The sequence below is a fragment of the Neofelis nebulosa genome, chromosome 8 (genome assembly GCF_028018385.1).
Source record: "Neofelis nebulosa isolate mNeoNeb1 chromosome 8, mNeoNeb1.pri, whole genome shotgun sequence".
Lineage (NCBI taxonomy): Eukaryota > Metazoa > Chordata > Mammalia > Carnivora > Felidae > Neofelis > Neofelis nebulosa.
The window spans coordinates 29192901-29264989 of record NC_080789.1 but is presented as its reverse complement, the minus strand read 5'-3'; the positions used below and the strand labels follow the sequence as shown (position 1 = coordinate 29264989).

Sequence of the window (72089 nt, the reverse complement as noted above, 5' to 3'; positions counted from 1 at the left end):
TACTCAGTAGTTAGCTGTGAGAGTGAGTATGGAGACTAACTAGTCTCCTTTGTTCGGGCATTCATTCATTCATTTATCTAATCATTCATTCATTCATTCATTCACTCAAGATATATGGAAGACCCAGCTATGTGTCTACAATTATTTTATGTTCTTGGCATATTGGAAATAAACAAGACAGACAAGGTCCCTGTTCTTAAGGAGCTTATCTATTGGGGGAAAAGACAGTAAGTAAACAAGATATTCTCAAAAAATAGTCTAAATACTATGAAAACTAAAACAAGATTAAAGGATAGAAAATTAGGATATATGTTGTTTTATAACAGGTGATCATGGAAATGGCATTTGAGTACATTTCAAAGTGTCTCAGACAGAGGGATGAACAAGTATAAATGTCCTGAGGTAGGCCAAGCTTGGCATGTTAGTATGAGAGTTAAATGCAAAGGGTTGGACAGGGAAGTGTTCATATACAGCCATATAGATTGTGTTGCTATAGAAATGGGGTTTTATAAAAGTAGAGTAGAAAAGTGGGGAGTGGAAGCAGGAAAATCACGATATGTCACATCCCATGGGAGACATTTGTTGGTAGCAATGGAGTTGGTGAAAAGGGGACAGACTGAGGCTATGCCTCCAATGTTATCTTAGTAGTACCTACTGATAGATTATGAAAAAAGCTTCCCAGATTCTGGATGAGCAAGTCAATGACGCTATAGTGTATTAACAATAAATGATTTTTGTTCATTTCAATAACATGAAGGCAATGAAATTATATTTTCTTGGATAACAAAAGGATAAGAATATTAATAGCGATTAGCAACAGAGTTGAAAAATAGGTACGCTAATCATAATTTAATGAGTAATACGCACACTCATTTAAAATTCAGTGAGTTTATTGCCAGTACATTATTTGGTTCCCTAGTGATTTTTAAACGCTTGCCCACGTTGGTATCTATTCTTTCTTAATTCAATGAACAAATACTTAAGTGCCTACTATAACTCAGGTCTTAGGGAAACCTGTAAAAAGGACACATAGACATAGTCACAAAATTTTGTATAAAAATTCTGACAAATTTGCTCCATTTTCTTCTGGTTTAGTATTGCCGAGAAATCCAAGGCAGGTATAAATGTTTTATCTCTGTAGATAGACTCTTATTTCTTGTTGCTTGCCTCACCTTATGCCTGCGTGACTTTTTCTGAAATCCAAGTACCTTTTGTATGGAACCACAAAAGACCCCAAATAGCCAAAGTAATTTTGTTTTTTTTTTCAATATATGAAATTTATTGTCAAATTGGTTTCCATACAACACCCAGTGCTCATCCCAAAAGGTGCCCTCCTCAATACCCATCACCCACCCTTCCCTCCCTCCTATCCCCCATCAACCCTCAGTTTGTTCTCACTTTTTAAGAGTCTCTTATGCTTTGGCTCTCTCCCACTCTAACCTCTTTTTTTTTTCCTTCCCCTCCTCCATGGGTTTCTGTTAAGTTTCTCAGGATCCACACAAGAGTGAAAACATATGGTATCTGTCTTTCTCTGTATGGCTTATTTCACTCAGCATCACACTCTCCAGTTCCATCCACGTTGCTACAAAGGGCCATATTTCGTTCTTTCTCGTTGCCATGTAGTACTCCATTGTGTATATAAACCACAATTTCTTTATCCCTTCATCAGTTGATGGACATTTAGGCTCTTTCCATAATTTGGCTATTGTTGGAAGTGCTGTTATAAACATTGGGGTACAAGTGCCCCTATGCATCAGTACTCCTGTATCCCTTGGGTAAATTCCTAGCAGTGCTACTGCTGGGTCATAGGGTAGGTCTATTTTTAATTTTCTGAAGAACCTCCACACTGCTTTCCAGAGTGGCTGCACCAATTTGCATTCCCACCAACAGTGCAAGAGGGTTCCCGTTTCTCCACATCCTCGCCAGCATCTATAGTCTCCTGATTTGTTCATTTTGGCCACTCTGGCATGAGGTGATATCTGAGTGTGGTTTTGATTTGTATTTCCCTGATGAGGAGCGACGTTGAGCATCTTTTCATGTGCCTGTTGGCCATCCGGATGTCTTGTTTAGAGAAGTGTCTATTCATGTTTTCTGCCCATTTCTTCACTGGATTATTTGTTTTTCGGGTGTGGAGTTTGGTGAGCTCTTTATAGATTTTGGATACTAGCCCTTTGTCCGATGTGTCATTTGCAAATATCTTTTCCCATTCCGTTGGTTGCCTTTTAGTTTTGTTGGTTGTTTCCTTTGCTGTGCAGAAGCTTTTTATCTTCATAAGGTCCCAGTAATTCATTTTTGCTTTTAATTCCCTTGCCTTTGGGGATGTGTCGAGTAAGAGATTGCTACGGCTGAGGTCAGAGAGGTCTTTTCCTGCTTTCTCCTCTAGGGTTTTGATGGTTTCCTGTCTCACATTCAGGTCCTGTATCCATTTTGAGTTTATTTTTGTGAATGGTGTGAGAAAGTGGTCTAGTTTCAACCTTCTGCATGTTGCTGTCCAGTTCTCCCAGCACCATTTATTAAAGAGACTGTCTTTTTTCCATTGGATGTTCTTTCTTGCTTTGTCAAAGATTAGTTTAGCCAAAGTAATTTTGAAGAAGACCAAAGTGGGGGGCATCACAATCCCAGACTTTAGCCTCTACTACAAAGCTGTAATCATCAAGACAGCATGGTATTGGCACAAAAACAGACACATAGACCAATGGAATAGAACAGAGACTCCAGAATTGGACCCACAAAAGTATGGCCAACTAATCTCTGACAAAGCAGGAAAGAATATCCAATGGAAAAAAGACAGTCTCTTTAACAAATGGTGCTGAGAGAACTGGAGAGCAACATGTAGAAGAATGAAACTAGACCACTTCCTTACACCATTCACAAAAATAAACTCAAAATGGATAAAGAACCTGAATGTGAGACAAGAAACTATCAAAACCTTAGAGGAGAAAGCAGGAAAAAAACCTCTCTGACCTCAGCCGCAGCAATTTCTTACTTGACACATTTCCAAAGGCAAGGGAATTAAAAGCAAAAATGAACTATTGGGACCTCATGAAGATAAAAAGCTTCTGCACTGCAAAGGAAACAACCAACAAAACTAAAAGGCAACCAACGGAATGGGAAAAGATATTTGCAAATGACACATCGGACAAAGGGCTAGTATCCAAAATCTATAAAGAACTCACCAAACTCCACACCCAAAAAACAAATAATCCAGTGAAGAAATGGGCAGAAAACATGAATAGACACTTCTCTAAAGAAGATATCCAGATGGCCAACAGGCACATGAGAAGATGCTCAACGTTACTCCTCATCAGGGAAATACAAATCAAAACCACACTGAAATATCACCTCATGCCAGTCAGAGTGGCTAAAATGAACAAATCAGAAGACCATAGATGCTGGCGAGGCTGTGGAGAAACGAGAACCCCCTTGCACTGTTGGTGGGAATGCAAACTGGTATGTAGGTGCTCTGGAAAAACAGTGTGGAGGTTCCTCAAAAAATTAAAAATAGACCTACCCTATGACCCAGCAGTAGCACTGCTAGGAATTTACCCAAGGGATACAGGAGTACTGATGCATAGGGGCACTTGTACCCCAATGTTTATAACAGCACTTCCAACAATAGCCAAATTATGGAAAGAGCCTAAATGTCCATCAACTGATGAATGGATAAAGAAATTGTGGTTTATATACACAATGAAATACTACTTGGCAATGAGAAAGAATGAAATATGGCCTTTTGTAGCAACGTGAATGGAACTGGAGAGTGTTATGCTAAGTGAAATAGGTCATACAGAGAAAGACAGATACCATATGTTTTCACTCTTATGTGGATCCTGAGAAACTTAAGACCATGGGGGAGGGGAAGGGAAAAAAAAGTTAGAGAGGGAGGGAGCCAACAAACCATAAGAGACTCCTAAAAACTGAGAATAAACTGAGGGTTGATGGGGGGCGGAAAGGAGGGGAAGATGGGTGATGGGCATTGAGGAAGGCACTTGTTGGGAGGAACACTGGGTGTTGTATGGAAACCAATTTGACAATAAATTTCATATTAAAAAAAAGAGAAAAGAAATCCAAGTATCTTGCCAGGTTTTGTTATGATTGGGTTTTTTTCTTTTTTTTTTTTTTTTAATTTTTCCACGGACCTCCTTTTAGGCTGAGGATTCAAATCTTCCACTCAGAGAATGTTTCTCCTAGTTCGCCTTTGATTTTCCTTCTGCGCTTTTTGAACTTGCTTCTTTTTAAAGACCAGCAATTATCCACAGGATGATTTATTCTTTCTGCTCTTATGTGTCATCAATTGGATCATTCATCCCTCTGTCTTTTTCTTTTGCCTTCTTCCTGCAGTGTTAATTTACCTCTTTACTGTTTCTGAAACTACTATTTTTGTCATGACTTATTTTTATTTCCTCACTCTCTCTACCACCCTGCTCTTTATTTCCCTGTGTCTCGGCATCTCTTGTTTCGAGCCTACTACTTTTTAATATTTACTAGGAATAGAAGGTAGAGGGTTCCAAAATGTCTGTTTTTGACATAAATGGTCTTTAAAGCAGTGCTTTGCCCCTCACCCCAACTCCTTTTATTTTATACTACGGGATCTTTTCATGGGGCTCTAGCTATTTTTACAATGTTTTCTCATCCTTGAATGATTTCTATCCAGGCTGTCATTTAGCCAATCGACAAACTTTGTAGATTCTTCTTGTCATTTTTTTTTCCCCTTTGGCTTTTAAAGAATAATCCTTTCATATACGAAGCAGGAAAGTTAAGTGGCATGTAGCATTCTGGTCTTTTAAATGTTTTCTCGAATGTGAATTTGCAGACCTAAGGAGGAAATACCTGCTTCAATCACCTTTTTTAGATTCAACAAAAAGAGGTAAATTTAAAAAACAACTTAAGAGCCAACATCCTTGGCTCTTCAGGAAGCATAAAAACAAAATGCCTAGGGGCAGCTGGATAGCTCAGTCAGTTAAGCGGCCGACTTGTGCTCAAGTCACGACTTCACAGTTCATGAGTTCAAGCCCCGTGTCAGGATCTGTGCTGACAGCTCAGAGTCTGGAGCCTTCTTCAGATTCTGTCTCTCTCTCTCTCTCTCTCTCTGCCCCTCCCTGGCTTGTGCTTGGTCTCTCTCTCTCTCTTAATAATAAATATTAAAGAAAAACTTTTAAATGTCTGTATACAATGGTATACAAATGAATTGCCTCTGCATTTCCAAATTTCCATGGTTGGATACAAAATCGTATTTTCTATCCAGTGTTACATGTAACTTCTTCAAACTCCAATCCAAAATTAGTGCAAAAAATGTATTAATTAATACATGCCAATATACTATTAATGCATGCCTTATGCCTAATTAGGGCATAAGGATAGAAATTTAAAAAGTTTATGGTTTCCCAGAAATTGACTCTAGATAAATAGTGCTGATTTCCTCACTGTGACCAACAAAGAACCTATACGTTGGTGGTAAGGTCTTCACACCTTATCACCAACAATTTGAGAGAGCTGTAGTTGTTCCACATCATTGTCATGGGCGGATATCAAGAGTCTTTCCAATGTTAGCCATTGCCATAGGTACATAGTAGGAGTATCTTGTGTTTTGTTTGTGTTTGTTTTTTAAGTTGTCTGTTTTTATTTTTTTTTAATTTTTTTTTTTTAACATTTATTCATTTCAGAGAGACAGAGAGAGACAGAGCATGAGCGGGGGAGGAGCAGAGAGAGAGGGAGACACAGAATCCGAAGCAGTCTCCTGGCTCTGAGCTGTCAGCAGACACCCACACGGGGCCAGAACTCCCGGGCGGCAAGATCATGACCCGAGCAGAAGTCAGCCACTTAACCCACTGAGCCACCCAGGGGCCCCTGGTTTTCTGTTTTTAAAATAAAATTTGTATATATTAAAGATGTATAATGTGATGACTTACTATACACTTACATAGTGAAATGATTACTACAGTCAAGTTAATTAGCATATCTGTTCACATAGTTACTATTTTCTTTTTTCTTTGTGATAAGAATGCCTGGAATCTACTCTCTTAGCAAATGTCTAGTATTTGGTACAATATTATTAACTGTAGTCATCAGGTGGTTTTCACTGGCATTTCCTTTATGACTGTAGGGGTAGATCTTATCACACTTTTTTGTTTGTTATATCCATTTTTTTCTCTTTTGAAGTACTTGTCAAAAGTTTTTAGTTTTTTAAGGCTGTATGGTCTTACTGCATTTCTAAGGTTTGTCTCTATATCTATCTATCTATCTATCTATCTATCTATCGTAGAAAAGCACATTGTTAAATATATATATTGTAAACATTTTCTTTTGGTCTGTAGCTTCTATTTTCCTTAAAATGTCTTTTGAGGAGTAAATATTTTAATTTTGACAAAGCCCAGTTGATCAATTTTTTTTCTAGTATGGTTCACAGTTTTTGCATGTAAGGAATCTTTGCTTACCTCAAGCTCAAGGAAGCATACTCCTATGTTACCTTCTAGGAATTTTATAGTTTTAACTTTTATGCTATGCTTATGATCCCTTTTGATTAGTTTTCATGTAGAACATTACCAATACCCAGTCGTGCCAGCACCATTTGTTAAAGTGATTTTCTTTCCCAATTAAGTTGCTTTTTTTTTTTACTTTTGCTGAAAATATGTATATGCGTGGACTCATTTCTGAACTCTCTCTTGTTCAGTTGATTCTTATGTCTGTCTTTTTGTCTATCTTTTTACCACACTGTAGTTTCATGGACAATTTTAAAAACAGAAATCCTCAATTTTTATTTTCTGTGAAAAAAAAAAAGCTTTGGATCTATTAGGTTTGCATTTCTATGTGAACTTTAGAATCAGCTCATCAATGTCTAGATAAAGCCTTTTTAAAATTACAGTTGGGATTGTGATGAATCTGTAGGCAATTATCTTCACAATATTGAATCTTCAAGTGATGAACTTACTTTTGTGCCTCCACTGTTAAGGTTTTTAATTTCTATTAAAAATATATTATTTTAATGTATATGTCTTATATGTCTCCTGATAAATTGATTCACAAGTTTTCAAACATATTATGTGATTCTAAGATAAACAAAATTTTTTAAAAATTTATTTTACACGTATTTGTTCTGCTAGTAAATAAAAACAAACCTAATTCCTGTATATTAACCTTTCATTCTGTGATCTTGCTAAATTCACTTCTTAATTCTTGTAGGTACCTTTTTATTGGTGTCTTAGGACTTCCTAAGGACATGGTCACATCATTTTCAAATGAAGATAGTTTTATGTCTTCTTTGTAATCTTCCTGCTTTTCATTTATTTTTCTTATCTACTGCACTATCTAGGACTTTCTGTATGGTGTTTCATAGGAGTGGAAAGAATAGTCATTCTTGCTTTTTTTCCTGATCTTGGGGGGAAAGCGTGCTCTCTTATTATTTACATACAGAATCTCAATTACTTGTCCTAAGTAACTTATGTGGTAGGCACCTTTATTAGTCATCCCCATTTTAAGCATAAAGCAATAATCTGATATGCTGAGTGTCAAACAGCTTGTAAACACCAAAACAAAGATTGTCCCAGTCAATTTGCCCACAAGTATTTACTCTTTTTAAATTTTATTTTAAATTCCAGTTAGCTAACATACAGTGTGATATTAGTTTCAGGTGTACAATATAGTGATTCAACACTTCTATACAACATCCAGGGCTCATCACAAGTGCCCTCCTTAAGCCTCATCATCTATTTAACCCATCCCCGGCCCACCTCCCTCCTGGTGACCATCAGTTGGTGTTCTACGGTTAAGAGTCTGTTTCTTGGTTTGCTTCTCTCTTTGTTTCCCTTTTGCTTGTTCGTTTTGTTTCTTAAATTCTGCATGTGAGTGACATAATAATGGTATTTGTCTCTGACTTATTTCACTTAGCATAATGTACTCTAGCTCCATCCACCTCATTGCAGATGGTAAGATCTCATTCTCTTCTATGGCTGAGTAATATTCCATTGTCTATATATGTATATATATACATATATGTATATATATACCTCCATATATATATATATATATATATCTCCATATCTATATATATATCTCTAATCTATATATATATCTATATATATATGTATATATCTATATATATATAGATATATATGGAGATATATATCTGCATATATATCTATATATCTATATCTATATCTATCTATCTATCTATATGTATATATATATCCAGTCTGCACTGGCTGCTTGTACCACCAGCCACATCCCCTTAAGCTCTGAAACCTAAATCTCACTAGCTTCACAACTCCTTGGGCATCTCCCAAGGATGAGCTAGAATTGCCCTGTTCTGAGCCATTGGTGTAGCACAGCGGAGAACCTCCATGTATGGCGGGAATAATCGTAGTCAGCTCAGGCTGCTGTAACAGAACCGCATGGACTGGCTTATAAAAAACAGATGTTTATTTCTCACCGTTCTGGAGGCAGGAAGTACCTGATCAGGGTGCCAGTACAGTCAGGTTCTACTGCGGGCACTCTTCCGGGAGGCTGATGGCCAACTTCTAGTTGTATTCTCACTGGGCAGAGAGCAGAGGGAAGTAAAGTCTTCAGAGACTCTTCTCAGGGCACTAACACCTTTCACAAGGGCCCCACCCTCATGCACTTCACTAATGCTAATTACCTTCCCAAAGCCCCACCTCCTAAAACCATCACCCTGTCGAGGTGGGGGCAGCTTTCAACCTACGAATTCTAAGGATCACAAACTTTCAGTCCTTAACAGGGATCGAATGGAGAAACAGGAGAATGAGGAAGTAAAGGAGAAAAGTAGAGGCAATACCAGTAAGACTATGGAGCTGCAAAAGAAAACTTTCTTCCCCAACTCTGTTAGCTCAGCTTCTTATCCCCTAGCTAGTAGATCAGGCCTATGTTTATGTCATCTATCAAAGCCCTTTCAAGTTACTTATCCCTTGTCTCTTTTTCTTATAAGATAAATCAGTTGCAACCTTTGGTTGGGAAACAACGAGATTATACCAGTGAATGTCCTTGTCAACCAAAAGCTGCCAGATCGTTACAAAGTAGCATTGTTATTATTATTGTTATTATTATTATTATTACTACAAAGCAAAACCCAGAGAATGTCTCTAAACTGTTGGAGATTAACCAAACTCATGGAGGTAATCTGTTTGGGACATATATATATTTTGTCAACAACAAATCATTATGTTGTACACCTTCAATGTATATAAGGTTATATGTCAATTATATCTGATTAAAATTAGAAAAAAGTAAAAGTAACACGTGCCCACAAGAAAACCAAAACCAAAAACCCAAACCGAAAACACTCTGAATCAGTGTGCAATTTGCAAGAGTCAGAGAGAACCAATATCAAGAAGTTCTAGAGAAAAGGACTGTTTACATTATTACCTGATTTCCAACTTTTGCCAGCTAGGGCCTGGAGCGTTCTTTCTGAGAAAGAAGCTTAAAAGTGGATACTGGTTATCTGGAGAAAATGTAGGCTTTGTGAATGTGACAGCAACTTTCAAACTGGGAATAAACTGGACCTCCCATTCATGAGTCTTTGGAGTTTTTTGCACTGACATGGCCTCCAGAAATCTAGGTCTATTGCCACTTGTCTTAGGTAAATAGATCTCAAATATATCTATCAATGAGAGTTGCTGAAGCTAGAAAGAAATACCCCCCCCCCAAAAAAATCCATCCATCAATCCAGATGGTATGAGAAGGATCTTAATCAAAATACAGCATCCAGAAACATCTGGTCTCATAAGCTTTGTTTATCATTGCCTAGACCTCAGTAACAGCTTTGTGATTTGTAGGTGGCCTGGTATTTCTTACAGTGTTCCAGATGTTTTTTTCTGAAGTCAACGACAGCCACAGGAAATTTGTTTAACATTATAATTTTTAATCATGAAGGAATACACAATACTCTTGGTTTTCATTTCCTCTCAGAAACTTCTCAGACCTTACCTTTGAATTCATTTTTAAAGTTTATTGAAAGAATTTCTCACTTTCACATGCCTCAGTTATTTATTACAGGGGAAAATATATATATTTTTTGTTTTTATTATCTCTGGACCTATCATAGTTCCTGTCATATTCTAAGTCCTTGGTAAATGTGTGAATTAAAGGACTAAATGAATGATCAATTTAATTAAAATGTTTTTTTCCTTAGGATCATAATAGCATTGCAAGGGGGCTTGCCCGCATCCCCCCCACACATGCAGATAACTGGTTTTGTGAAAAGAGGGGAAAAGCTCAATTATTTCCAGAGAATTATCTTCTATTTATCATATATCAGTTCCAGATCAAATGACCGTGTGGAATTTTGATAAACTAGTGATCAATATAAGTTATTACAGGATTGTCTATGCTAGGATTCCATAATAAAATCACTTTGGCTGTGGAATTTGCACAAGGTTCTCTAGTTAAATGTTCTGGTACAGTGTCTGAGGCCCGCTGAGACCTTCTGCAGTTTCAGGAATATGTTTGCCTTATGGTACAGAACTGTTTATTCATAACTGTCAAATCATCAGCAAGTTATCAGCCCACATTCAAGACAGGCACCAAGCTGCACTTTTGGTAATAGGAGTTCTTGAGGGAAACAGAAACTAAACCGTTTTTATACAATTCTAAACTCATAAGAGAAAATACAGGGACCTTTTCAAAAACAATAAAATCCTTTCTCCTCAAGAGGTTTTACTTTCTCAGTGTTGTTTAGGCAAGGACTGTTTTGGAAATATTGACATGATCTTAGCAAAGGCATCCAGAGGGAAACATATAATATGTTTATTTATCTTAGAAACCACGAGAACATTGCAAAAGGCCAGAATTGGCCCTGTAAAATGTGCTGCTAGCATGTATGGTGGGATTGCTTAGTTTGGATAAAGTCAAGTCATTTCTGCACTGATAAAGAAGGACAGTCTATATTCTGGCACCTCCCAAATTTGTGTCTGTAGCTCAACCCTCTCCCCGGAACCAGACTCCTAAATCCAAAGCCTCCTCGATACCTCTATGTGGAAATTGAATCGGAATCTCAAAAATGAACCGATCCAAAAGCAAACTTTGCTTTTCTGCCCCTCTTTCTCCCCCTCCGCCTCCTCAGTCTTTCCCATCTTGGGCAATGGTGATTTCATCCTCTCAGTGGCTCAGGCCAAAATTCTTGGAGTCATTCCTGTCTCTATTCTCTCTCTCTCCCTATTTGGTTTCTCAGCCATCCTTGTCCTCTGTATCTTTAAAACACGTCCACGGTGTGACCCTTCTCAGCAAATTCTCTGCTACCATCCCGGTCATGTGCTGCCACTAACCAGCATCATATCGTGCTTGGTTGTTGAGGTAGCATCCTAACTATCCTTCCTGCGTCCGTCCTTGTTGCCTTACGATTTTTGCAGTCGGAGACGTCCCTTCAGAGACGGTTGAATCAAGTCATTTTTCTGCTGAGAAGTCTTCAATAGTTTCCTGTCTTGCTCAGAGGAAAGGTAGTCTTTAAAATTGCCTAAAAAGTCTTACTTGGTAGAGGTTCCCGTTCCCTCCCTGACTTGGCCTCTCCTTATTCCCTTTACTCTGTTCACATTTGACCCCTCTGAAGTCACTAGAGCCTGCCATGCACCCTTGCTCTTGTTTTTTTGGGGGGGTGGGAGTGGGGGTGGGGGATGAGGTGGGGCTTGCTTCCTTCTGTCTTTCATATTCCTGCTCACATGTCACTTTATCTGAAGGTCTTTTTCTGACTATCTTATAGCAAATAGCAAATAGCAAGTCCTGCCCCCCCGCCCCACCCCACATGCCTGGTTCCCTGTTTCATTTGTCGTTCCCTGTGGTGTCCCCTCCCACTGTGACGTCTGCTGCTTGGTGGTGAGACACCCTTCTGTGCTCTACTCAGCCCCTAGGACACTGTCAGGCACCTAGCTGGGCTTTCATAAACTTCTGTTGAATAAACCTATGTGCCCGGTGACATATCAGACCTAGGCAGGAGAGTTGGACTATTTTGATTTTTTATGTAGACTTTAAAGTTGATTTGTGTTCCTGTGCTTGTTCATGACGACCTGGAAGCATTCACTTAGCCCTCACGGTCCATCAGTGGCCTGGGGAGAAAGTCTCAGGATCACCAATGGCTCACGCTCTGCTGAGCCATATACACACGAGGCACCACTCCCCGAGTCAGTCCTTTCCTGCTTCTCTCACACTGAGGGGAACACGTGGACCGTCTCTTACTTCAAAATTATTTCAATCCATGTGAAGGTTGTTTTACATTCCAGGATGTTTAAGTTCGTCTTTGACTTCATTGAGTTGGGTGTTTTCCCTCTCTTGCTTTTTCTTTTGTTTCCCACTGTTCTGCTTTGTAGTGTGAAATCGGCAGTCTGTCGCAGACCTGAGATTCCAAGTAACTCTGACAGATGGTGTGCTGGGATACAGAAGCCGAGCCCCTAAAAAAATTCCTCAGCGGTAAATGTGGGAATGAAACAAAACATGAGCAGCAGAGTGAAGAATGAAATGGCTGTGATATCAAGTCAACAACCTGTAATACCTCTGCTGTGGGAGATCAGAGTCTGACGGGCAATGGAGACTGGCAAAGAGCTGTGTGTGCGTTGGGGGCAGCCTTCCAGAAGGAACTCTGGATGAATGGGAAACTGCTGTATGTAACGTTTTAGCTTACTTGAGGGATTAGGCATTTCTTTGTTCGCGTGGACAATAAGGCAGTGAGGGCATTCATCTGCAGCTGCCATAAACCGGGGGATGGAGTGCCTTGGAATGGCATTATGGAGAAGGAGGAAGGGAAAATAAGGAAAGAAAGACAATGATGATGATTCAGTAAAATGAGTGAACCAGAAGGAAAACAGAGACCCAGTTTACGCCTGATTTATGTGATGAGAATGACATAGTAATTTTATTTGCCAGATCAAGGTCATTGAAGAAGAATGCATTCAAAAGAACATAAATGCTGTGTTCTGGAAAACTTGGGTCGCTTGAATATGGAAAGATGGCTTAAAACTAGCATGAACGTGTGAAGGGTGCTTGCCCAACCACAAAGGGTCAGAGGCGAAAAGACACTTCCCAGCCTCTTACGTAATCCAACACAATTGTTAGCAAAAGTAAGAACAAACACTAGGTATTTCATAAAGATAAAAAGAAAGTGGATGCTAATGGTTGAATTGTGCCCCCTTCACACCAACACAAAGATATGTTCAAAGTCTAATCTCTAGGACCCGCAAGTGTGGGTGAGCTTATTTGGAAATAAGGTCTTTGTTTGGGACCAAGTTAAATGAATTCCTGCTCAATTGGGGTGGGGCCTAATCTGATATAACCAATGTCCTTACAGGAAGAGAAGAGACACAGACACACAGGAGAAGACGGTCCTGTGGAGATGGTGGCAGGGACTGAGCCTTGCAGAGAAGCAAGGAGGCGTTCTTCCCTAGAGGTTCAGAGGGAGCAGGGCCCTGCCAACGCCTTGATTTTGAACTTCTAGACTCCAGAATTGTGAGAGGGTAAATTTCTGCCATTTCAAGCTCCTAGGTTTGAGGTATTTTGTTAGAGCAGCTCTAGGAAACTAACACAATGGGGTTTTCTCACAGGAGCCAACCAGTAGGGGGGACAGGAGACAGACCCAATCCAGCATGAAATAGAGGACTCTGTTGTTTTGTTCCTCAAAGTACGGACCAAGAAGCAGCAGCCTTTCTGGGAACCTGTTCGAGATGCACAATTTCAGACCCCATCCCGGACCCAAGACCTAATTGCCCTTGAGGTGATTGCAGCCCAAACTCTGTGACCTGGCAGTCAACCTGTGTGAGCCCTTTCCATGTGCTGGGCTCCAGTCTAAAAGTTACACACTAGGGGCGCCTGGGTGGCGCAGTCGGTTAAGCGTCCGACTTCAGCCAGGTCACGATCTCGCGGTCCGTGAGTTCGAGCCCCGCGTCAGGCTCTGGGCTGATGGCTCGGAGCCTGGAGCCTGTTTCCGATTCTGTGTCTCCCTCTCTCTCTGCCCCTCCCCCGTTCATGCTCTGTCTCTCTCTGTCCCAAAAATAAAAAATGTTGAAAAAAAAAAAATTTAAAAGTTACACACTAGGTTAACCCGCTTAATCCACACACCAGCCTGCGAGGTAGGTACTATTATCATTCCCATTTTGCAGATAAGGAAATGACTCACAGAAAGGTTGAGTAATTTTGCTAAGTTGGGCAAATAACAACTGTTGAAGTCAGGGAAATGAGCCATATTTATCTTTATTTCAAAGGAAAAATATATAAGAAAGAAGTTGTATCGTTACTTGAGAGAGGGGTCCTGAAGGGCCAGGCCTCTCCACTCTCTGTGTCCTGAACAAAATTGGAAGCTGCTGGAAAAGATGTGTTTGAAGATGCGCTTTGCAGATCAAAGTCCAAAATGGTGATCTCTGTTCCTCTGTCTTGACGCATTCTTCACCCAGTTGTAGGTTAAGCAGCAGGTAACAGCAGACTTTCTCCTCCGACAGGAAGGCTGCCACATGCAGGAGGCAGGACTAGAGAAGAGAGCGTGGCACTCAAGGTCCAGCTCTGAAGAAAATAATCTAATGAAGCCATGGACCTTGAACACCTGAATGCCTTCCAACAGAAACTCCCTTTTCACTGTCATGAGAATGAGATCTCTCGGGAGGTGTAAGAGAGAAGGAAGATAAAGCCTTTCCTCCCTCCTGTTGAACATTCTGGGAGATCCATGTTTTGTGGGCCAGCAAGACTGGAAAAAAGGAAAAGAGTGGCTTCCTCTGATACCACCTTGACCCCTGTATACATTGAAGGTAAATATAAACTACTACATTGGTTTCAGAAGAAGGTAAAGACCACTGCAGTAGAGTGAATATCCCTATAAATTGAATCAAAAGTATTTTTTAGTTTCCAGTGCATATAACAGTTATATGTACAATATACTGTAGTCTATTAAGTGTGCAATAGCATTATGTCTAAAAAATGTACATACCTTAATTTTATAGCTAAAAAATACTAACCATCATCTGAGCTTTCAGTGAGTCATAATCACTGGTAAACGATCACCATGACAAATACAATAATAAAGAAAAAGCTTGAAATATTGCAGGAATTACTAAAATGTGACAGAGACACAAAATGAGCACATGTCTGTAAACTGGCTCCATGGAGGATTACGGAAGACTGCCACAAACCTGCCTTATTTATTTATTTATTTATTTATTTTACTTTAATTTCTAAATGTTTTTAAATGCTTATTTATTTTTGAGAGAGAGAGAAAGACAGAGCATGAGCAGGGGAGGGGCAGAGAGAGAAGGAGACACAGAATCCGAAGCGGGCTCCAGGCTCTGAGCTGTCAGCACAGAGCCCAACGGGGGGTTGGAACTCACAAACCGCAAGATCATGACCTGGGCCAAAATCGGACCCTGAAGCGACTGAGCCAACCAGGTGCCCCAAACCTGCCATTTTCAAAAACCACAATATCTGCAAAGTGCAAGACAGTAAAGCACAGTAAAATGAGGTATACCACTATTTCCAATGATAAAATTTATTCCTCTGTATTTCTATTATTTGGTTACATGATTGTGTCTTTGTTAAACTATGATCACCTTAAAGTCAAGGATGACATCTTCTTCACCCTTACATCTCCAGTTAGACACAGGCCTAGTAAATATTTTTGCATGACCAGAAATACACATCATACCATGAAAATCACAATTAAACTCATTAGGAGTATTTCAAACGTGACATCCAATATGATGTCACTAAGCGACATATGGCTATTAACTTTAAATTAATTACAATTACACAAAATTTAAAAATCAGTTCTTTGCCACCTTTCTATTACCTATGGTAATAGGTACCATATTGGACAGTGCTGATACAGAACATTTTTAAGGTTGAACAGTGTTGTAGTTTCATTTTTTTTTTTTTTGCAAACAAATGTATCCTTTTTGAAATGTAACAAATCGCATTGGTGGGATGACCCATTATCTTATAGCCCTGCATAAGAGGGCAAAGATAAAAGATGCTGTGGGTGTGCAGTGACTGTTCATTGTTGGACACAAACTCATTCTTTTCTAAAGTAGCAGGAGGCAACACATTGAAGGAATGAAATGTTTGCCTTTTCTTACTTACAAGCTGTGTATCCATGCGGAAATTATTTGACTTCTCTGGGGCTTCATTTGCTGATTTAAAAAGGTATTAAATAACCACACGTAGTCCCCAGGGCTAATGTAAGTATTAAATGAGATACTGTATGTCCAATTAAGACATAGAGTTGAATAAAGGATAGTTTTTATCTCTATGGCACCTGAGCCTCAGGACACTCACCTGTTGCCACAATGCAGAGGGACTGCTAAGAGCCATGAATAGATTATCTTCTCAGTTTTCACGACTACCACCTTTGGCCTTGACATGCTTTGAGTTGTAGAAACTATTGCAAAAGCGGAGGCCGATCCTAACTGGCTCAGCACACATTGCGGTTATAATTCTGACTCTGCACTTACTCTTTCTAAATTTCATCATCTGTGAAATAGGTACAGTACATTCTTATGGGAGTTTTGTGATAAGCAGATGTGGACCAGAAAGAGCCTAGCACAGAAGCTTTGTATGCACGGAATAAACTCCAGAAATAAACGTATGTTGTGGTTGTTATCTTTCTACCAGGACTTATATTTACAAAAAAAAAAAAAAGTTTATTGAATGGATGAATGTATGAATGAATGGAGTAAGCCAAATCAATAAATAGCCTCTCCTAGCTATTGCCTGATGCCACACTGTAAATAAATATCACTAACATGATTACTTCATGAAAGACGAGTGTGTGATTAAATAGCTCACACAAAGCACTGTGCTTTTCAGGTGGTGACTGCTGTAATGGAGAATAGGACTTTGCTAGAGCTTAGATCTGTAAGCTCTGTTTCTCAGGATTATCCAAATATTATTTTTATTTCCTGCCAAATTTATGCATACTATATAATTGACCGTCCATTAATATTGACGGTGTAAATTTTGTGTTTACACTTTGATTTTTAACACTGACCGTATTTCTTTAAAGAAGTAAACACTGCTTTAGTCAAAGCCATTATAAAAATAGCCCGTGTTTCCTAATGGAAAACCAGATTCAGTTAATCACTTGACAAAGTTTCATCGAATATTGTTTTGTTAGCAACTCCGATCAATGCAGAAAAGTCTAAAAATAATTGGGTTTCAGAAAAGGCATCTGGGATGACATAGGAGGGGAATATAATGTTTATCTGTGGCTAGTGAATTTTGTGTAATAATCCTACAGATAAAATTATAGTGCCTGGGCTAATTAGTTGTTCTCCAAGTGCCCTGACCAGATCTATTTTTCTCCCATCTCCGTCTTGCCCCAAGAAGAGCTCTCATCTTTCTAGCTTTCTTGACGGTTGTCTTTCGTTTAGGCTTAATCAGTGGGAGGATCTGACATAAAAGGTGAGGACAGAGACCCTGTTTCAGGACCTCACCTCTGGCAGATGTGGCAACCTTCCAGAAACATAGCTCCCTGGGCACAGAAATCCTCCAAAGCTGTTCTCTTACTTGGATCCAGAAACTCAGTTCTTCCCCTGTCCATGTAGCCATTGGGGTAACAATGGCTTTTCACCACTGCCATCTTTTGGTGCCTTGTCGTCCCTTGCTTGGTGCAGTAAACTCTGTGCACACTGTATAATAGTCCCTTCATTTGAACTCTCAGAGGTAAATTCTTTTCTATCAGGCGCTGATTTACACAAAGATCAAAAGAGAACACTCAGTTGCCACGTATTTACCAGCATTTGACTTTTCTACAAAATGGGAATAACATTAGTATTGACTCATGTATACTCTGCAAGGCTGTGAAGTTGCTATGTAATAATGAGAGGGAATCTCATGACTTCTCCTGGAAATTTTGTGTTGATAAGCTTTTGTGTTCTGAGTGGTAAATAATGAGGGAGACTCATTTTTTTGACCATAAGGAAGCCAGCCTGAAAATGTAATGAAGGAAGACAAAGTTGAACGAGATGCAGAGAAACTTGGCTGGAACTCTGATCAAATTGTACCTACGGGCTCCTCCAATGGCAGGACGGTTTGAGTTTTCCTTTGCGGTTTAAACCAGTTTGGATTTGGTTGTCAGGATTTGCAAACACAAAAGATCCAATGTTGTAGAAAAAAACAACTCTTCTCACATATTTGCTTATTGAATGTGGAGAGCATAAATGTAGTTTATGATAAATCTCTACTTTTTGTAAATCAGCCTATTACCCCAGGCTTGCTGAGTGGTCTGCTTTGATAGGTCTTTATAAACCCTGCAGAAAATAAACAAATCTAAATTTGAAGATTTAACTAAATGCAAGAAATGTTTCTAATATTTACAATATTAGAATATTAATCGAGTAATTATAGAAATATTCAAGCTAGCGCCCTGGTTATACACATGATGTTTTAAACCTGTTTAGTATCTTAGTAACTGAAAATACCAGCTTTCTAGACCAATCAGGAAAAATCAGCTTTGCGCGTTATCAGCTCAGCACTGAATATAGGTAATGTAAGTTGTAATACACAAAGGTCAAAAAATAGGAGGAGATGAAATATCTGAGAACTTGAAAAGATGTACTATTTTTGCCAAGAACACAATGTCTGCTGTCTTCAGAAAATTGAGTTTAGGGAAGATTACAATTACACTTTTATACAATAGTAAGTTTGAATGTATTTGTAAATTTATTTGTTTCAAAATGATGACATTAGCAAAAATTTTACATAGCCTGTATTGAATTCACATATTCAAATGAGGCTTTACCAGTAATAATGGGGTTTAATACAGAGCTAGATAGAATTTGAAGTTCAACGTTATGTCAAAGAATCTAAGACCCTATGAGTTACAGAAGATCAATATTTTTTTATTTGATTCCTTCTGAAAATTAGACAAGAAAAGATTTACTAAATTGTTGACATGTATATACATATATATATATATATATATATATATATATATATGTATATACACATTTACTCCAAATTTTACGTTTAGGGAAATAAGAATATTTGCAATAACTCAGTTAACATCAACAGAAAGCTTCAAAAAAGAATTCTGAAAATGGCAGGCAAATTATTTTTTTTATTGTAGGCAATTATTTAAACTGCATATTTGGCTTTATATGCATTATAAATCATGTGGGGAGAAGATCCACATTGCAGTTAGGTTTTCAGTATCTAGCTTTCTTTTTTTTTTTTTTTTTTTTTTTTTTGAGCAACGATATTAATGGGATTTTGCCAGGTTATAAAAACGAGGGCTTTCTTGGGAGTTATTTATAATTTCCAAGCTGGATGGCGGAACGCACATAGACACATCGGAAGGTGGATGGTTGGATCTCCCAGTACTGGACTGGGTTGCTGAAAAGGCTCACACCTGAATAAGAAGCCTTTTTGGTGTTGTATCCAGGTGGGCAGAAGTCGTTAGACCCGACTGCAGAGATATTGTTGTTATGAAGGTAGACAACCTGCAAAATGAAATAATGGAGAATGATTATTTTCCTCTAAATATACTAAGCCATTCATGCAAATACCTTATTCTTTTTCTTTTATTATTTACTCTTTATCCTAGACCCATCCTTTCTCTTACACTTTCTGCCCAACCATCAACAAATGCTGCTAGCTTGATCTTCAAAATGTACCCAGAACCCAGTCCTTATCCCCACATCGACTTCTACAACATTGTCCAAAACTGCCATTATCTCCTCTTGGATGATTCAAGCTGCCTTTATTGTTGTCTTTCCTGCTTCCTCTTTTGCTCTGAAGTCAGTTTCCCTTCCTTCCTTCCTTCCTTCCTTCCTTCCTTCCTTCCTTCTCTCCTTCCTTCCTTCCTTCTTCCCCTCCCTCGCTCCTTCCTTCCTTTTTCTTTTTTATTTTCTGTAACCCTGTAAGTTAGCTCATAGAACAATTATTTAAAAAATTGAGCCAAGTTATATATTCTTTGCCTCAACACTCCAATGGTTTCCCATCTCATGCAGAATAAAGTCCAAAGTTCTCACAATGACCCACAAATCCAACATGGTCTGCCATCCTTCTGCTCTGACCTCATCTCCCCTCACTGTTCAATCTAACTGGCCTACCTGCTTTTCCTCTATTACAAAGATCAAGGTCCTTCCTTAGGTTGCCACACATTGTTTCCTCTACCTGGCCTTATCTTCTCCACGATATCTACAAGGCTTACTCTTTCACGTAGTTTATGTAACTTCTCCTTACCAGAGATGTCTTCCCTGACTATCCAATGCTGCCATTCATTCTCCATCCCAGTCACACTACTTTAAATCTTCACAGTAATTATCACTATAGAGCATATTATATATTTGTTTGTTTGTTTCACCTGTTTTCCTTCTCTAGAATAAAAGCTCCATGAGGAAGGAAACTTGTTTTGTTTTGTTCATGACTGTATCTTCAGTGTCTATTAAACACAGTAGGTGTCCAATAAATATACATTAAATGAATACATGAATAAATTGATGTTATTTCATAAATTGTGTCTATATGGGCTGTTTTCAAGGCAAAGATAAAATGAGGGACCTTTGAACAAGATTATGCAGAATGAGGAAGTAATATATAATGAACAAGAGGAGTGTGCATAGTATTTGAATCAAAATAATCACAAAGTCTAAGAAACACTTGAGTGTCATAGCATTTGGAATGAATAGACCTAGAAAGTTTTTTTTAAGTTATTTATTTTGAGAGAGGTACAGAGAGCATGCAGGGAAGGGGCGGAGAGACAGGGAGAAAGAGAATCCCAAGCAGGCTCCACACTGTCAGCACCGAGCCTGATGTGGGGCTCAAATTCATGAACTGCAAGATCATGATCTAAGCCCAAATCAAGAGTCAGACACTCAAATGACTGAGCCACCCAGACACCCCAGACCCAGAAATTTTTAATAAAAATTTATTCCATGTTACAAATTCTATCTTATGAATAGAATTCTATAGTTCATTAGAATTTTTTCTGAAATGTATTTTATGATTATGTTTAAGATAATGGTAACTTGTTCATAGGTTTTTCTCAGGGATATTAAATATTACACTTATGAAAGGGCTATAGAAATGGGTTTTCATGTAGATGTGATTTCTGAAGAGTGAGAAGTGACTTATCATACAACCTAACTTAAAATATAATAGTAACGTGACAGTTTCTAAAGTGTGTTATAAAGCCTATGAGATGCTTCCTTAAAATAATTAACTTAACCCAGAACACTCCTACTTATATGCAGGTGAAAAAGGCCTTGTTTAAGAAAGGTTTTAGAAGGAAGACAATAAAAACAGAAACAAGTGATATTAAAGCCAAACAATAGCTATAAGTATTTTTTATAATTTTCAAACTTTGAAAATTTCTTCTCATTTGCCATTCTCTATTTCCTGGCAGTGACTAGCAAGAAAGGGGGCTCATGTTTGGTTAGAATTTAGGGCTAATACTGAAGGTGAGAGAAGAAAATGTCAAGACATAAAGCAAGTGTTAGTCTGTGTAAAAAAGAAAATTAGATTCTCAACTCATTTTATAAGGTCATTATTTTCTATTATTAAAACCAGGCAAAAATCATGTTCATCATCACACACACACACACACACACAACCTACCTGTAAATATTTCATATTAGCATAAAGAACTTTAACAAAATATTAAGAAACTGTATCTCACAAAATATAAAAAGATTATACACCATGACCAAGATGAAGCATAATTTATCTCAGGCATGTAAAATTGCTTTAACTGGAAATTAATTAATTTAATTTACTCTATTAAAAGAATAAACAACCAAAACCACATGATCATCTCAACAGACACAGAAAAAGCATCTGAAAAATTCACTACAAAAACTTTCAATAAACTAATAAAAGAATCTTCTTAACTTGACAAAGAGCATCTACAAAAGACCTGTAGCTAACATCACACTGAATGGTAAAAAATTGAATGTCCACCCCTCTCTTAAAAGGAAAACAAGTCAAAGATGTCTAATTTCATCACTTCTATTCAATATTGTACTGGATATTCTAGCCAGTGCAATGAAGCAAGAAAAATAAATGAAAATAATTCAGATAAGAAAAGAATAACTAAAACTGTATTTATTTACAAGTGACATGATCCCAAATACAGAATATCCAAAGACGTGCACAAAAACTTCTGCAACTAAAAAATTTCAGCACAGTACCAGGATAGAAGATCAATAAACAAGAATGAATTATATTTACATATACAGTAAAACCTTGGATTGCAAGTAACTTGCTCTGTGAGTGTTCTGCAAGATTAGCAAATGCTTCTAATAAATTTTAACTTGATAAATGAGCAATGATGTCTTGCAATAGGAGTAGTATGTGATGACAAATGTCACATGGTCACAACTGAGCCAATTGTTCTTGAAATTAACTTTGATTAATTTGGATTACAAGCATGTTTCTGGAATGAATTATACTCACAAACCAAGGTTTTACTGTACTAGCAAAAAAAATGCAAAAATGAAATTAAGGTAACCATTCACAACAGCATCAAAAATAATAAAGAAAATGACAATAAACTTAGTAAAACAATTGTGAGACATGTATACTAAAAATGACAAAACATTGCTGTGAGAAGTTAAATAATATGAAATAGAGAGATATTCCATGTTTATGAATTAGAGGACTCAATATTGTTCAGATGACAATTCACCCCTAATTGATTTATAGATTCAACACAATCCCTATTTTGCAGGCTATTTTTGCAAAAATTAAAAGCTGATTCTAAAATTTATATGAAAACGCAAAGAAACAAGAATAGTTCTTATTTTTGAAAAATAAGAACAATGTTAAAAGACCTTCACTCCCAACTTCAAAACACAGCCAAAGGCTATAGTATCAAAAAGCTTAGTGCTAGCAAGCAAAATGTGGTATATCCATACAATGGAATGTTATTCACTGATAAAAATGGAAGAACTACTGATACATGTTGTTATGGGTGACCTAACATCATTACAATAAGTCATTCTATTTATATGAAATGTCCAGGAAAGGCAAATCCACGGAGGTATAAAATAGATTAATGATTTCCTGTGAAAGGGGATGAGATTGAAAATTGACCAGAAATGGATATGAGGAATATTTGGGGGTAACATAAGTACTAGAACTGAATTGTGGTGACGGTTGAACAACTATAAAATTTTGCTAAAAACAACTGAGTTATATGCTTACGAAAAAAGCAGTGATATGGGTGAAATCTCTAAGAGCCTATAAGAAGGGATGTGAAATGAGTGCACGGATAGCCAATTAGAGATGAAAAACCAAGAATGAGACCCTTCTGAACGTGAGACCCTGTGTGAATGCCCATGAGATTTGCTGACATTCAACAAAGATTTCAAAATAGCATGTTTTATAAATTTTTCTCTGTGACTCACAATAAGAACACATTATACACTAAGGTTTGGTATATATGAAACTACGCATTTAAACATTTTTACGAAATCCTTACCATTACAGTGATATTTTCTTTCCATGCATCCTATCCTATCCTTTCTTATCCCATACATGTTAATTAACTCATCAAACTTATTTTATGAACTCAATAACGTGTCCAGACTGAAATTTGAAAAATGGCAATCAAGAAGATAACACGGATTATTCTGGGATATAAAAATGAAAACAAACCAATCCCCGCAGCCCCCCAAAAATGCCCACCACCAACAGAAATCTGAATAGTAACAATGGTAGCTATTACTTGGTCTTCTAAGTGTCTTGCTTTTGCTTGTGCCTTCAGATCTGCTTACACATTATCCTACCACCATCAAAGACCCACTAAAAAAGAATCAGCGTGAAATACAATGTTTTCAAGTGTCATCTTTATGCTTATAATTCAGATACTTTATTGAAATCTAGCTAACGTGAATCCTTATAGCTATTTCGCTTGGAGTTTTTGTCACAAACCAATAAAAAAAAAAAAAAAGACGTCCATCACATTTTGGCAGAACTGATGGCAGAGTAAGGGATAAACCTATCTTGAACCACAAGCAAAAAAGTTGAGGTCCTAGATTACTAAAATGGCAACTTAATAAAAAGGTTTTATCTATAATAGAGCATCAATGTCAAGATATAATTTCTGAATCATCATGGTTCAACTAAGTACCTAGGTAAATATCTGACAGAAGCAATTTAAATCTGAACTTTATAGAAGCTGAAAAATTAGATAAAATAAGCCAATACATAAAATCTATGAATAACCACATTAACTTCTGAATATAAAATTTGAATAATATAGGGGCGCCTGGGTGGCTCAGTCGGTTAAGCGGCCGACTTCGGCTCAGGTCATGATCTCCCGGTCCGTGAGTTCGAGCCCCACGTCGGGCTCTGTGCTGACAGCTCAGAGCCTGGAACCTATTTCAGATTCTGTGTCTCCCTCTCTCTGACCCTCCCCTGTTCATGCTCTGTCTCTCTCTGTCTCAAAAATAAATAAACGTTAAAAAAAAAATTAAAAAAAAATAAATAAAAAATAAAAAAAATTTTGAATAATATATTTGTGCAATTTCTTGCGTAACAGTGGAAATATTATTTTGTTATATGCGAAAAAAATATTATCACTATTTAAACTGATGAGCATGCCTTACATTTATAGGTTTACAGACTACAAAGCTCTATTATCACCATGGGCCATTGGACCATATCTTCTTATCGTTATGCATGTACTATAGCTTGATAACTGACATGAAGTTAACTCAGTCACAGAACATTCCTTTTGACCTATATTGCATCTGCTAAAGCTAAAATTTAAAACTTCTCTTTTATTCCATATCTATTCATCACAAATGATCTCATCTCCTTCAACCAATATGTTTTTGTTACACTGATCTATGGCTTGAAACTACTTTGCCTGCTTCCTAAAACATACTCTATTCTAGAAGATAGCATTATAATAAGGTTAAGGTAATAGTCCTATTAAAAAAATAATAATTCAAGCCTGTATTTTTCAGGAAACCAGAATGAATACTGATGTGGAAACATGAAAAATATCTTTCTGCAAAAATATTGCCAGGCAGAGCTACCTGCCTCCTAGCATCCCAGTAGGGAGGGTTTGCTCCCTAGAGACCCCTTACAGGTTTAGTGGTGCTGCATTACCTGGATGTATTTGTGCTCCGCCAGCCCACCAGGTACTCTGATAAGCTTATTGTTGTCCAAGTGAAGCTCCCTCAAATGAGGAGTGTTGGCCAGAGTGCCATTGTCAATAGCAGAGATGCTGTTAAAACTCAGTCCCAACCTGCAAAAGGAAGCAGAAATGAATGCATGTCCTCTGCTCGGGGCACATGGATGCTTTCTTCACAGGTGCTGTGTGATTTATCAAGTCAACAGCAAGGACTTTCTTTGTTTTTGCATTTACTGTTCCCTTTGCTTAGAGTACTTTTTTCCAACCTTGCTGAGCCTACATAAAGCCCATTTGTTCCAAAGTTCCCACCATAGAGTCACTTTCTCTTTTTTTTTTAAATGTTTATTTATTTTGAGAGAAAGAGAGCAAAAGCACATGTGTGCAAGCAGGGGAGGGGCAGAGAGAGAGAGAGAGAGAAAGAGATAATCCCAAACAGGCTCTGCACTGTCCGTGCAGAGCCCAACCTTAGGCTCCGAACCAAAGACCATGACTTGAGCTGAAATCAAGAGTCTTGGGTTTAACTGACTAAACCACCCAGGCACCCCAACTTACTCTCTTTGAAACTCGTCTGATCCTACCAAACTAGATAGGTACACCTAGTAAATGCTCCTATAGCATCCTGTTAGCACCCTCTTAAAAAATTCAAGGGACTGTGTACTCGTGGTCTCTCCTAGAGAAAAGTGACTGTTTTGCAGCATATCCAGTCCTAACAGAAAGCTTCTTATGATCAATGAGTCGCTGCTGAATTGATTTCTATGTATAATACATATAATGAATTCACGCCATAGAATACTCAAAGGAGTACTATTATCTTTTGGGTCACTTTAGAAATCAAACAATTGTATATTTATTATATACATTTCTTCATTGGAAATAAAAGGTAGAAGGTTCCAATGAATCAGTAAACATATCTGCCAGGAAGGTTAACAGAATTAGCATTTTGCTTTCGTTTGAGTTTATCAGTGATCATCTGCTACTATCAGAATTTGCCTGGTGCCAGCATTCCTGGCTTCTGACCCTGACCTCTGACTTACATGTCTGTTTCTTGGCCCTTTAACATTTCTTCTACAATACCACTCAAAGTTTTGGGCTGCATTTTTTAAATTAAGTGCGTAACAAGTGAAAGTTCTGCAGCCTTGCGGTCCCTTCCTAGTAAATGGGATTCAAAAGTCAGAAGAGGTTAACATGGAGACAAGGTTGATGTATTTGGCATTCCAAAGATGAATGCCTCTGTCAAACTAGGGTGTTGTCAATCCTAAAGGGCAGAGAGGAGATACCTGGGATGAGGCAACAAGGTAATGAAAGAGAACCAGAAAACTCAAAGGGAGAGAAAGAGGAGGAGTCTATTGGGCTCCTTCACATGATGTGAAATAGGCTTGGAAACTTTCTGTAGGATCGTTTTAGCTTGCCTTCAGCTAGTTCTGATTTTTGAGCCCTTCTGAGATTTAGATTCCGGTTTATGTAACCCAAGTCTCTCAGTTTTAATCATGACTTGGTATTTGAAATAACTGAGATTATACTATGTTAATTTTAAGCTATTAATAAAACAGTGGATTTATCTTAGCTATTGATTATTAACCTGGCATCTTGGCAGAGAACACGTTGTTTCCCCACCACCCCACCCTCCCCAGTCTTAGACATTTATTTCTTGTTTCTGATCTTGTCTCTTCTATCACAGAGTCATGTCTCCTATTTCTTACAACACTCCAAATCCCATATCCAATTTTGGGCTACTACATTCTTAGAATGTAATATTCTTAATAACTGATTCAAGGAAACTTCAATTTTATGGTGATTTATTTATATGTTCAATCAATAAATATTTTTGAGGACCTGCTATGTTCAAGATATTATTCTAGCCTTATGAAGGCAGAGGGCACATGGCTCAAAAACAATGATTCCTTCCATTGAAGAGTATTTCATCAAATAAGGGAGATGATGATATATGTATACATATATAACAAAAAGGAAAGTGTGCCCCAAAACCATCTTATATTTTTGGAGAGAGGCATATACTATTTCTCCCCACATGTTCCTCATAACTAATTGGAATATTTGCCCCACAACGTTCTGAGATCAGTGGCTGCTTTTTTTCTTCTTTTCCCAGTTTTGATTTTCAATACCAAAATACTTCTCATGTCCCAACACCAGCGAAGAGTAAACAACATGAGGCTTTGATGGTTTCATAGACATATTTTTCTGGACTTGATTCCAAAAAGAAATTTGTCTGATAAATTCAAGAATTGGAAAAATTTGCTTGGCCAGTGGGTCAATCTGCTCCAATTTAATGAATGGAGTTAAAAAAAAAATTCCATACCACTTTCAGTATAAAATAAACTTTTATTCTAAAAAGGCACAGATATTATTAGGGGCTTACCATATTTGGAATTAGACTATTGTACATCTCAACCACTGCTACCACTAACAGCTGTCCTAAAGACAGTTCTATACAATAGGCAATGCAACTGATCTTCCTACATTTTTCTGCAGCTAGAGGGACCAAATCAACAAAAAAAGGTCAGTGATGCACAATGCTATTTCAAAATATATTTTCTATATTAGAGGCTGTAATGAAAATGACTTTAGATTTCTTCTCGTCTGAGACTTAGGGTAATACACTGTGTTATAGTCACATCCAAATGCTCACCTTCAGCTCTCACCACCCACCAGCTCACTGGGGAATATCCCCAGAAATGAGAAAAGCTGTGTTATATATCATCTTGTCTTAGCTATTTCTCAAGGATAAATGATATACTTTATTTGTCTCCCATAAAATTTATAAAGAAAAAAAGAGAAGTGAGTCAATTTGGCATAACACTACGCTCCTTTGTAAGAACATTCAGCAATACAGTTCAAGAGCACAGTGTTTTTTGAAGATAAAGCAAATAGTTTGCAAGCCTTCTCCTCTTTTTATTACTTAACCAGATTGCAAACATAAAAAGGTTAAAGTTAGGGTAGAAGTCAGGAAAGGAACTAATGATTATCTATCAGGAAAAAAAAAGGTTAACAAGGCCCAGAAACACACACACACACACACACACACACACAACCCAATGACTTTTGTAAGACTACATTAAATGTCCAGAGACATTTTAAACTCTTCAGAGAATAGAGATATGAGAATCTCATCATAATCATCCGGATACAATGGTGTGGGATGCCCAGTACTTCCATGTCCTGGTAGCTTTCATTTTAAGGCATTTTCAAATTCTGAACACTGGGTTATAATGTAATCAACCTTCTGTTGAATTCAACTAAGTTAGAACCTACTGAATAAGCATGTTGATTTAATCAGGTACATTGTACATGAGATATGTCATGGTTATGCTAAGTATGCCATTTCATGGCTTTTTAAAGAAATAATTGAGCATGCTGAGGTCTGAGATTGTTGGGACCAACAGAAAAAAACATGGTATGGTCAGAAATTGCCCGTGGCATTTCTAGTTCTGAGCATGTGGGCACCTATGCATCTAGCCATTTTACAGACATAAGGTTATGAAAGAATATTATTACTTAGCCAAATTATTCAGTCCTTTCAGGCTAGCTGCATCAACTTTGGAGATTTTGTTGCCTTCAAGATGTAATTCAGTAAGGGAAGGAGGAAGACCTGGAATACAGAAATACAAAATGTTACATTAGCAGATAAATGTAATGATGGGATGTAAAGACTTAATGAAGACAAAGGCCACCAATTTTCTAAAAGACAGAGTGTCAAAGGATTTGCTTTACATCATTTTCATTGGTTTTGATTTTTATCTTTTTTCTTCATCCCTTTCATAACAATATACACTTCTAGAAGTAGTACAGGGGCTTTTCCTTTTCTCGTAGTTCGATTTTAAACAAAAACATGGACTGTGGTTTCTCACATAGTAGATTTTTGTCTCAGGAATTCTTAGGATACAATTGTAGAACTGAGGTCAAACCCTGAATCTCATTAGTTTCTTACACTTCTGTTAATAAGTTAACACTACCGTGGATAAAAGATGACAACTCTTTATTATATGCTTTATTATAGCACTTGAGCTATAATAAAGAGATCATGTATAAGTTAAACCTATAGGCAAATTTAACTAAGTATCTCATTCATGGGCATTATTAATAATTGACGCTGATATACTGTGCTGGCTTCAGTCTTAATCAGCTTTTCTGCATTAAAAATCAAACACATGGGACGCCTGGGTGGCTCAGGAGGTTTAAACGTCTGACTTCAGCTCAGGTCATGATCTCACGGTTTCATGGGTTCGAGCCCCACGTTGGGCTCTGTGCTGACAGCTCGGGGCCTGGAGCCTGCTTCGGATTCTGTGTTTCCCTCTGTCCCTCCCCCACTCAAGCTCTCTCTCTGTCTCTCAAAAATAAAAAAAAAGAAACAAGAAAAACTTTTACATAAATCAAATGCAAAAACAAACCCAACATCAAATTCCTCTGCAACACGGATGTGTCCAAAGAGCTAAAGATTACTTGGACCTTTCAAATCAAGACTGTTCCCCTACACAAGAGGAATGTGGAGGCCTATAATCAAGCAACCTGCCATATGTAGAACACCTGGGGAAATAATTTCAGATCCAAAGTATCTACAAAACCTCTGGATAGTGCTTCTTGAAAGGCTATGACTTCTAAAAATTTAGTAATATTAATATAAAAGTTTAAATATTTTATTTTCATTTCCTCCTGCCATCTGAGGATGCATTATGCTTTTATACAGCTTTTTAAAGGGCATATTGTTCCACTTACAAGAATAGCACCAACCACAAAGAAAAGAGCAAATTGGTTACATGTAGAACTAACATCTGCTTAGCAGAGAGTGTCGGTTATTCGTCCATAAAGAACAAAATTGGAAAACTGCAGGTTATGTTCGGCATGAAATTGTCATTGCGCGTCACTGAATTCTATCAGTACTGTCTATTTAATGTAAAAGTTTAGTCCATATTTGATTTGACCTTAGGATTAGTTTCTCTATGGTGCTATGTTTTGTGTGGGAGCTGCTCAGGAAGGAATTTCTACTCCCTGCAAGTCTGAAATGTGGTCAACTCTGTGGCACTTTCCCTAACTTAGCTCATTTACTTGTTTCAGTTTACAAACTATTTTTTGTTAATCCCTGTTCATAGACGAAGAAACAGAGACTCAAAGTTACAAATTTGGAGACTATCTAGCTGCTAAGTAGGGAGGGTAAAATGTTCCCAGACAGTCAAAGGGAGTTAAATTGAACTATAGTTGCTCTTAACTGAATGAAATGAAGTTAAGACAGCATGAGAGAAGCAAGAGGGACTTAACTCCCATAAAGCCACTGGTCTGAGGCAAAGGTTAAAAGTTTCCATATACTTAGAGACAAATACCTCCTTCTGGGAAAGCGAACAAATGAGATAATAGTCATTACGAGTAATGGTTGTCTGGGCAAAATTAGAAGTAACAATTTAAAGCCTGCTTGCACAAGTATTTCTATTTTCCAGGAGCCCTAAAAGAATGTCAACCATAAAGGCATTCTGGGATTGTCTCTTGTCCACTGAAAACTAACGACCGCAGATAACGACCGTGGGATTGAAGAATGCTTCCCAAATCCTAGCCCCTCTCCCCTAGGAAAAATGCCTTTACAAGTCTTGCACAATACCCTTTCAGAGAGCAACAGTTCTCTTTCTTGTCGGCTCCCTTGTACACAAGTTATCTCCAATAAACTCCACCCACACTCTTTCCCTTCACTTCAGTGTTCATTTCCATGACACTGAGACTCAAGAACCTAGTCTCCGGGGTCCAGTAACAAAATCACAATTGCACAGTTCTTATGACTAAATATCATGAAAACACAGTCACTCTTGGAAGAAGGGATTCTAACCACTCAAGTCTCTTTAGAATACACAAGTGTGGATTTTTAAAATACTCCCATATGTAATTAATGAGGGACTTTATAACAAACCATATTGAATACACATCATTTCTTCCCTATCACCATGAAAAGATAGTATTAAAATGTAGTGTCTCTAGAACAACAATTATCATCACATCCATAACTCTTACCAAGGTTCTAAGTGTCTTCCCTTTTGCAATGTCAGTTTCCCCAAAGTTAAGGTATAGCCAGGAGAAAGTTTGTGGAAGAAAACTTTGCAATAAGATAGAGAGAGGCAAATTTGCAAAGAATACCATTAATCTTTGCCACCGTAGCATTTAGCTAAGGAACCTATACTCTAGTTACTTTTTTTGTTCCTTTCCCTTTTCATTTTTAAGGTAAATATGAGAGCTTACTTTGGGCCAGGTACTATGCATGCACATTCAAGTCTTATTTGTGTCTATCCTCACAAATATACTAGAAGATAGGTGTCACTAATACCTCCGTAGATAGTAAAACTGAGGTTTTAGAGATGTGCAATAACTAGCCTAAAATCACAGAAAGACTAAGTGGCTGAGCCAGACCTCTCACTCCTGTTTTCTAAGTGGAGAAACCATAACTCATCACTTCATTCCACAGCCTTGTGTTTCCATCAGTGATGGTAGACCATTAATGTGGGCATTAAGCCTCCCAGAGGCAGCTGATGTTCTGGTGTAAGAATCCAGCCTAAGAGAGGCAGACTCATGTATTTCATCAGCATAAATAATGCACAAGAGAGAGGACTTAGGTAAGCAGCAGAATACAGTGGTCACGCACATGGGCTCTGACATCAGCACAGCACAGTCCCAGCTTGGCCACCTCCAAACTCCAAGACCTTGGTCACAATTTACTTCATGTCGTTAAGCTTTGGTTTTCCATATTTATTAAGCAGGCATGATAATATTCCTAGAGAGGAATGGTTTGAGATTCATATAGAAAAATCCACAAAAAGCATTTGGCACAATACCTGCTACTAAATAAGGGCTGAACAAAATTTAGTTACTGTAATTTTTATAGTAAGTATTTAATAAATAAAAGTAAGCTTGAAATGGTGAGAAGAGAGTACATAGAATAGGGAGAAGATGTGAGGAATATAGATCCCTAAGTGATGAAATGTGTCACTGAAAGATATTTTGGAGGATGCATTAAAAAGGACAGCAAAATCAAAGACTGGTTCCAGTTTTTTTATTTGGCCTTCTATAGCTCTATGGCCTTAGGCAAAATGTATGTGTATATATTCTATACAAAAATATAATTAAATAATTAAAATATTACTAAAACTGATGTGCCTGGGTGGTTCAGTCGGTTGAGCATCTGACTTCCACTCAGGTCATGATCTCACAGTCGTGGGAATGAACGCTGCATCGAGCCCCACATTGAGCGTGAAGCCTGCTTGGGATCCTCTCTGCCCCTCTCCCTCTCTGTCTTACACTCTCACACTCTCTTTCTCAAAACAAATAAATATTTTTTTAAAGAATGACACTCGTTACATGCAACAAGTTGGAGGCTCAATATGAAAGTGCTTTATAAACTATAAATGAATATCTATCATCTATCTATCTATCTATCTATCTATCTATTATCTATCTATACCAATAGTTGCTGTTATGGGCATAAACACATCTTCTGTAGCAAAAAGACTATGGAGAGAGCAAGGGGTAGTAAGAAACCATTCTATGGAATATGTACTCACAGGAGCTGACGTTTCTGTGGAAGCACAATAAAAGGTAATTGTTTTCTGTGGGCAAGAACCTACATTTTGTGCCCAGTCCAAGAACAAGATATCTAAGCTGAGAAAGGGCCAGATGGAGGGGAAACTTGGAGAATACAGCTGGGCTTTTGAAAGACTAAAACCCTGGGCCAGGTAAAATGTGAAAATTAGAGGAATTTTCTAATTTCTAATGGTGATTAGATTTCTTTTCTTTATGGCTTATGTGTCTCTCCCAGGTAGCCCTTAGCACAATGACCTTAACCCCCATGGCTGTGTAGTGATTGCTATTTATTTTCCGGCTTTGCTCTAGGTAATAAGGTCCATGAAGGCAGGCAGTATACCCTATTCACTGTCCTGTCTCCAGTGTTTGGTACTTTGCCTAAGCAAAATGAGTGTTAAAACATTTTTACAAATAATAAAAGGTAATATTAATCCACTATTTACATGCCTGATATTTTTCTAATTAGTTATGTAATCATTAGACAATCTAATGAGTTGTATGTTGGTGTTATTACCACTTTACCAATAAAGAAGTTAAGGCATAAATATTGAATAACTTGTCCAAGGTCTTAGAGCCAGTTAGGGACACACTGAACTCAAGCAAATAGACCAAAATCCATAGTCTCTACAACACTATTATATAAGACTTATTATATAAGTGGCCACTATGGATCCTCTTATTCAGAGAGTAAGATGGAAAGGAATTCACTTAAAGATTGGAGACTCAATGTAAAAATTGGCTCAATTTCTGAGGTGTTCCCATGTATCTTTTTTCCTTTAACACCAGCAAGGGATTCTATTATTTAAATAACTGTACTTTTCCCCCTGTGCTCTCACAATTCTTTAACATGAAATCATTATGTGTAAGTTATATCTTAGAAGAGACTTTATAGGTCTCGCCATCTCTACAATGAGCCTAAATGGCCCAGGGGTCATCCAGGCTCAATAGAAACAAGGGTAGACAATTTACTGGAAATAACGTTGGCTGCTTCAGTCACCGTTTAAATTTCCAAAACAATGTTTTTGAATGTTAAAGTTGTTATATTTGGATGTTCAAACTGCTTTGGAGAATTTTCTATCACCTTGCGGGATGGTGGTTATATTGGTGTCAGCAATGCGGATGTAGGACAGCTTCTTCATTCCCTGGAAGGCTCCATTTTCAATTCCCGAGCTCTTCAGTGGGTTGGTGCCCAGTTCTACAAATGCAAAAAGTGCAAAGTTCTTAGAGAACAATATTAGGATATTGCAAATCAGAGTCGTGTCTGTTTCAACAAGGAGTTTAAGAGAAATTTGGGTCAATAACAGCTTGACTGAAAAACAAAACAGAAATTAATGAACGCGCTCTTCATAGGGATGGCAAACTAAGGTAAAATTTTCTCTCATTAAAACAAACAAAAACCAAACAATAACAATAAAACACAAAGATTTGTGGTAAAAGCAATAGGTTTGCCCGGAAATCAGCAAACACAAGTGTTTATAAGTCACACTTATGGTGGGGCTATTACTTTCCTGAGATGAGTTACAATGCTAAATAATCTGAAACTAGCATTTTGTAAGCCAATTATAAAATCACCATTTGTTATCACGATTAGGACATATTTGTTAAAACAAATGATTTATGAATGTTCACAATAGAAACAATCCCCACAGTGGAAAGGTATCCCCCACACATCTCTAGTTAATTACTACTTAATTCCATCCATTCCATTGCATCTTGGCCATACATGAGGGTGATTTTGGGCCTACAGTTTTCTCCACACTCCCAGATCCTTAAGATTGAGGAACAAAAACATTGTAAGGCACAGATTCAAAATCTCATTTCTGCTGGTCTTGCTACTGTTCCTGGTATAGGCTAAAGACATGCCAATTCTAGCTAATTTCCCTTCCTGCAGCTAAAGCTTACTTGGAATCTTTTAAGGTGAACCTTCAATCCTGGCCTTAGACTTATAAGAATATCTGTACCTACGACGATCATCTGGTTCAGGCCATTGAACACAGCTTTTCGCACTTTGGTGATCTCATTCTCGTGAGCACGCAGCTCCTGAAGAGTTTTGGGCATTTTTTCTGGCAATTCCTTCAGATGATTCTTGGACAGATAAAGTCGTTCCAATTTCAACAAAGGTGTAAATGCTCCAGGGCTGATTTTGCTAATTTTGTTGTTGACAAGGATCAACGTCTGTAGATAGTGAACAAAAACAACATATATATAATAGGTGTGTAGTTTATTTATTTCATTCATGAGACTAACAGAGAAATCTACAAAACTGCAAGAGATCAGAAAAGAATTAACCAAATGTGATTCTTTCATTTCAGAAGTGTAATGAGGATCTGAACATCAGAAATTAAGGTGGTGAAATATAGATTATAATATAGATACAGAGACACTTAATTTTTCAACACTAAATACTCCTAAAGATTGAAATTATGAGAGTAACCCAAAATGCCTGAAAACAAGCCAATGCCACAGGCATCCATCCCCCAGTCAACTTTTTAACCTAAAAATCCATATTCATTGACTGCTGTCACGGATTCCACTGCAATAGGATGGCATTGATTTGTCCTGTCATCAGCAATACAAGACATAAAATTTTCTTGCAGCCTTACAAATTTAGGTAAAACTTTTCCCCAAAAGTTTGCCAAATTGGTATATTATGTTGTAGCTCACTGTAATTTCTTTGGATTTCTTGGTCACTTGAAAGGTAAAATCAATTTCCTTTTGTTCGGTATTTTATGGAAAGAAAGATTTGCGTGATCACAATACTTCTCATTTTTATTACATTTTAATATATTTAATAACTGGTTTATAGAAAATAAAGATATAGTTAACATGAAATGCAGAGCCTTAATATTTTTTATTCTGTTTTGTCCTTTTTACATATAAGGTTTTATATAGTCAAGTATGTTAATATTTTTGGTAATTCTTAAATTTTTGTTCCTGCCTTCTCCTAATATAGAAAATTACTTCTGGGGCGCCTGGGTGGCTCAGTCGGTTGAGCGTCCGACTTAGGCTCAGGTCACGATCTCACGGTCCGTGAGTTCGAGCCCCGCGTCGGGCTCTGGGCTGATGGCTCAGAGCCTGGAGCCTGCTTCCGATTCTGTGTCTCCCTCTCTCTCTGCCCCTCCCCCGTTCATGCTCTGTCTCTCTCTGTCCCAAAAATAAATAAACGTTAAAAAAAAATTTTTTTTTAAATTAAAAAAAAAAAAAAAGAAAAGAAAATTACTTCTCATTCCTTATTGTTACACATATAGCTATTGCTAAACTTAGTTTTGGGCTACTTCTTTCTTTTCCAATGATATGTATGTCTATAGAACCATACTTCTTATTATTCCAAGTCTTCTTGTCAACTAATCCTATGGGATTCGGGATAATTTTATCCAGGTCTGAGAAACTTGCTTTTCAGTTGTAGTTCACTTTGTGCATATATGAAAATGCACGGGGACAAAAAATAAAACAATGAGAACTTACACTATCAGAAATGCAGAAATACTTTCTGAAGGTAACAGCCGGTAGGTTAACCCATGTACATCCTCATGTTGTTCCCATTATTTGACTAATTAAACCTTATCACAAGTAACAATCTTTTAACTGATCCTAAAAGATGCATGGGTTGGTTAAAACAAAATCCCAGGAAATCCCAAAGCATATTACAAAAAATTCAAACACCCGCCATGGTTCAAGTCATAGGATATTAATATTTACAAGCAAAATGTCCAGGAAATTAGTAACAGCAGAGCTAGAAGAGCGATCTAAGAGGAGCTGCATCGTTGAAAGACACCCAACATGGCAGATGCTTAATTAATTATGAAGAAAGAGGAGAGCATCTATTGCCATCTATGGAAGAAAACTCTGAAAGCTTGGCATCAGTAAATGTATTAAACGTGGTCTGAAAATCTGCTTATTTTACGTTAAATGTCAAAACCTATTATGCAGAATCACCCTGATGATGATTTCAGCCAATAAAATATTACTTTGTTCACTAGGTAATAATTAAATAACACCTCTACCTGTGAGCACGCCATAGTACTATCCGCCCTTAAGTTTTAGTGGCAGTAGGACACTTGCCCCAATTATTTCTTCAGTACACTGGGAATAATAATAGCACCTACAGGGGGTTATTGTGAGAGTCAAAGCACAGTGATGCATATGGACTTCTTTGCAAAGCACTTTTCAAATGGCATTGCTGGTTGAATGTCTTAATCCAGTAGAAATCACACCTGCTTTCAAATTAAAATACATTTGAAAAATAAATATAAGCTATGAAAATTTCGGTCATAATGAGGTAAACTTTTAAGAGCTATATGAGCTAGAACTTCACATAAAACAGATCCACAAGCGAAAACAAAGTTATTTGTGTATATACAGTATTTGTAAAGATGGTTGATGTTAGTTCCATGCATGCTGATACCTATTTAAGAAAGCACACTCATAAAATAACAGGCAATGACAAGATTGTAAGATAGGAATAAACTAATTACATTGGCTAACGCCAAAGGCCAGCAAAAACAGAGAAAGAGTCAAAGGTGAACCTCAGGTAGTCATCAGGAGATCAGCTAATGAAAAGAAGGAACCTCTTCCCATAAACAGCCTGAGATGACCTCTGAAAATGGTTCACCTCCCACTTGATCCAGAAAATCCTACAAAATCATGCAAGTCGAGACAATAAAATCTTTGTGTTCACTTTAAAAACGCACGTGAGATTTCCCAGGACATCAAGGAAAAGCCACCGATTATCTGAAGGATGTCACTTTGCAGAAGCCACATGTGCCACCCTGTCACTATGATCGTGGAGTTGGTAGCTGTGCCCAGGCCAGAGAGTGAAGCTGGACACAGGTGGCTCAGAAAGAGTGCCGAGTTTTTATTGAATATGCTTAAAAAGTGCAGAGAGTAGAGCTGAACTTAAGGGTTTAGATGTAGATTCTCTGGTCATTGAGCACATCCAAGTGAACAAAGCCAAGATGCAGGAGTTAAACTTATAGGGCTTATGGTTGGATTAACCCCTACCTGAGATAATCCTTACTGTAAAAGAGCAGATTCCTCTTAAATCAGAAGAGGAGGATGCACACAACAAAAAGATATCACAGAAGAAACTGAAGAAACAAAAACTTATGGCCCAGAGTCAATTCTACAAAAGATAAATGCAAACAAGAGTGAAAACAGAAAGAAAAGAAAAAGAAAAGAAAGAAAGAAAGAAAGAAAAAGAAAGAAGAGAAAAGAGACAAGAAAGACAAGTAGAATCGACTCATCAAGACTTTGCTAAGAGGTGAGAGAAGTCAGAGGAGAAGAGAACTTGCTGCTTGCGGGCAGGAAATGACTTGAGCATCACATAAACTAAAATTGAAGCATAGCCTCAAAAATCATCACAACCTACTTCCTTTCCTTGGTAACTAAATAAAAAGGGATCTAGCCTGGGAGGTATGGGAGAGGTGATGAAAAGAAAACAGGCAATGGAAATGGAGTGGAAGAAAGAATAAAAGCATTTTCACCACCTTCATCCAAGAAGGTGATCGAAAGTTACAAACTTCCAGTTAAATGAGGGCTGGGATGTAAGGTACAACATTACGACTGCAGCCAACATTGGGGTATGGTATATTTGAAGGGTGCTAAGAGAGTAAGTCTTACAAGGTCTCCTCGCAAGGTCACAAGGAAAAATACATCTGTTTTTTCTTTTCACATACACACACACACACACACACACACACATTGTTCAAGATGAAGGATATTAACTAAACTTATTGTGGTGATCACTTTGCAATATATGAAGTCATTATGCTGTATACCTTAAACTTATACAGTGTTGTGTGTCAATTATATTTCAACACAATTGAAACAAAAAAATGTTAAAGCCTGACTTAGTATTATTTCCCCAAAACCACTAATGCAGGTTTATACTGTACCAGGTATCGTTTTAAGGGACTGTATGGTTACTATCATATTTATAGGCAATAAACGTACAGAGTCAATTCAGAATGCTCTCAAGTTTGCATCCCAAGATTTGGCTCTTATTTGCTGTGTGACTAGGAACAAGTAACTGAATAAGTAACCTCTCTGTGCCTGAGTGTCCTCATCTGTATAAGGGAGTTATCAAGAGTGTCTACCTCATAAGAAGAGTTGTAAGAATTACATAAGTGACTGTATATAGGTATTAAGCCTAGTATGTAGTAATTGCTACACAAATGTTTGTTATTATGAAACTTTTGACAATTTTTTATTTTTAATTAAAAAGAACATCCTTACTAGATTTATTAAGCATTTATTCAAAGGAAATATATGAAAAGTTGTCATTGTAATACTTAATTTTCCATTATTTCACAGAATAATTATGGTTTTTCTATTACATAGAAAAGTATTATATTACATTTCTATAAGTATAAAACTACTCTTGCACAGCATATAGTACTCATTATGAGACACAGAGTTTAAATTGATCAAATTATTGAGAAAAAAGGAAGCTTTCTGTTAAATCCTTTCTATTTTAATCTTTGCTAAATTTTCATTTCTCTTCTTCCTTCTCATTCAAGCGTGCCTTTCCTGGCTGAAATTATAACGTTTATTTGCAAAATAACAAGTTTAGAAATGATCATGAATGAAAGAGTAAGAGAAAAATAGCTGGTTAACATTCCCTGAACAGTTGGAAGCTCTAATAAACTCTTCCTCTCTTCAATGTATACTTTGAAGTAGAAGGAAAGAGATTCCAAGATAGTAGTTGCCTAAAACATACTGAGAGGGAGACGTGGAAAAGAAAGAACATCTTATTACAAATGCCAGATTTAATGAGAGTGTCACAGAAACTAGATATCTCTTATTTAAGGCTATAAGGAGGTCAAACAAATTATTCAGATTATACTTAAACATACAGTAATTGAGATTAGAGTAAGAGAATTCTCCTTCCTTAAAAAAGTACCTTTAGGGTGAAGTTATAAAAATAAAATGAAGCCTTTAAATTTTAGCTCATTGGAAATAACATTAAATTTTTCTTAATCTTCTAACATATTCAATGACAGTTTGAAGAGTCATTGACAGACTGTGTTGGTTTCACCATCAGCTCACTCCGAGTGAAAACATACCATGAAGGCAGAGAAAATGTGAGTTGGGGCTCAGGTCCGTATCTTATCAGTAGAAATGGATCCCATTGCTTCAAGATTTGAGATCTCTAGCTCACGCCTCATCTTCACTCTTTGCAGCCTGTATCTTTCCCTCCAGCCAACTCCTGTATCTGCTTATTTTCTTTGCCTTGCCTGTCCTTTCACACAGAAAACCCTCTTTTCTTCTCTTCCTTTCAAAATTCTGCTAACCCTCTAGATCCTTTGTCCAATATTCTCTCAAATACTAACTGGTAACCTGATGTAGGACATGTCTGATTTGACTCTTTCTTAGTACCCATAACATTATCTCTACATCTCATAACTATGCAATTCTCTCCCTTTTTTTTCTGAAAATTCTAATGGTTTACATTGTATTTTTAATGTTAAGCAAAACTCTGCTCCCCTGAAATTTCCACTCAGTTGCCAATAGGACAATTCTGTCACTTTGTAGTTGAAGTAAGTAAATTCAATTTCTCTTCTCCAATATGGCCCTTCATATATGTCACTCGTGACCTTTTTTCATTCAATTTAGATGTCCACATCTCTGTCAACTGTGCCTATAAGAGATGATTTCCAGATTCTTTATCTCCATGATGATCATTCTGAAGATACTTAAAGGTTAATGCCCTTCTAAAAATGTCTTGCCCAGGACCAGACTCAATACTTCAAGAGGGGCCTACAGTGAGGTGTTTGGCATTTATTATGGACATTGAAACCCAGCTTCTTTATAATAAACGTGCAATGATATTCTGAGGGGAGACTACATTCTACTCATCCCACAGGTAGAGAGCTGGACTAAAAATACAGTTCATAGGGATTCTGATGACCTACCTGAAAAGGCAATGCACTTTCTCTTACAGAAGGCTGCCTTAGCAATACTTAACCCTATTTGATTGGGTTGGTCATTCTCCATTTATAACGTACTTTCTCCCAACTACAGTTATACTCATTCTTTGTTCTATGTGACCTTCCTCTATGTCCTGGGAAGTGAACTTGGAAACTGCCTAACCCAGATGACCCTAACCTCTGACCTCTCATTAGGTTCATCCATAGGAGACACTGACAGGAAATCAGGAGGTGGGAATACAGTTCCCTACTTCTCTCAAGGTGGGCTTGCATACTTCATAACGCTTTGTTGGCTCCTATATCCCTTTGTAAATAGTCCCTTCAGTAAAGCCTTCTCTGTGAACCCTTTTGAGAGTGCCATTAATTTTCTGCTGGAATCCTATCCGGTACACTGGATGTGTGACACTATAATAATGACAATAAAAGCACAGATACAGACAAGAATGAAGCATGCATACTCCTGCATACAAAGCAAGATCTAGATATATAGATATAGATGTTTGGAGATAGAATTATATTTACTAAGTAAAACATGGATGTTTATCCCTTTTTCTATTGGTGCCAATCTTTGAGCCTTTAAAACACTTGCACCTCTTAGAAAATGAATGAAAGAAAACAAAAAGAAATAAATGAATGCTAAGATCAGTAGTCCATTTTGTTCGCCTAATGAAGTACTATCTAACTGGGGAGATAAAGACTTTTATTCATGAAACATAAGAGAAGATTAAGATATATATTTTTAGGAAGCAAATACTAAAGATATATGGGGTATATGCAAGAAAACTGGCTGACTTTTAGGGGTTAATGAATACGATGCTTTGCACCCCTATCGCTCCCTAAACAGAGAATTTAATCAACACTTATGTGTTGATTTATTACCATATAGTACCCCAGGCCTTACCTAAGTTTTGTTTTGAAAAATCCTCTGAGTCAGATCTTGTTACAACTCACAAACCAACCAACAAACAAATAAACAAAGAATCCTTACATGAAGGTTCTTCAGGTTCTTGAAGTCTCCATCTTTGATTTCGGTTATTTTGTTGTTTTGCAAGTCCAGCAGCGTAGTGTCAGGAGGGAGCTCTTTTGGCACTTTTTCCAAACCTTGCATGAGAGTAAAAGTGATGTATAGTCAGTAAAAGGGGCACATGACTACACAATCACAAGGGATGTGTTTGCAAAGAAATCAGTGTTACAATGAAAATTTTACCTGTACCATAATTTTCTTCTTCTAGGAATTATACCGATTGTAGTTTAAAATATCTGCTTTATTTTTCCCAAAGAAGTCAAAGGATGTATACAAAGGATACATATATATAAAGGTTACATATATGTATATTCAAGTATAAATAAACACATCACCTTCCCCATGTAATTACTTTTCTGAATAAAAGTAAAATTTATATTTTGTAAGAGAGTGGCTCAAATTTCTCAGTGCACATTGTTTTACCTCACTGTTCTTGTTTTAACAATCAATTCCTTTGATAAATGTTAAGTGCAAGCGACCTCTAAATCTATACTTTCTGCATAAATATACCATGAGTAGAGAAGAGCTTCAGCCAAATCATCAAAGACCCTTTAGACCTAACATGACATTCCCACAGATCTACATTTAAAATGCCTCTCTTGGGGCGTCTGGTGGCTCAGTTGGTTAAGCGTCAATCTCGTGCAGTTCGGGAGTTTGAGCCCCGTATCAGGCTCTGTGCTGACAGCTCAGAGCCTAGAGCCTGTTTTGAATTCTGTGTCTCCCTCTCTCTCTGCTCCTCCCCCGCTCACACTCTGTCTCTCTCTGTGCGTCTCAAAAATAATTAAGATTAAAACAATTAAAATGCCTCTCTCTCTTCCATTGGCTTTGTTTCACATTGGTGTAGGTCATTAAGCAAAAATTTGATATTCTATTGACTCAAATTCATGTGATCATTTCTGTATTTTAGGTTGTATCACATAAATCAGAAAAGTTGTTTAACCTCTCCATCATATCTGAAACTTGAATTCTTTCATTCATTCAACAAAGCTTTACGGAATACTTCCTAGACACCATCAATTTATTAAGCCCGGGGGACACAGCAGGAACAAGACAGAAATTGTCCACATCCCCACAGAACATATAATTCAATGTTTTCAATTACAAAGAAAATTTCTACAGGGACTACAACTGCTATGTTGCAAAGGTATCTTTCCAATTTTGAATTTTACGGAAGTACAGACTGTGGAATTACCATTGCAGTCATAGTGCTATATTCGTGTCTTCCATGAAAATTGCAGAGAATATTCCTGAAATCACCTACCTTCTAAGTTCTCTGCAAATAATTTTTTACTCACATTGTCACATTATCAGAGATCAACTATCGTTATAAATTTAAATAGCGAAATGCAGGCGATGCTAAACATGTACAAATATATTCCAAGAACTCACTACAGAAACAGTTCACAGAGAAGTAACAAGAGTGAAGTGTTTTCAGCGATGAACAGCTATCTTGTAGGAGGATATTTAACTGCTCTATGCAGTCATGATTGCTGCCATTTTCAGAAATGTCACATTGATAATTTCATGCAATTAGGAGTGGCAGGCTTCTGCCAAATCATTGATAATTAGTGTTCTCCAACCAAGAAAAGACACATTTCCTTTCCTTTGGAAAAAAGTTCCCATCTACATTTCATTATTAGTCTGTGGGCTTCTCTGTCAAAGTTTTAATCTCCACTTATGCTTACTTTTACATATTATTGAACTTAAATCCTAGTGACTCTCTTAACATTTGTTTAATGCCAAAGTGCAGATAAATGTCAGATGTGGAGAGGGAAAAAATGATATATCATTTTTGATATATCATTTGGCTAACAATTTTGATTATTTTGTCCCGGAATTTTAGGAACTGCTTGAGGTGAATTATATACGTCATTTTTCTGAAGATTTAATGTCAAAAAATCTTCAGGCTCGGGCGCCTGGATGGCGCAGTCGGTTAAGCGTCCGACTTCAGCCAGGTCACGATCTCGTGGTCCGTGAGTTCGAGCCCCGCGTCAGGCTCTGGGCTGATGGCTCGGAGCCTGGAGCCTGTTTCCGATTCTGTGTCTCCCTCTCTCTCTGCCCCTCCCCCGTTCATGCTCTGTCTCTCTCTGTCCCAAAAATAAATAAAAAACGTTGAAAAAAAAAATTAAAAAAAAAAATCTTCAGGCTTGTGATTTTTGCATTTTAGTGCTTAGAAAGTCATTTTCTCGATTAAAATCATAACCCTACCATCTACTCTGAGCTACTAGTAAATTTATATCTATTTGGAGGATTTATAGAGCAGTATTTTTATTAAAGCTTTCTACTGATCTCGCTTTATAGTTTATAAAAACTGAAAATATGTTATCTTATTTAACTTACATCAATCTGGCAAGATAGGTAAGGCTGTAGGGTGATTTTACTTTTCCAGATGATTTTTAGAAAAGGCTTCATGCCGTGAGCAACTCACATAAGAGGGTCAAAGTGCAGACTAGAACACAATTTTCCTGTATCCCCAAAAAGAGCTATTTTTTTTAGAAAAAATTTTTAATGTTTATTTAGTTTTGAAAGGAAGAGAGAGAGACAGAGCATGAGCAGGGGAGGGGCAGAGAGAGAGGGAGCTGTCAGCCCAGAGCCTGACATGGGGCTCAAACCCATGAACCGGGGATCATGACCTGAGCTGAAGTCTGATGCTCAACAGACTGAGCCACTCAGGCACCCCAGAACCATTCTGATGTCAGATGCAATCACATGTTGTACATTTAAGGTCTAGACAGGGCATTGAACTTGCTCAACAACTAAAGGCAGAGTACAATGGGGACATTATCCCAGTTATGATTTCTTAAAATGTCACAAAGGAAAGGACCATTAAGTAACAGCTTGTCTATGATTCCCAAATGCTGATCAGGGAGGCACTACAATGAGATTCCTACCAGTCTACATCAAACAAAATTTGACAAAAATAAGTGCAACTGAGTGTGTTTTTAATGTAAATTACACACCCACACCCACATATACACAAACACACACACACATTTCTGAGACGAGCATCTGCCTCCATTTCAAATATACCTTCTTAAAAAAATAATTCTGATAGCAGATGGCAGGTTGTTGTTACTTCGTTGCACTTGGTTTTGATCTTATAGGAAATCAACTTGTTCAACATTCAAAACTTCACTTGTCCCAGAAATTAGGAGACTTCTAATATAGACCGAGGCTCTCTTTTATAGGTAATTTAAATTTAATGCAGTTATATGGCTTCTCTAAGGCATCTCATGTTTAACCTAAACCAAGAACAAGGTGACATGAGTCCTCACTCTATATCTACCCGATGTGCCATAGATGTATGTAAACACGGCACATATTTTTTTTAAAAGATGCTGATCTACACTGTTCCTTAAACGTACTGTGCTGATTCTTAAATACTTGTTTTTATTTATAATTTATGTTTTATGGAATATTCCACCCACTCAAGTCCTTCTAGCTTCATTCTAATAACCCCTTAAAGTGCGCCCTTCACCCCCTCCTCTATAATATTCATCCTAACCACACCAGATAACAGTGACCCCTCTGCCACCAACTCCTTATATATAATCTCATGAGATATTGTCCTGCACTTCAGTTTTCTTTCTTTTCTGTAAATTCTGGGCAAGCAGAAACAAATGACTATATTTCATGAGAGCTGTGGTCTTACTGCTTTACACATAAAGGTGACTTGTTGATTGATTAGTTGGAAAATCATTATCTGTCCTGCTGTCCTTGGTGAAATGTTCATGGTCATGACTTCAAGATCTTTTCTGCTATGTTTTGTTACAATCATCTCTTCGCATCTTGCTTTCATAACGGTTCTTACTTTTCCTCAGAAGTACTAGAATACAACTGGCTATAATAATCAGAATTTTCTTTCTGATTCTTGATTTAGCTAGAAACATTTTAGTAATGAACACTACCATCAAATATGCTGTCCCCATTATCTGCACCTGAAAACTGCTCTCAATTTCTTCTGTGTCTACGACATATTTGTGAGGAACCTTTGTTCACATATGTCTGAAGTATACCACCTTTTCTGTCCCACGTGGTAACTGATACAATGGTAACAGTTTCTTTGTATGACATATATTTCTCATGGGAAGAGATCAATTGTAAACCCTTGGATGGAGGAACAGACCCTCACTTATAGATAAGTATTATCAAAAACAATCAAGCAAATAATGAACACTGAATCTGATTAAGCCTGTAGATGTAACTCCCAATTTAGAAGAGATACAGAAGTCAAAGGTATATGCTTAAGTCTATTAAAGAAATGGATTCAACAATGTCAATTAAAAAATGGGCAGAAGACATGAACAGACATTTCTCCAAAGGAAGCATACAGATGGCCAGCAGATACATGAAAAGAAGCTCAACATCCCCCATTATCAAATAAATACAGATCAAAACTCCAATGAGGTATCACCTCACACCTGTTACAATGGCTAACATCCATAACACAAGAAACAACCAGCATTGGTGAGAATGTGAAGAAAAAGGAACCCTCAAGGACTGTTCGTGGGAATGCAAACTGGTACAGCCAGTGTGGAAGACAGTATGGAGGTTCCTTAAAACGTTAAAAATGGAACTACCTTAGGATCCAGCAGTCACACTACTGGGTAATTACCCAAAGAATACAAGAACACTAATTCAAGGGAAGCATGCACTCCTGGGTTTATAGCAACATTATTTACAATGGCCAAGATATGGAAGGAGCCCAAGTGCCCAGTGATTAATGAATAAAAAAGATGTGGTGTATACACACACACACACACACATGCACACACACACACAAAGGAATATTATCCAGCCATAAGAAGGAATTAAATCTTGTCATTTGACATGGCATGGATGGATCTAGAGAGTATATTGCTAAATAAAATAATTTAGTCGGAGAAAAACAAATACTATATGATTTTACTCATATGTGGAATTTAAGAAACAAATAAGCAAAAGGGAACAAAAATGAGAGAGAGAGAGAGAGAGAGCAAGTGAGAGAGAAATAAACAAATTCTTAATTACAGAAAACATACTGATGGTTACCAGAGGGGAAGGGAGTGGGGGGATGGGTTAAATGAGATGGAGATTAAGAAGTGCAGTTGTCTTGATGAGCACAGGGTGATGTGTGGAACTGTTGAATTCCTATATTGTACACCTGAAATTAATATAACATTGTATGTTAACTCACTAGAATCAAAGTAAAAACGTAAACAAAAATAAAGAAATGGATTCAACAAAATCCCTATTTCCTCAACAGATAAACCGCAGGGGAAAGTAAAGAAAGGCTTGTTTTTCAATCATTTATAGTTTACAAGACTTTAAAGCTATTTAAATAATTGCAGTGTATGTACTTCATTTGGATCCTAATTCACACAAACTGTAAAATTAAACATTCGTAATATTTACGAGATGGTTGAAAATGTGTACACTGAATGAATCTCAGATGATATTAAGAAATGATCTTAAATTTTAGATGTGATCTGGTTGTCGTGATTGTATGAATTAAGAGCTTTAATCTTTCAGAGAAACATACCGATACATTGTTGGAAAAAATGACAGGACAACTGAAATTTGCTTTAAAATAACATGGAAGGCAGAGGCACCTGGGTGGCTCAGTCAGTTAAGCATCCAACTTCAGCTCAGGTCATGATCTCCCAGTCAGTGGGTTCGAGCCCCGCATTGGGCTCCATGCTGACCGCTCAGAGCCTGCAGCCTGCTTCAGATTCTGTGTCTCCCTCTCTCTCTGTTCCTCCCCGGCTCGCACTCTGTCTCTCTCTGTCTCAAAAATGAATAAATTTTAAAAAATTAAAAATTTAAAAATTTAAGAAATAATATGGAAGGGGGAAGGTGGGTGGAGATATGTAGAAAAATACAGGCATTAGTTGACAGTTGTTGAAGCTTGGTGATGAATATACAAGTCTCTCTTATTTTGCAGATTTTGTATATTTAAAAATCTTCCTATAACCTTTTATTTTTTTAAACATTTTTTATTTTATTTATTTATTTTTTGAGACAGAGAGAGACAGAGCATGAACGGGGGAGGGTCAGACAGAGGGAGACACAGAATCGGAAGCAGGCTCCAGGCTCTGAGCCATCAGCCCGACGCGGGGCTCAAACTCACGGACCGCGAGATCGTGACCTGAGCTGAAGTCGGACGCTTAACCGACTGAGCCACCCAGGTGCCCCTCCTATAACCTTTTAAATAAGACTGTTATTTGAATTTTAATCCTGGTTCCTCTTTTTTGATCCTTATCCTTGGGTAAGTTGCTTAAGCTGTCTATGCCTCAGTTTTCTTGCAGCTTTCAAAGAAGTTTTGTGAGGATTCACTAAATTGTCCTACAACATAATTTCTTACCATCTTGCAGAGCAGGGCCTCAATTACTGGTACCTACAAGTATTTTCAATAAGGAGACAAAAGGGTGCCGCTCCAATTATCTTGCTGATTATTAGTCTGTAAATCTGTGGCAAAGTGACTGTTTTTCAGGGGTTTTTCCCTGTAATCAATACAATGATAACACGTATTACCCTGGAAGCTGACATCTGCTCTGCCTATGTGTCACACACACATTTTTCATTTATAGTTCTTACTCCTGGGTTGGCTCTTCTCACCAAACCCCGTGTGGTCTTGTTGCATTCATCCTTGCTCCCATGACGTTCAAAGTCTCTAAAGACGTTCACGGTCTTTGATGCTCAAGGTCTCTAGAGAGCTTGTCTACAAAGCCCTGCCTTTTGCTGGTATCTCCTCATTTCAGGAAGCACACGTTCCCCAACAACTAACTCGGCCTCCCCAAAGCTGTTGCTGGTCCATTTAACTAGATTTTAATAGTGGCAAATGCTACACTCCTTTGGCAAATTCGGAAAATTTCAGTCATTTTTGCATTGGGCTATTTGTTTTGGTCAACATTATCATCTTTAGAGTCAGAGTGACTTCGTCTTAACATCAACTCGGATGCCAACCAGAGATAACTGGGACCTTTAACTCATTATATTCACGTATATAACGCTTCTTGATCTTAAAACGCTGAGCATGAAGTAGACTAGGGTGGAAATCCTAAAGCTAAAGATTATTTTGAGGTGATTGAAAAACTTTATTTTAGTTAAAAATTGTTTACTTGAACTAAAACTAATCTTCAGATAGCATACAAGCAGACAGTTGTTCAATCTTAAGTATATTTTTATCTCAAGCTTTTAAATAAAAAAAAACCCTCAAATTCTGTCTTTATATATGATTTTATTAACCATCTATGATTTTAACTAAACCATTCCTACTGATACTGATGAATTTTATATTAATTCCTAAAACTATATGGAAAGTAAAATGTTAAGCATTTTATTTTTATTTTATTTTATTTTATTTTATTCTCATATAAAATTTATTGTCAAATTGGTTTCCATACAACACCCAGGGCTCATCCCAACAGGTGCCCTCCTCAATGCCCATCACCCACTCCCCCCCACCCCCTGTCAACTCTCAGTTTGTTCTCAGTTTTTAAGAGTCTCTTACGTTTTGGCTCCCTCCCTCTCTAACTTTTTAGGCATTTTAAATGAAATACCAATTTTCAAGGTAAAACTTGCTTCAAAAAAGATATTCTACAGGGGTGCTGAGGGGTTCAGTCAGTTAAGCGCCCGACTCCTGTTTTGGCTCAGGTCATGATCTCATAGTTCAAGGGATCAAGCCCCATGTTGGGCACTGTTTTGACAGCATGGAGTCTGCTTGGGATTCTCTTTCTCTCTCTCTCTCTCTCTCTCTGCCCCCCCCACTTTCTCTGTCTCTCTAAAAAATGAATAAATAAGCATTTTATTAAAAAAGATACTTCTACAATGGAAAAAAAAAGCTATGAAGATATGATTCAATGCCTTTCTTAAACTCAAGTAGAAAGTTTCAGTAACTATGAAGTAAACTTGTCAATTAATTTTCATTATCATTGACTTGACCTCTTACGTAGTTAAATAATGACCTTCACAGGGACATGTAATATCTGTGGAGTTTCCACATAGAATACATAACTTATGCCTATGTTTCTCATTAGAAACATATATAAATCCAAGTGAGCGTGTAGAAGGTCACAGTTTCCAAAGATGACATTAATTATATCTCCCATCTCATATGCTCTTATTCAATAACAATAAAAAGATGAAGTCAAATCCCCCTCCTTTCAAACCTGGGCTGGCCTTACAATGTCTCTATGACCTAATGGAATGGGCCGGAGGAGACACGGTGTGACTTTTGAGGCCAGGTCAAAAAAGGTTGTACAGCTGCTACCCAGTTCTTCTGGGAAGCTTGCTCTGGGAGCAGCCAGGGGCCATGTAAAAAGCCTGTCTAAGCTGAGACCACACTGCTACAGGGGCCATCTGAAGCACTCCAGATGACAGAACAGCTGGGCTCATAGGCAATAGCAGCAACAATTGCCAGTTATGAGTGAGCTGTTTTGGGTGTGCTAGACTCCCCATGGCCCCGGCCCCAGCCAACACCTGTCTGAAATGCAAGAGAGACCCCAAGTCAAATCTCCTGTCCTTAAATAATGAGCGAAGCAAAATTATCTTTTTACGTGGTCAAGTTTTGAGATAGTATTTATTCAATAATAGTAACATGAACAGAGTGGTTCTCTCCATTCAATTATTTTTCAATGAGGTTCCTTTAATGTGATTCTAAATTTTCCATTGAAATGCAATTGTTTCTAAGGCTAGTCTGAATTATTTATTTGTTCTCCCAAATTCTGTAAAAGGAACTTTATCTTCGTTAAAATAGGGCTATTTGTTAAAGTAAATAAGATTCTACTTAAGATATTACCAGAAAATCATTTCTGAAATGAAGGCTAATGACAAATTGTACTTTTTTTTTTCTAGTTGCCCCAGTGATGAATAGCATGGTTCTTTAGCAAATGTCAGCAATCTGGTAAACTGCATGTTGGACAAAGGCCAGGTTGCCCTAAGACATCATGCTTCCCCCCCCCCCCCCCCGTTCTGTGGCAGGGGTCCAAACTCCACAATTTATTCTTGTTGACTGCCAACAATATTTTTTAATAATGCTGTCTTCAATTTAATAATGAAGACAATAGTGATACACTTCAGTTTTGGCACATGACAGATACAACAGGTTGGAGTCTCAGTTCCACCAAAAACCTTTCTGTTCAAGGCATACATGTTTCCTGATTCCCCTCTTAAAAACAGCAATTTGATTGTGATGGCCGTTGCATTGGGTTTCAGAAATAGGAGATTCCCCCTTTAATTTGATTCTCTTTTCAGATAAACTCAAGGAAGGTTTAAGCTTCCTGATTCTATGGCCATCCTCAAACAAACAAACAAACAAACAAACAAAACAACAACCAAAAAACAAAAATGCTGTGCACCACAGCTCCAGGACTCCTAGTCAGCCATGTTTTCTCCTTTTTCCAGCTTGATAGAATCAAGAATATTGTAGAATTATGCACTCATCCAAGCACTAGGTCATGCATATATTCACTTATTCATTCGTCAGGCAATTATTGATGTTTGAGAGCCTAACAAGTATAAGGCATTTTGTTAAGTACAGGGTATACAAAGTAAGTTATCACTATACTTTCCTTAGGGTATTGGAAGGAAATGTTTCAGTAAATAAATAAAATATACTGAATAACTACTATATATATGTAATATATAATATACATATAAATATATAAGAATAATCAAGGAAAATATAGATTATAGTGAAAGCACAGAAGTAGACAAGCTACAGGAAAGCAATCTGCCAACTAAGTCAAGGATTAATTGAACCTTGACTGTTATAGTGTAGTTGCTTCAGGGCTTTCTCCTTTTATTGAGACTGGAATGAAAAGTGAATTAATTCTCCTTTATCCTTATTTTCAAGGAAATATATAATCTTTTTATTCTCTGAAGGAGAAAAATTAAGATTAGAGGGTCCCCTGCATTTCTTTTGCTCAGGGAGTTGATATTCCGGTAACCTATTCTCAGCCTGTCCTCTGGAGCCAAGATGATCTTGCAGGGGAGAACACATCGCAGCTGTAGTCTGACCAAATGCCTTGATCTCACACAGCTGCCTCTCTCTCCCTCCTGGGACTGAGAATGAAACCAGGGATGTGTCAGTTCTCAGTCAAGCTCAAGAAGACAGATGCTTCCTGTGGCTTTCTCTGACTCCTTTCTTCCTCCTCCCCATCTTTGACCCCTGATGTCAGGAGCCTCGGCCATCCGAGTCGCATGAGAATTCCTCTTGCTGCATCTAAAGATCTGCCATACTCCACCCTACCCAATAATAATTTAGGCAACCCATTGGGCATGCTCGGTGCACAGCCTCCTTCCCGCACCATGTCTTAGACATACGCTTTGGCTGCATCTGAAACTCCCAGTGAGGGTCACCCATGTCCCTGCGGCTGCAACAGAAACTATAAAAGCAACTGAACTTCCAGCATTCTCTCTGCCCCTCTACAAAACAGCCCTAATTTATTCTTCCGAGTTGATTTCACAGAGTAAGTGTAATGGTTCATTTACCTCATGGATAAAATTTGCTTCTGGAAAACCAGTTTCCCCAGACAAGAAACAAGCTATGGCATATATGTCTCAAGTGGTGACCACTAACAAAATTTTCACCAGTTGAAGCAAAATGATTAAAAAGAAGAAAAGTAACTCTATGCAACTTGAAGGCTTGTATTTTTTTTTGCTAAGATTTGTTTTAAACTAAAATATCCTTTGCCATATGAAGTACATTTTAGGAACCAGTAGCTATTTGTACTGCTTTTACAGGGCAAAATAAAATGTTACATCTTCTGACATCATCTCTAGAGAGCTAACTATGTGGGTTGTGAATCATTTATGATTATAAAATAGCCAAATGTTTCATTGTTCTCCACTTAACCAAACTCCTTTTATTCAAAGGAATAGTGTTTGGAGAAGAGTGAACTGCTTGATAATTGCAGCATTTTCTAATTCATGTCTGCTTATAGCTGGAGGTGATACAGTCCCTTTGGGAGGCAGGGGAGAGAAGGTGTTATTTTATATCAATCTTGACAAGCCATGTACTTCTTAGAGATTCTCAATTTCAAAGAAAAATACAAGAACATTATGAGGAATAGCCTCATGTGACTAGCCAACTTTGTCTGAAATGGTAAGCTAAATACAACAGAAAGGTAGACACTATTACAAACATTTCTATTCTTACCTAACGAAATGGGATCTATTCCCACTTACCCAATGAAAGTTGCAAAGTTACAGGTAGTAAATGGTAAAGCAGAACTTCAGTTCAGAGGTATTGAATGGCATAACCCAAGTTCTTTCAACTATTAAATAATTTTAAAAGGTATTTAAATTCCTTTCAAGTTCGCTTATAGGAAATGTATCGACAAGTATTATTTAAGTTTGGAAGAATAGTCAAAAAACAATGCTGGTCCTTATTTTACCTGCCAGGGTCGATCTGCCTTTTAGCAGCCAGATGAAAGTACCAAATAATGCTGCCTGGTAACATGTGAGCCAAAGACGAATGGTTACCTGATAACACTTGGGCCAAAGAGGATACGTATAAGTAAGGGGACTGTTTTCCTGCAAGATATTAGGTACGTAAAACAGAACTTCCAATCACAGGATCAATATTAGAACATTTTGAAAAGATTGCACTAAAATGAGTTACATTGGTGCCTTTTTGATTTTAAGGGAACTCACAGATTTCAAATTTGCTAAGCTTATGTTTATTTTATTTTTGTAATAAATGTTACATTTAAGAGTAAATTGCTTTATGTCTTAAGAGAAAAAAGAAAGAAGGAAGATTTCATAAAATTCTGATCCAAACTGCAATTACAAGAAAGTACAAGAAATTCAGCCAAACAACTTGGCCAATATCTATGGAGCATTCATTATTTCTTGGACGGGTTGAAATATGCTTACTTTCTCAATCCTGGATGCTATAGAAATAATAAACATGCTATAGAAAATATATCATAATGCTATTCAGATACATTAGAATGAAGGATGAAAGCAGTCAATGTGTCTTCTTGAACCACCTCGAATTTTCCCATGGACTAATTATTCAATTGTAACTTCACAGTTTTAACATCTCAGCTTTGAAAGAACTGTTTACAAATTTGATGCCATTTAACTTTGTTAAAAATACTTCTTAGTGGCAAAAATAGTCAAATGTTTTAATAAGAAATGTTTGCTTCTGTTAAACATTGTTTAGATGACAAAGGCCTACTGTCCTTCAACACTGTAGGTCCTCTCCCCTCATTAGAAGCTCTGGCAAGGATAATCCTTAAGAAAACATTAGACTTTGATGCAGATAAGCATTCACATTTCTCGTTCCAAAGTGCATTACATTTGTTTTCTCTGTTATAATAATTCAAGCTTCATGTTCAGATCACTAGAAAATTTAAACCAAAAAAATAAACTGCATTGCCTTTATTATGAACAAGGTTGCCTATTTCTCCTTCCTCTTTTTTTCTTTTTTACATATCTTTCAGCCTTTATTCCATAGAATCCTCATATAGAAAATATGTATTGGGGCACCTGGGTGGCTCAATCAGTTGAGCGCCGAAGTCTTGATTTCAGCTCAGGGCATGATCACACAGTTCGTGAGTTCGAGCCTCAGGTTGGGCTCCATGCTGACGGTGCAGAGCCTGCTTGGGATTCTCTCTCCCCCTCTCTCTGCCCCTCCCCCACCTCTCTCTCTCTCTCTCTCTCAAAATAAATAAATAAACACTTAAAAATGTATTTTCTGTTTTAGAAATATCTGACCAAAATTATTTACAATATATTTAAATATGAATTTAACAGAAACTAAAAGTAACTTAGATGAGACCATTGCTCATGGGAACTCAGTTCTCTTAACTATATAGGGTTTCCTCAAACAAATCATTATTACAATGTTGGCTACTTCTTTGGTATATAATGTCAGTAAACCTTTTACAGGAAAGACGTGCACTCTGGGCTCTTAGATAAAGGTAACACGTAAAAAATTTCCTCATCAAAAAACAACTCAAAATAAACAATAAAAAATAATAACAAGGACAACAACAAAGCTGTATCATGAGACGCCCAAGTCAATGAACTTGATGTTTCCTGAGACTGATTTTTCTGTTTAGTTTTGAGAAATAGCTTTAGGGCTTTTTTATGAAAGACCAGTAGAAAACTGTCTCCAATGCTTTCATCAGAGTCAAGCTTTATAAACTATTTATCATGTGAGCAAAATAAAGCCACATCTATGGAAAAATAAAACCAGTGAAGTGACCAAACAAGTCTTTGCTCCTTAAAATTATCAACTGTTCATTGTTGGTATTATATGTAGTGGGAATAATCATGAATCTTTTTAACGTTGTTACGAGAGGCCAAGTGAGATTTAACGTGTATCACATGTCTTAGGAACTTGGCCATTTAATAAATTTTTTAAAAGTCTACCACTTGGGGCACCTGGTGGCTCAGTTGATTAAGCATCTGACCCTTAATTTTAGCTCAGGTCATGATCTCATGGTTCTTGAGTTTGAGCCCCACATCAGTCTCTGTGATGGCAGCACGGAGCCTGCTTGGGATTCTCTGTCACCCTCTCTCTCTGCCTCTCTCTGCCTCTCTCTCTCTCTCTCTCTCAAAAATAAATAAATAAACATTCAAAAAACAAAACTTTACCACTAGTATATCCATCATATGATGATTCCTCTGTTCAGATATTTTCATCTCCATTATTTTTCTGCCTATATGAGTAATGCAGGTAATCTCTAGATGCTTATAATAGTTTCTGTAGAATTTGATAGCAATCTAATCCCCCTTGTAGTGAATATACAATTCAAAAAAGAAATAACCACCACTAATATAATATCAGACCCACATGAATAAGGACCATATTTGTCTTCCTCATTCCTTTCTTCCCAGGGCTTACAACATTGTGGGGTCTCGATGTATTTGCTGAATGAATACATGAATCCAGTGGAATTATCCTGTAGCCTTTTTAAAGCCTTCTACACACTTTTGTGGGGAGGGGGTTAAATGGCTATACAATACGTCAGCACCGAAAAAGCTATCTTGAAGTGTTTGATTTTCAGTTGTTAGTATTGAACATGTTTTATGTTTTCCTGGGTTCTAGTTTGTAGTTTATTCCAACTATAGAAGTTAGTGGCAAATTTCCCTGCAAAATATTGCTAGAAAGCATGTTCTGAATAAATATAGAGTGTCAAAAAGAAGTACCCTACTACACTATGGAGTTTCTCCTGTAAGGAAATACTCCATACCCCATGGTAAAGTCATTCTGTGGGGATTTTTTTTTCTTTATTTTTCCTTATAATAAATGAACCGAGAGAGAGAGAGAGATACAAATCAACTGTCATGTCAACTACATTCATTCCCCTTTGGCCCATCTGCTGGGGCCTCAAACTTTCTGGAGATTTATCTTTTGAGTGTATTGCTCTTGGAATTCCCAGGCCAAATTTTTCCTGAAACATGATAAATCAAAGTGTATACAGGGCTGGGCTAAAGTTATATGTCTCGTGATTATATTGGATATTTACACCATATCTTGGCTGTAAAGATTGCTCTTGAAACTTTCTAAAGAATATAAATAGCTAGATTACAGAATGCCAAATGTAAAGCCAAAACTAAGACCCAGAGATTAAGGGAGTAGTTTGGTACTTGAAAGATAATTTTTTGTTCTAAAACTTTACTTGTTTTACTTCTGATAACTCTACATACTTTACAATTTAGTAATGTTCAAACACCGTTATCTGGGCTAAGCCAAGAGTAGAGACATCACCCACGTCTTAATATCTAGCATTTCTTGAAAGCAAATCACTGAATTAAAATGAGCCTTCACTTTGGAATCATAGGACAGTGATTTGTTCAAAATTTTATTTCAAAGAAAGGGGACCATGAAGCTCAGAAAGATTTTTCAAAACGTGATTTGTCCAAGATTGTGCAAGTGATGGAACCCCTACTTTAAAAAAGGGAAGAAAACAGTCTCCTAACTTCAAGGCTACTTCTTTCTATGCTATTCGGCTTCCTTTGCTTCTCCATAGGTGGCACTGTCTCTCACATTTGGAACTGTGGGGATTCAAAATGAAAATGTTTTAACTCTCAAGGAAGCCCATTCCTGTGAACACAACAGGGTAGGGGATATGTTAACTAACTATTTGAAACAAACAGTAACAAAAAAATAGAACATAAAACAAGGTAAGGAAAGAGGGCTTCCTGCACCTACTCACCCAAATCAGAACACTGCACAACTCGAAGGTGGCACTGACAGCGGAAAGGACACACTGGTCCCAGAGGCTCTAATTCAGAATCAACAGGAGGGTGCTCTTCTGGGCCTATCCCAGAAGCCTCATCTTCTAGCATAAAGTCAAATAAGCCTCTCTGTTGGAACGGCCCAGCCCAGGAAACTTGTGCAAGCAGGAGGAAGATGATAGTTGCCTTCATGATTTATCTCATGTATTTTCACTGCCAAGGAACCTGGGAAACAAACGAAAGGTTTAGAGGAGTAGCACTGCCTGGTTACCTTGTTATCTCTGATATGAGATAGAGTAGAGTGAGTGTAAAGCATAAAAAAAACCCATATTTCATTTATTGTTAGGAAGCCAAATATTGAAATGTATTTGAAAGGTACATAATAGACTACCTGGCACAGCTATTTACTTCTGTAAAGAAATGTGAATGTTCTTGAAATCTGCTTGCTTGAATTTGGAGTCTGACTTAAGGCAATATATATTCACATCATTTGCAAAATCGTTAAGATGATAGATCACGTTGGAATTTTCAATGCTCATTCAACATAAGCCATGCTACGGTCAAATAAAATTTCATCTATACACATGAGAGATCTCCAATTCCTGTGTCAGAAATATCTCTGGAAGCCAATCTCCTCTCTCCATCCCACTGTATTTATCTTGGTCCAGACCTTTCTCATCACTCCCTGAACTTTCACAAGAGCTTCCAACTGGTCTCGGCCTTGGCCTTGAAGATTCTCTCTACTCCAGGACATCTTCAACTCTGCTGCCCAAGTCATGTTCAGAAAATCAGATTTCATTGTATTTCTATTCTACTGAAAACTCCTTGTTGACTTCTCAAGGCTTGCCCATCAGGTCCACATCCCCTTTGCTGCAAGTGAGACCATTCACAATCTGGTGCCGATGTTTCAAGCCCTGTTTCTCTCCATTTCCTCTCCACTCCGACCCCCACCACAGCCCTGACACTCAAAGCTAATTGCCCTTTAAAATACCTACCTTGGGAGAGAGTTGTAAAGATTGAATGAGATAATGGCCTTCCCTTGTGTATTCCCTGGCTCATCCACACAGGATGCTGCTTCCTCCCTCTTCTGTGTCCCAAAGCACGTTGCTCTTACCTCTTTTAAAGAACTTATCACATTATACTGTAATTTGTTTGGCGTGCTTGGTCTGTCCCCCCCAGCTAGAAGATGCACTCCTTCAGGGCGTGTCTTATTATTCTTTGTTCTGTACCCAGGCCTTGCACAATATTTTGCACAAAAATGACTCAATTGACCATCAATTTATTAATAATACACGTTATTCGGTTTGTTCCAAGCAACCAGTCTGATTTTTTAAAACACAAAGTTATATTTTTTCAATAGCAAATTTCTAGCATGAGGAAGGTAACAAATCCAAAACTTAAATTTGGTATAAGCACAGTTTACTTTTCAAAATAAATCTATTGACCAGTTTCTCAAACTGATCATTTTTTAAAAAAAACAAATAAACATCTATGGAAAATCCTACTGATTTTTATATGACTCCCATGTTATCTGGTTTTTTGTAAAGAAACAAAAGTACAGTTTTGGCAAATCCATGTACTTCTCCATTCATTCAATGAGCCCTTTAGATTTATATATCTGTTGTTGAATTTGTTGTTTTGTTAGCTGAAGTGAACTAAATAAATCTTAATTGACAAAAAGTAGTTGATCATATGGAGAATAAGCAGTCTATTTTTGAGCTGATATATTTTAAAACACCACTGGAAATGTTCTAAGGATTCCAAAAACACATTGTAGATACTATCTTTAGTTTTGCCACATCTACGTTGAATTGTACACTTACAAGGAACATATTAAAGCTGCAAATGCATAACTAGACTTAAAGAATGATTTTTTCATCAGCAGCCAATGGTAGCATATGCAAAAAAAAAAAAAAAAGAAAAAGAAAAAGAAAAAGAAAAAAGAAAGAAAGAAGGAAGAAAGAAACCCAAAAAACAAACAACAACAACAAAACAAGCAACTTTATATGCCCTGACCTTAAGGTATCTAAGTATCTTCTGGAAATTCTTGGCTAGGTCCACTAGAGAGGGAAAAAACAGTTTTTGGATTTCTTACACTTTTGTTCTTAGTTTCTACTTATTACTGAGGTGTGTATAAGGCAGCACATATACAGAACGGGTCGTGGCTTTTCATTTAAAAAATACCACAAAGTTTATTATTCACGCTGCCCCTTTAAATTTGGTATCAGGTTTTCTCTAGGAGTATATTCCCACTCATTTACTGCATAGCCTTTTTACGGAGACCCTATTGTTTTGGCAGTGTTTCCTTGGACTGGATCTCAGGGAGTGGTTTTTGGTCTGTTTCACATTAAAATGCAATGTTTACGGTTTACCACAGTTTGCTAGCCTTGCATATTTAATATCTTACAATTTTAGGAGAAAAATGAAGCAAAGTAATTGCAGATTTAATAAATAGCAATGCGAATTAACGCAGATGTTGCCTTTTGATCTTTTCTCCAGAGCAGAGAATGCCTGGTTGTTTCACTAACTCAAAAAAAGAAATGTTGAACATGAGCTCAGAGGAATATTATCATTTATATGTGTTTCCTCTTGTTAAAATGGTGCAAATTCTCTGCACAATATTTTTCTTGGTTAAAGCTGAACACAAACAGGAAGTTTATAGCTTTCATTACTTATATTATATCGCTTTGATGTGTGTGCATGTGCGTGTGTGTGTGTGTGTGTGTGTGTGTGTATGTGTGTGCATTTTAACCCTGAATGTCCTGGAGAAGAATATGTCAAGTCACTTTATACAAATTCCCCCAGGAGATTATTTCTTTAAATTACTGTCATCATACTTGAAGATGCAGCATCTTAAAACAATTAGTGGAGGCTATTGATATGAATAATTTTTAATCATTTTTCCTTCCTTAGTATATAAGAAAAGTAAGCACAAAATAGCAGTTGCCCTGTGGAACCCAGAAGATTATTTACTGACATATTATATTTCCCAAGTTTCTTTGAAATTGTTTTAAGCATTCTCAAAATGTATGACTCCTTCTTACCTGCTAATTGTTAGGTATAATGTCACTACTGCACTAAAGCTACTTGCCCCACTTTCTAAGTGTTTCATCAAAAATAATAATTTCTGTCTCCTTAAACTACTTCAGCCCATTAAATTCACTATGTAATTCAGATCACCATTTGTAGGATGTCATTTATGCCTTTGGTGTGACTTTCAAAATCCAAATTTAACCCTCAGGAGATTAGTAAAACTATAACTACAGACAAAAATAAAAATCCCCCAGCACTAGGTGAATGGAAAACCCCAATAATAACAGAAATGATTTAAAAATAGACAATAAAAAAGGCATTTATCCACAAATAAGGGCTGCTATAGGAGGCATTTGGTTCTTTTTCTGGTCAAAATAGCAATAGGAAAAGCAAAAGCCACAGGAATTTATGTCACTGGGAGCCCACTTAACCAGTGGTCATCGGTGGTACCCTCTTTTGAAATTAGCAAGAAAAATAACCTACACCCTAGTGATGTATCTTACAATACAATTTCATTTGCATTGAGAAAACTGACTGGGTCTTATCTTTCCCTGTAAGGAATTATGTAGCTAACTGTGAGATTTTCTTTAATAAACAGCATAATATTTGCAATATTTATTTTCACCTCTGTGATGATAATTTCTGTTCTTTTCTAGGTTGTAGAAATATACATTTAACTTCTGCAGCTCACCACCAGAGTTCACATCACTGAGGTTTTAAAAGTTCTGAACATATGCAAGAATTCAGGAGGGGACTAAATCCTTAAATACATACATATAACCCAACTACAAATTCGATGCTGATCTAGAATACTTTTTTATAAATACTTTCTAAAGAGGTAAAACATTTCATTAGTACAAATACAAAATACATCAATATAGATACTCATGGTGTTAGGTTACAGTTTTTTTAATAAACATCTTTGCAAGAACAGAAAGAACTAAAACAATGCATTCAACCATTTTACCAAATATTTAACTTCTGTCTTCAAGCAATACTTGTTTAAAATGCTGCATAAAGATTATCAAAAGTTTAGCACGATTTTTTTTCTTTCCTTTTTCTCACCAAACAATTCCTTTTTGCTCTCAACTTGATCGAAGTTTTATTAGTCTGTAGCAGAGTTCAGGACAATTATTGAAAACCATACCTTTTAATCCGGGGATTTGCCACAGGAGCCCTCAAAGCTGAGATGTAATTACACTAAATATTCAGCCCCAGCAAAAGAGTTTGCAGGTGTGGAAAGGAGGAGGGGGTAGGTGCTGCTCTGTGACTGTCACTAGGTTGAAAACCTCCTGCTTCTACTCCATAGCACGGTTAAAAAATAAGGTTTCCCTCAATGAACACAATCCGGCTGACACCCACATTAGATCATATGGTAATGATATGTCTCTTGTATTGCAGCCAGAAAGTTTATCGACCTTTTTTCTCCCCATTTGCTTTATTCCTTTTGCATCTGCTTAAGATTCTAAACTGCTTATGTGGTAGAGAGGGGCAACTTGATTTGAAATTTGTTTTATTGTGTGGATTCATTTCCCTAAAACATTGTAGCTAAAGGGTTTGCTTCCCCACCCCCAACCTCACTGCACTAGCCACCCTTTCTAGTCTTGTTTATAAGAAGCATTTATACTTCCAAAATGACAGTTTTTCTTGCTATCAGGATGTGTAAATCCAGCAAATGGAACGAAATTAATCTTGTAGTTATTTTAAATGTGGTCTGCAGAAATAAATGAGTAGATTTAGGTGAAAATTTTCATTCAGATTCTTACTTGCCTTGGGCTGTTTGCACAAATTCAAGGACTCAGCTGTGGAGTTTTCCTGTGTATTTTGAACATATTTCTAGTGTCCTGGAAAAAAGTCATGATTTTTTATGTGAAGAATATCACGTAGTTATTATTTCCTTACTCATAGTTTATAATCTTTCTTGTTGTTTACCAGCCTTTAGGTTTCTTTCTATTTTTCTAAATAAAACACATAGATACCAGAAATGGGTTTCATTTTAATTTAGCCTGTATATGAAAATTTTGATTTTCATGGACCACACTTTTATATAATCCAGAATTTTGAAAAGGCAACAAAGTCTATGGCTCTTTTCAAATTTCAGTAAATAGCAAAAAGGAAATGTAAACACAAGGAAAGATATTTATTTAGCCACTGGAAAGCTTTTTTGAGTTTTTCTTAATTCCCTTGCTGGATGCTCTTTAATTCTTTTCCTCTGTGTCTCTATGTTTTGACTTGTATCTTTATGCCATGGCCCCAAGGCTGTTACCAGGTGGAAACTTGAAATCCACATCTGTGAAACATGAGAGGTTAACCTTCCCCTCCTCCACCTTCCCCTCCCCTCCTCTAGCCATCCAACTACACAATTCTACAGTAAATACTTCTGCCTTAATGAAACTTGAAGGAATTAAATTCCTGAGTGGATATCTAAAGGAGGGGAGGGGTGCTGTCACATATTTCTCCTTGTTTCCCAAGACCAGCCTCCCTTAATTTTACAACTCCCTGCCCAACACCTCCTCTCTTTGACATCTAATAACCACATACCCAGTTATTTGGATCACTTAGAAAAAAGCCAAGAATTATTTTCCCTGGACATTGGTGCAAAGTCCATGATCCCCTTATGTGGAATCAATTACATTTTCCTCTTGAACTCCTCTTGTATCTATTTCTTTCATATACAGGTAATCCCTTCTTCTTCATATTGTAGCTTTTTATGTATGTGTCTTACCCCAAGGGAGGGAGCACATCGTTTTCTTTTGTAGAGTGCTTGCACCCAAGCACAGTCATATGGTATACAGTAAATTCTCAAGAAACACTTGGTGAATGACCACATAAAGTCAGCCAGATCTTTGGCTATGGATTCCACCATGATTATTGTTTTGCCCAGTCCTGGTTTGATCCTTATCAAAACTCAACCCTACCACAGAGTATATAATGAATAATGGCAATAATTGTTGCTGAAGAGAGAGAAAGGGGTGGGAGGATAAGGATATTAAGAAGAAGTAGGAAAGGCAATGGAAAAGACGACACATTATCTCGATATGTAGATAATTTCATAAAGCAGAGACATTTTGGTTATGGTTCACATCTGAGTTCTTTCTTCTGATGGTAAGTGTATGAATTCAGACAATATTTAACATCTGAGTCTCAGTTCCCATATCTGTATGATAGGTAAAAATTATTACCTAACTCAAATTGGAGAGAAACATTGGAGAGAAAACTAAATAAAGCAATGTACATAAAGCATACAACTCAGAACATGTCCCAGTTAATTAAACTCTCCATAAATGTTAGCTTTTTTTGTTCTGATGTACATCACAGCAATCCTTTGTGATGAGCAAGGGAAATCGTCTTTATTCTTTCCATTTTACAGATTAAAAAACAGAAGTCCAATGATCTGCCCAAGTTCACAGAGCTGGTAAGAAGCACAACAGAAACTAATACCCAGTTCTTCTTGAACCTAATCTAGCTTTCCATTACTGGACTAGATTTTAAGAAAGATCAAACTCTTAAGATATAAAAAACTAATTAGCAAAATTCTTGGGCAACATGTCTTTGCAGACTAGTTTAAGATCTGTGACCAAGTTACAATTCTTTCTACACTTTGTATTTGTGCAAGAACAAATCTTTCCTCTTTTTTTTTTTAAATTTCAGTAAGAACCCCACTTCTAAAACCCCAAGGATTTTACCAACATCATCTGATTTAAAATCTGTTCTAGGGTGCCTGGGGGGCTCAGTCGGTTAAGCATCTGACTCTTGGTTTTGACTCAGGTCATGATTTCACCATGGTGAGATTGAGCCCCACGTCAGGCTCTATGCTGACAGCATGGAGCCTGCTTTGGATTCTCCCTCTCCCTCTCTGTCCTTTGTACATTCACACAATCTCTCTCTCTCTCTTTCTCTCTCTATGTCAGAAATATATAAATAAACATTTTAAAATATAAAATTTGTTGTTTAATTAGATGTTAAGTTGCATACTGTCACACCCACTTTTAGGTAGGAGACCCTAAGACACAATAAAGTCATATGCAGTTAAGTCACAAAGATGCCACGGGGCTATCATCAGAATCCAGGTATCTTGCAATCTAGTGGGAAATGGAACACTTTTGAGGCTAGAAGTAGTGCTTGTGCAGGCAGCCGAAACTTACCCTGGCTTGGAATGCTTGGGGGTAGGGTTTACTGAAACCTTGGCTGCCTTATAATTATTCGAAATATTCAAATTCAGAGCACATACCACATCTGCTGTTAAAGACACTTAAACTATGATTTCTACTGACAACCCACTAGTTAACAGGGTACCTATATTCTACATGTTGTCAAAGTTCATTTCAAGGCTAGTCACTCTTCTTCACCAACATCAAATACAAGTGATTTAAATTGTACCTGTATATTAAAGATGTGAAACATGCCAGAATTTAGAAAGGTCTCCTTTGGACACCCTTTTATTTTCTAAGAGGTCTGGAAACAAGTGGTTACCTTCACAAACCTGATGTGCCTGGTTTATTCTTAGACTGACTCTTCAAAGTCAGGTCAGGGGCTGGAATGGACTATCTGGTGCTTTATTTTGTCACCCAGGACAGGTATTTTTTCTTTAGCGAAGAAAGAAGCCTCAGGTGAAGTTCAGGACAGCCTTGAATGCCGGGTGGCTTGAAACACAATCTGGTAGTAGAAAACTATGACCTTGGCCATCTTTCTTTCCCACAAGCCTCCACTCCCCAGACCCCTCACCATCATGTTCAGTGTACTTGTGCCTGTATAAATAACCGAACCTCTCTGACACTCAGGTTTTTAATCTATAAAATGTGGATAAGCATAGTATTACCTACTTCATAGGTTTGCAGGGAGGTTTAAAGTAGGTTAGTACATATAGCTAAATAACTGTCTGCCTTGTCTTAGGCATAACATCTTTCTGGGTTCTATGTCCTGCTGAAAGGCATTCATGGACTTCATAAGGATCCAGAGACTCTAGGTGAAGACTCTCTACTTGAGCAATGAAACGGTAATAGGAATAAACATGGGACATGGAAAGTTATGAATGATGATAAGGAAAAATTATGGAGATATGTAGCTCTCTTTTACCACAGGGATGTATTCAATTCCTGAATTCTCTGCCTCTTTTCTTGAACACTCAGGAGCATCTCGTTTATCAATGGCAGTCAAGGGATTTTTATTGTTTTCATAAATTAAGTAGTTTGTACTGAAACAACAAGTCAACATTGATTAAATATCTGGTAGTGTGAACAAAGGACATACCTTTCTGTTACATAGGAAATTTCCCATAACTTAGCAAATAATTGATCAATCAACCAGCAAATACTGACTGAGGGATCACCATGTGAGAAAATATTAATACTAGGTGCTATGGAAGATACCAGGAAATAAAAAGGACAATGTGAAAGGCATGACCTTAAAGAACTCACATCGGTAAGGAGATAGGACATAATCTACCTATATATATTGAATATATATTTATTTAAATATATATATTTAATAGCATTTTAGAGTTATCACACCATGAAACTGATAATGCATTATATAATTATAATTCCTAGGCAAAGTAAAGTATGATATAATTAAAAATAATGGTCTTAGGAAGGCAGAGGAGGGGTGGGGGAGAGATCATTTTACACATGGATAGTTAGGTAAGTGTTTATGGAGAACAAGGTACAATTTGAGCTGAATCCTGAAGGCCAAAAAGAATGTGAAAGAAGAGAGAGAGCTTTTTAGCCTGACAGAACAACGCTATCAAAATCTTGGCAATGGGAAGGCGAGAGACAATAAATAAATCAATGGGGCTTAAGTGGATGTTTTCTTTCAAAGAAGCCATGGGCCCTTTTGTCATCCTTGAATATTCAACAACTGCCATGGTGTCTGACATGTTGAAGTCACGCAGTAAATGAAAATGTCCCTGTGTATGGTCGTAACTAACAGGAGCTGAGGTAAGACATGAAGGTAGGGTTTGTGAAAAGACTTGAAATTCTCCCATAGGGCACTCGTTTACTCATTCATTTGCTCACCAAACCCACTTGGTGATTAATATCTACCAATTAATGTGTTGTCGGCTGGATGTTATCAAAGGTATTTGGATGAGGTAATACCGTGATGAAAGTTCTATTTTAGCAGATCAACGCTAACAAGTGTCTGCAGGGTGTTGAAACTAGAATCAAGGAAACTAGCAAGGAAGTTCTTGCTTTAGTCTTGCTGTATTAATACCTTAGTAACGAGCAGATGGACATGGTGAAAATAGGCCCACTGCCCAGGAAGCTGCTGTGATATATTAAGGACGAATGTTTGGAGCACCGGTTCTTGGTTGTGTTCTTTCAATGCATTATCTCAGGTAAGACTCATGATAACCCTATCATCGAGGCACTAGCATAATCCATTCTTGTTATCAATTTCTGTAAGATTGTATTTTTAAGTGATCCCTACACCCAATGTGGGGCTGGAACTCACAACCCCAAGATCAAAAGTCACATGTTCTACTGACTGAACCACCTAGATGCCCCTCGCATAATCAACTCTAAAAGCACAGAGCTGAGGCTGGAAGAAGCCATGCCCTCCCTGGAATGCCTGAAGTCCCTAAACCTCCCACAAAAGACCTCCAGAGTCGTAAGTCAAAGCCAAGCGGCAAGGGTCGTTTATTGCAGGTTCGAACCTGGTCCTCTGCGCACTCGTCGCCGGTGACGCAAGAGGCCACGATTAGGGTTGGTATAGCGTTTTTATAGACAGGGACAAATAACACAGGGGAGGTTTTTACTTGTGGCGGGAGGAAGAAAGGGGGAAGGGGGTAGGTGAGGAATGTGCTAAGCAAGCAGGTTTACAGAAGCGAGAAATGCCGGTTAGTTTGTATACAATCACTCATTCCATTACATATCAGACTACATTTAGGAAGTTTTACAGCCCATTCTACTACACAGCGGGTTCCAATCAGGAAAGGTCTCACAATGCTCGTAGCAAACAGCAAGCAAAACAGACTTCTCAGCAATTGTATTTCTTATCAAAGATCCATAATAAGCAGAAAAGAGAACTTAGCTTTAAACTAAGGCGGGGCTGTCATTTGGATTCAAAGCTGTTCCTTTTACTCCCCTCGCTGTTCTCTGCCATCCTAACCAGATGCTTTTGTCATGTAAGCAAAGACGGAGTCAACTTCTTTACAGGCATCTTTCTCTCCTGGGAGAACATTCTTTAAATGGAGAAGAGTCACCATCAAAATAAAGCTACGTAAAGCTCTGGATGTGTGCAAAACTCATAAGGAATTGACCATCTTACATGAATTCAACTTTTAGGGTACGAAAATGATTTGTAGCCTTGATGGTGACTCCGGTGCGAGAAATTAAGGAGAAATCATGCAATCTGAATTATGGGCTTAAAAAAAGGAAAGATTGATGTAGAATCTTTCCCTGCGAAGTCTCACACAGGGTAAGACTTCATGTTGAATGAAGGCTTCCCATACTGAGCGAAGGCAGAATTGTTGACATTTTACAGAGGACACCAGCTCAGGAGATGTGCATCTTGGGAGTGAGTGGAAACTACAAAAGAGAGAGATAAAAGCCAGACCTTCCAGTTTCCTGGAAGACCACCTCCTGGCCGAGCTCCTGCCTGTTTACTTACTAATTGACTGGTGCTGCTGGAAACAAGGCTTGCTACCATAAACCCACTGAAGCACTCCTTTGGCAATGCTATGCTTCCTTTCCAAACAAAGGAAAATATACTAGATGAGGATGAAAGTTGAGTTCAAGCCCAAGATAAGATTGAATCAAATAATGTGCAATGCCTGAATTGCAGAAACAAAGAAGACCCTGTATTTGTAATTACTTTCAACGGAGATCACTTCATTTTTCAGGGAGGTAGCATACATCGTGTAATCATTGAGTACACAGACCCTGGGGCCAGACAGACGACTCAGGTTTGATTCTCGGCTCTGCCACTGAGTATCTGTGTGACCTTAGGCGGTTTCCCCATTCCTGATCACACCTTATTTCACAGGACGATGCAATGAGTCTATATTTGTAAAGAGGGTAGAACAGAACCATGGAGGAGAAGCTCTGTGAGTTTATGTCAAGTAATGAAAATGTTAGAAAGGGCCGAGGACTTTAAGAGATCGTTTTCTTCTTCGTCTTGTTTTTCATTCGTACTCCAGCCTGAAAGTTCTGTCCTGTTTAGTTTGGAGCACTCAAATGCAGGTCATGTCTGTGCAATGTGTATTGGCTGTGTGGCACCTATTTGGTCTGTAAATATTCTCCTTTCTATTTACCCTGTATCCTAGGAAAAGTAAATGCTCTGCCACAGAATAGAGCCTTCCAGAATTTAAGTAGGCAAACGCATGAAAAGTGTTGTTCTAATGTCTGTACTGTACAATAATGACTTAGTTTAAGAACTTGTTTCTGAGATGGTTATAGTCCCTTGAGAACTATTTGATTTGATTCAAGTTGTCCCTGTAATAGCAATAATTCATTCCTTGTAATTTGCCTTGTTGAGGTTATTTCTTTAATAATTCATGAGATGAATTTTTTGATGCAGATATACATTAACATGACAAACAAAGTGAAACATGCTTTCCCATTTAAATCATATGAGAGCTTTTATATTTGGAAACAATCCTGTATTTTGAATAAATCCACTTCAAATACTTGAGGAAATATTACTCTTCACGAATGATTTATATGCTCATTTTTAATAGAATGATGTCTAAGCATATCATTTATAAAAGGATTAAATCACCAATATGAGCACTTACTTTATAATTATGAGTCTATGGGGATAAAAAAGAAAATTGAGGCATGATCACATTTGGTGTATCGGGTTTAAATCTCTTTGGAGCTTTCTTCATCAAAAGGTTGGCTTCTCATGAAACATCTTCATTCCTGGAGGCCATTTTCAGTAACTTCCCTAGCATTACTCATGGTCTGAAACAATACGAAATCTAACCAGAAACAGAGCATTTAATTCTTCCCATAGGCCAACAACCATAGAAGTTTGTGTTATCAAAGCAGCACTTTAAATAGGTGATTTGGTAAACTTCTGAATGATAAGAACATTATGTGCCTCTCTGATGAGAGTAAAACCATATAGCAAAAGCTGCTGACAGATTATAGGAAATATTGAGCTTTTTTTTTTTTCATGTAGTTGTGATGAGGGAGCATAAGGCAAGCTGACAGGCCGCAAACACCACCCTCAACCCCCCACCCAGGCGGGATATGTGTGATATTCCTCAGGCACTCCTGGCTGCCCAAGAACAAAGGAAAGGGGAAAAACAAATGGCTAACTGATAGAAATCCTCGTCCTGCAGGACCTAAGTCTCCATCACCCCTCCGTAGTAATGTGGGAAACAAAGAAGGAGACGGCAGATAGAACTAAATTTCCTTATAACCTGAAGCCCATTGACAAATACTTGAGGCAGGCAGAGTAAAATGTTTCTCCAGGAACTCCTTTACTGTCTTAATGTTAATGCTTGGCTAGAGGGAAAAGCAACTTTAGCTTGACAATAGCTAGGCTTCCACTATGGCTGAAGTCTTCTTTAGCATACGAAAATCTCACTGGAAACTTCCCCTGGACTTTACCTCCCCCAACCCCATAGTATATAACCAGTCTTTCCTCATTGTCCCTAGGCAGCTCTTCCTGCCTGTGGGTCCTGTCCCTGTGTTTCAATCAAATCACCTTTTTGCACCAAAGACAGCTTCAAGAATTCTTTCTTGGTTGTCGACTCTGGACCCACAAACCCCACTGTCACCCGCCCCCCCAAAAAAACCTCGTAAGTTGCAGATCTTGATGGTGGCTAGCTGGAATGTTTTCATACATGGTGACACCCACATTACACTAGGAAGTATTTACTGATGCCTTTGCAAATCTGGTGGTTTCAAAGGCTGTGTGTGTATTTGTGTGTGTGTGTGTGTGTGTGTGTGTGTGTGCGTGCGCACATGTGTGGTAAAAATATACATAACATGTTATCACTTTATATTTTAAATGTTCAATTTGGGGGCATTAAGTACATTTACAATGCATCCACCACTATTCTCCATTTCCAGAACTTTTTATCATCCCACACAGAAACTCTGTACCCACTAAACCATAACTCATTTCTTTCTCCCCTTTGTCCTCAGTAAACCCTATTCTACAATCCCCATAGATTTGCCTATTCTAGATACCTCATTTAAGTAAAATCATACAATAAATTTTTAATTTAGAAAAAAAAGCTTTCTTTTTTTTGTTTGCTAGTTTAAAACTATGTATATATTTAAGTGAGAAGATAGTAAAATGTAAGGAAATTATCACAAGGGCTTCTTCAAAAGAAAGGGTTTCTTCTTGGAGAACATCCCTGGTCTCAACCAATAAATCCTAGTCATTGGGCCTGGGGGCTTGCTATGTTTATGTCACAGAGGAAATTGAAAGACACCTCACGTTTTTAATTAAAATCATTACCAAACTGAGCATAACAATTAAAATACACAGATTTTCTATAGAAAGCAATTCACCCAGAAAGTTTTAATGTCACCAAGTGTTTGTTTACAAGCGTTGAGGACATAATCTGAAGACCAGCTAATGCATTTGGAATGATGGTACTAACTCCTTATCACCAGGCATTTATTTTCAGTTCTCTGCTCAGTCTTGATAACCGAGCTTCAGTAAAGTATCTGTGTCTTGTCACAGCAGTTCTGTGAAACCAGGAATATAAGGCTATGTTTTGTGATTATAAAATACAGTTAGACTAACTTAGCATAGTCAAATAAACCTTGGTCTTGCTAGAAATATTTTCTACACAAGCTGGCTGTTTTGAGGACAGTACTAAAAACACGTTCTTTCTGAAAGAATAGCACCTGTTTCTGTAAAGCGCTTTTAAAATATTGAGTATGTTGAAATTAACAACTAACCACTTAAATGTTTAATTCCAAGCAAGAGAAATAATTTAAGCATCATATAAAGATTTTGAGGGAAAAAAAAATCAGTATTAGACCAAAGGTACCTCGGGAGATGTGAAGTTTCTTTCATTGATCATTTAAGAGCCATAATGTAGTTCACCACAAACTTACTGTATACTAATGTATAACTTATGTATAACTTAATGTATACATACTTAACGTGTACCCACATCCAGGATGTGGGTACCGGAATGAAAGCTCCATTGGGGCAGGGATATGTGCTTCTTTTGTTTACTGCTCTGTCTCTTATGCTTCAAACAGGTACGGCACATCGTGGGACAAGGTAAATAGTTGTTGAAAATTAGCCCTTAGGACCTAAGGTTCCACAAACCCCAAGGCACCCACATTCATTTCTTCCGTGTTACCTTCCCTTAAACAACTAGAAGAACCTGTCTTTGCTGACAAAGTCCCCTTAGATTGGCAGAGGATCAAGTCAAAGTGCCACCTAAGCCGAGTACCATTTTGGAGGGGTAATTTTGAGGAGCTCAGCCCTTCCAGCTTCCCTGTCTTACTGCAGAGTTGAGACATCACCATCCTTGTTTGTTCTTCAAAGCCCCACAGATGACACTCAGGCACTCACACATAGAATAGCAAAATCACATCTGTCTAAATTTTTCTTATGTGCCTCTCCACTTCCATTTACAAGCCCAAGCTTTTCCACATTGCAACTTTCCGTTACCACTGCCATTTCCCCCATAAGTTAGTGACCCTCAAAATTCAGTCAGCTGATGACCAATGGCGTAAGTTTTTATCATCTCCTGTTTTCCTCCATGATTATGTATGTTACGTATTGATCATTCCTTATTTACTTAATGGCTATTGTTCTAAACAATAACAAAATCTGAAAAACCACATCATGGTATGGTAGTTGTATTTTCTGTTACATGCTTAAGGAAATATGAAATTATTCTAATAAAACTGTTCATCGATGGATCATCTAAAATCGCATCGCCTGTTATCAATGGCAGAGGTTTTACTCCTTGGGAAATATTTAATAACCCCTAATCCAAGACTTTAAAAACCAAATTCCAATATTTTATATTTAATTTAATGTTAGTAATGATTAGTCCATAATAGATGTCAGGCATATACATATTTGGGGGCTTCCCACCTAAGGCTGCTTTAGTTTGTTGGAATCAGGTGGGAAATATATCCTTAGTTCTTCATGTTTCTGAAATGGCACAGAGACTCCCAATAGCAGCAGTGTAAGGGCTACGATAATCTTATTTTCTATGTGTTAAAACTACTCTAAATGGGTCCCGGGCTGATCAGCCACTCTGCTCTTACTGGGTGAAGTTACTGGAGCAGGTGTCAGTAGTCTAAGTCTCAAGGATCTTCTAATGCCCTATAAATCCCACATTAGATCTTTCCTAACCGATTCCCTTAAT

At 37.5% G+C, this 72089-nt stretch overlaps 1 protein-coding gene across 2 annotated transcripts; it reads right to left on the bottom strand.

Moving 5' to 3' along the window:
- Window positions 1–18610: 18610 nt before the first annotated feature.
- DCN (decorin) lies at window positions 18611–61199 on the bottom strand. Of its 2 annotated transcripts, none has more exons than XM_058741815.1 (8): window positions 60936–61199; window positions 56734–56980; window positions 41543–41655; window positions 34588–34801; window positions 33708–33821; window positions 28571–28664; window positions 25033–25171; window positions 18611–19412 (listed from the first exon to the last, which is right to left on the bottom strand). In XM_058741815.1, the coding sequence occupies exons 2-8, from the start codon at window positions 56945–56947 to the stop codon at window positions 19218–19220; spliced, it is 1083 nt and encodes a 360-aa protein (XP_058597798.1). In that variant the 5' UTR covers window positions 56948–56980; window positions 60936–61199; the 3' UTR covers window positions 18611–19217. The 2 variants fall into 2 exon arrangements, with proteins under 2 accessions (XP_058597798.1, XP_058597800.1); XM_058741817.1 differs by lacking the exon at window positions 60936–61199 and adding an exon at window positions 57751–57883.
- Window positions 61200–72089: the final 10890 nt, after the last annotated feature.

What these genes read in the sequence shown, in the direction of transcription:
- DCN (XM_058741815.1), bottom strand. Translation starts at nt 56,947, where the DNA reads ATGAAGGCAACTATCATCTTCCTCCTGCTTGCACAAGTTTCCTGGGCT. An exon ending in AGAACCTGAAGAACCTTCAT is followed by an intron (nt 34,802 to 41,542) that starts GTAAGGATTCTT and finishes CACTATCTACAG; the next exon opens with ACGTTGATCCTTGTCAACAA. An exon ending in GAACCAGATGATCGTCGTAG is followed by an intron (nt 33,822 to 34,587) that starts GTACAGATATTC and finishes TTGCATTTGTAG; the next exon opens with AACTGGGCACCAACCCACTG.